Here is a 72,089-nt window from a genome sequence, read left to right on the forward strand (position 1 = left end):
TGTAATAGGCTGGAGCTCATTAAGGAGAGTTAGATCCAGGAGAACCAGTGAGGGCAGTTTTACCTTGTGAGTAATCCCTCAACCATGAATGAGGGGTAATAAATTGGCCCTGCCCACCTCATATGGAATTGTAAGACACAGATGAAATAATATATTTGAAAACATTTACTCCACTCAAACTCCACATAGATATTCAGCATTCTCCTGACAGACAGATGCATGAGTACAGTCATGCCTTAGCTTCAGGTAGCCATGCAGACATGCAGGGGATTTTCTGTGCCAGGAGCCATATCTTATCCTCTTAGGTTATCATTAACGGCACCATGCACAGAGCAGATGCATAACAAATATTTTTAAAGGAATGGAAGATAACCATTTTGTAAACAGATTAACTCTAGAAATGTCTGAAGTGAAAAACAGACTCTTCCACAACTGAAAAACAAAATGCAATTTTTAAAATCTGTCTATGTGATTTACATGTCAGGAAGGATGATATGGCATAAATGTATGGGAGAACAAGAATGAAAGCCAGGATGCCCGAGCCTCAGGCCCAAACCTGCCACATTCTAGTCCACTGCATATTACTTAGCCTTTTCCCTCTTTTGTTATACAGAGGTAATAATAGCAGAAGCCTTGGTTGCTGATGCTGGGCATAAAAGAGAAGGTCCCTGAAAAGAGTCTAACAGTACCTAGTGATGGCAGATTCTCAGCAAAAGTGATGGCCGTTGTTTCACTGGCAGTTGCTCACCTCCTCCTTCTTGCTGCTGTTATTCATCATTGCTAAAAAGTGGGCTTCACAGAGGCAGAGTATCTCAGACGATTCAGTGAAGAAGTGGGCCAGACTGGATGTGTGACATCCCTACTGACCGTCTCTGAGGCACTCAAGGGGAGAGGCTGGCTTTAACCCCCTGCTGCTCGCCTCCTGAGGACTGGCAAGTGAGCACTTGTCAAGACAGTTCTAAAATAAAATCCCTCTAAGAGTTTTTGAACCCAGCTTCACTGCAATTTAGGCATTTCCTCACACTGAAGTCTTCCCTTTGCTGGAATTTTGGTTGGACTGCCTCCTTCAACTTAAATTATTTTTCAAATTAAAAACCTTTCAATATGCTAACCTTTAAAAAGGAGGACCTGTGGGGTAATTCTGTGAAATAAATTGCATTCTTCTCATTTATATTCATAATAAGATCCCCTAACAATTGAAGAGACTGTATGGCTGGACAACAGGATGTAATTTTTGTTCACAAGAAAATCTAGCATCATTTGCTTAGCAACTTTTTGGGTCAGAGATCTTGCTAGGGTTTTTATTCACTTTGGCTAAACTATGATTGGCTTAGAGGTTTCTGGCACCCTTATTACTTATTACAACTCATCCCACATAAAGGCCACTCTCTTCCACCCTTTTTAATCATGATGATGACAGCTGAGAATTGACATCCTGCACTACTGTGTACTGTCAAATGCATAACAAATACCTTAATCAGGCTTAAACAGCTCAAGAACCACAACTGTTTATTGCAGGTCAGAGCAACTTCCTGGAGATGGCAAGAGGAGATCCAAGGACACTGGTTTCAGTATGCCCTGCTCTGAATGATATCATCTAATTTGATCAAACAGTTGCTTCATTTTTTATATGAAACCATGTCTCTTTTACAGTAGCAATAACCTACATCAAATAATCTAGGTAGAGGCACTAACTAGAATTAACAACCAGACTATACTAGCTATTTTATTGGTTTCATAAACTTAAAAAATCAGAAACTTGGCAGAAATATTAAAATAGAGCCTGTTTCCCTAATAGGCTGAGGAATCTTAAGGGAGAACAGGCTCTGTGAGGCACTGGTTTTGTGAGAAACAGACTCTGCAGTCACAGTATCCACCTTCTGGTCTCTAAGAGCAGAGAAGAAATGTTCAAAATGGAGTTTCCATTCCTTCCATAGTCACTATTTCTGGGGTTCATACAATTTATCCCTAGAAGTAATATCCTTTAAAACTAGTAAATGGTGAATTTTAGATGGGATCCCAATGGCCATTAAGGAATCTCTTTTTGTTTCCCATTAAAATAGATCTTTTTCAAATTCAGAGGCAGTGATCATAGGCAGCACATTGCTCACTGCCAGGCTGGTAGGATTAACCACATCGAACTCCATTTCAAAACTGAAAGGGTGCTTGTTGCTCCTTAACACTTTCCAGGCAAATTCTTTGTGTCTACTCTAAGTGTGCCAAGGTGGGAGGGCATTTATTTCTAGAGCAGGAGTCCTGTGGTAACACTCAATCTCTCCGACTTCACATCTGTGATGCTCAATGACCTGTGTGCAGTTAATTACTTGGCCTGAGAGATGCAGGCAAGGGAACACTCTGCTTTTCTCTGTATGGGTATTGACAGGCTGGCTTAGAGAGCAGCCTGCTTGGTGTTTCAGTCAATTAGAAAACGCCTTATCCATGAAGAGGACTGACTGTACTTTCAAAGTAAACTTGGATTGGACTAGATGCTCTTCTATTCTAATACGAATCCTTAAATCATGATCAACGAGGTCAATGTACCTGAAATTATCCATTTGCTCTATTTGGGACATGCTAAACTCTGGCTCTCTGTAAGGATTTCTAAAAATATTAGTAGACTAATCAGAATGATGAATGCCAAGAGCTTTTATGCTGATTTTATAACCACAGCAGCCATCTTGGAACATTTTATTTCTCCTTTTTCTCTCAACTCAGAATGTCTCCCAACTTTACCAAAATTACTGTGTAAAATGAAGGCCCAAAGGAACAGACCTGAGTATTTCATGCCAGGTTTGATCAAGAGTGGAGAAATGTGATAGGTTCAGGGGTAGGAATAAATGTAGTAAATGGGGCAACTTAGTAAGGCCTGATGCTTAGGATTCTTCTCAGTATCCCTTTGTCCTCAGATCAGGACGCTAGGTTCCCCCAGGTGCAGGAAGGACACCTTTCACAGGAGGGTTCATAGTCTGTTTCAGGGAAGAAGTTTGGAAGGTGTTCAGAGTGGCCTTCCAACTTCTACCATTTTTCTCAAACTTCTGTCAGCTTAAATAAATATTCAATATGCTAAGTTCCATATTTTGGATCAGCCTGTCCTAAGCCCGAATCTCCCAGTCCTCTTGCTCACACTGTTGTGAAGTGTTGTGGATTCTGCTGCACAACTCTGTCCCTTCTTGTCTGTTCCCACACTGCTCTCCTGGTTTAGGCCTCAGTGACTCTCTCCAGGACTACGTTCCACTCTTTAATCTACTTTATACGCGATGACCACATTCATCTTCCTAAAGCAGAGATTAGATCATGCCATTTCCTTGTACAAAAATCTTTAATGGCTCCATACTGCTTTAAGGGTCTGAACTACTTAGTCCAGTGTTCAGCAGCCATTCCCCATCCCATTTACCCTTCTAATCTTGTTTCCCTTGATTTATCTTCATTCGCTCACTAGTTCAGTAATGTGGAATTAGTCATTCTTCATTACTCATGGTCTCCGCATGGGATTTCCCCTTTCCAAGTGTTGGCCATGACCAGCACCCCCACACACCCCCACCCTCCCCACACACTGCATTTCCCTTTCTTTCCCCAATTTATTTTGCATGGCCAAATCCTGCCTGCTCAGCTTTCCCTAATCTCCTCCAATTGGAAATAATATCTTTCTTCTCATGCCACATAGAACTCTATTTATATGACTTATGACACGTTTACCTTGCATTATAGTTCTGTAATCTCCTATGCTTTTATGTGTGAATATATTTATAGCAGAAACCAGTTCTAACTCCTTTTTACATCCCCCTCATAGTACCTTTCACAGTGACTGGCATATTGTACTGGTTTAATAAATATTTGCTGATGTATTCCATTCACAAATGAGTGGATGAATCCTAATTTACTATCCTTAAACCATCGTAAATTAATTTTTTCAGACACCTACTTTCACCTATTCCTATCTTGAAGCATTTCAAATTCTAACAGAAGTTCACAGACAGCTGGAAGAAATTATACACAGATACCAAATCATCAGCATAGCTCTCAGGCTCACATCTTCACCTGGTTATGTGTTCCAGACAGCTGTGCCTTCTTGGAAATGCACTTGGCTTCAGGAGCAAGCTCTGTTTATAACACCTCTACAGCATTCCAGAATAAACATGACAGGCCTTGATGTAGAGAATGTGTACAAGTCCATGATCTATTTATGTTCTCTGGGGACTTAGGGTGGACTTATTGTGCATTTGTAAAAATGCTTCTTATCTAGGGCCTCACTCAATTTCAGGTCACAGTGATTTTACTTTTAGTAAAAAACAGTTCAGATATCCTGTGATGGAGAAAATATGAGTAAGGAGAATGAATAACTCAGCATATGCTGGAGGGTATAAATAAGACCAAATGATGCATATTTAGGCTCACTTTTCCTGAAATGGATGCATGTTCTGCATCCCAATGTCCGTTAACTTTGGCTATTGAGTCATTTTTTAAACTTGTCTGCTCTGAAACTGTTCCTGGTATTCTCTTGGGACTGTGGTCAGAGGTAGAACATTAGTGAAAATCCATGTTACCTAATCTCCCATGGTGTGTTTTATTCCATGCCCTTCGTTTTGTTTCTTTCCACTTGATTACTCACATGTACCCCTTTCTATACTCTCTGTTGGGTGGGGGTAGATGGAGAAAGAAAATAAATATGCCCATGTCTGTCACTAGTAGACACCAGTTTATAAATAGTACTGGTTTGACTGTGCACTGGTCAAGAAAAACATTTTCTTTTGAAATGAAAAAAGGAGGTTAAAACAAGAGTTTTAATAACAGGCTTGACACCGAGCAGTGTAATACCAGCATGAATTACACTTGATACCAGACTTTTATTGGAAGTCCTAGACTGCTTTGTTCCTGTCCCTGACATAATATTCAGAGTTGGGTTTTTATTTGTCCAGAAGGGAGCTGCTTGCTATAGTCCATGCAAATCAAACGCTTGATTTATGCACCATTCTACTAGAGGGTGTAACATTAAATTTAATTTTGTGAGGAAACCCTGAAGTGTTTCAATGCCTGGCTTGACATTGTGAACTAGGCAGAGAGGTGCACAAGAATTCATTACAGTTTCCAATATGTGAAATGCAGCATTTGAATGAAAACATTTGTCTCTTGTCAAAAAGGCGTAATATCTGTTCTTCATAAAATATTTCTACCCCACCCCTCAGAACACACCAGCACATTTTTGGTCTTCATCATAGATCTTGATAGAAGATGGGTGACTACAGGTATTTGAGGAGTTAGGGGGACATAAGAAAGCATGTATCTGTAAAATGATTTATATCAGTAATATCAACCCAGTTGTCTTAATCCTGACTACTGAATGTTGCCATGGAAAATTTGCATAACTGTGCTAATTGGCTGTGCAACAAGTCTGTGATTTTTTCATCTTTAGCTGGATGATATTTGTTGATCCTCTTGCTCATTACTGGTTGGCTTCCTTTTGTGACCCCAGGAGCAGCTGTTCAACACTTACCTACACTGTCCCCAGTATCCCAATGTCAATGCCAAACCCATGGGCTCAGCAGAAATCTTGCCATCTTCTTCCCCAGGAGACTCAGGGCCATACAGGGTCAAAGCTATTAGCATCCGTCTGTGCACCTGACACTCTTCTATTATCCTTCTTGATCCTCCATTGTTCATGGAAGAGATTCAACACCCTTTACCAGGCAGGTAAGGCCTTTGGTAACCTGCCCCGCCCCTATCTTCCAGACTCATCTCCTTCACTACCCACATACACTCTCAGCCTTCCAAGATGACCTTGGCTCACAAATTTTCCCCTCTGCTTTGAATGACATACCCCTGATTTAGTACAAGCAAAATTTGCTTCTCTGTGAAGCAGTTCTCTGTCAAGAGAGATTTACTTACTCTATTCATAGCACTAGTATGGAAATTCTTTGTATTTAGTCATATTGGCTGGTCGTGCCCACTGGTTTTAAGCGTATCCTATTTAATTTTGAATCAGCCAGAGTACGTGCACATAATCTGGTACATAGAATGTACTCCAGAATTAAATTGAATTAAGTGATCATTACTATAGCAGGAGGAAAATAAATGTGTGTAAGGCAAAGAAAATTTACATCAGCTCAATTTTTCCTACATTTTGCCAAGCTAATATAAGATGACCCAGACTTTTGCTAGGAATTCTAGATTGGGGCCCAGAAGGAATATAGATCAACTGTACTTTAGAATTTTTTCTTTACTTACTGTATATGCCTTTGTTCTAATCTATGAAACAAATACAAATGCATAAAGTATTAACATGTTTTAATTTCCAAATTTCTTAGAAGTTTACATAAAAATAGGCTTTGTTTTATGCAAGTTTCTCAAGTTACAGACATGTTTCCTAAAGCATTCTTTTTGTAAGTCAAACACTGATATTCATTTTTAATGTTTAAATATTTAATATAAATTTAAATAACATCAGGTATTTAAATATTATCAGTCCTTCATATTCAACTATGCTGGTTTATAAAAATTATTAAAAATAACTACAACCCAGTATGAGCTATATCTAAATACCATACTCACTGAAATTCTACCCAAGTATGCCTATTTATATTCTGTATTGCCTGTCATTATGAAACCTGGTAGACACACTTTAATTCTGAACTTCAAATGGGAGTGAGAACACATTTGCTTCCAATCCTTGCTTCTGTTCAGTGAAAGCAGGTGAGAGGAAGGACAAAACCCTTCTCCTTCAAAATGCCTATCAGAAGCAATAAAATCACCCTTTTAAACTGTGGGGCCACTGGCTAAAAGTGATGAAAGGGATATTGGTGTGGTGTGCAAGAATATGGACTGAAGAAACTGGTCAGAAGGGAAAAATTTATTGACATGTTATATCCTCAAATACCCATTCAAAACAAAATTACTTCTGTCATATTGAAATGTTGTCCTATCCCTTAGCTTTACTCCCCACTCTTACCGAACCAGCATGCATCCATGCCCACATGCACACCCCCTCCCCAACTTGTATCTCATTAGAACTTACTTCCAAGACTTTTTAGGGTCTCTTGTCTATTGGGAGGTAAGTGAAAAGCAGATGTCAGTTCTAGCTAAACCTGTGAAGGAAGGGAATGATCTGCATCTGCATTTTGAAACTTAATTGCAATAGATATTCAGAATATAATCACTAGATTAGAAATCAGAATTCTAGTATCAGCTCTGCCATGGAGCAAGCTAAACATGTCAACTTAGGCAAGTTATTTCACCTTCTAAGTCTCAGTTTCTACATCTCATACTGGGACAGTAAAGAGAAGGAAAGGCTCTGGAGAGAGAATGAGCAGTGAGGAGACTATTTGCATGGATAAGGAAAGGAAGTAAAGTAAGGTGGTAATGCAGCTACACATTCTGGAAGTTGTTCAAAGCTGAGCTAGAGTTAGGAAGTGAAAACAGAGGGAACTCCTTTGAAAGAGTTTCAATCGTTAACCATGCTGGCTAACTTCATTGTGGGCAGAGAGGTGTGGTAGCTTCTTGAACAGAAGTGAGAGGATGAAAATAGTTGGAATACTAAATTGTCAGGATGAATTGGTAGGCAGCATGGTCAGGAAAATCAGATATATTCCATAGTGTGGATCTGATAAGGGCTTGGGTGGTGGCAAAGAACAACTGCAAGCTGTTAAAGGGGAACAGTTTTCCCTTGACTCAAGTCATCCCTTATAATTGGGATGCTTCCAAGGATTTTTTTAGGAATTCGAGTTACTGTGCAATAAAATGTACTTATCCTGTGAATTCAGAGCCACTCCAGTCTCCTGTGTATCTCGAGTTAGAATGACAATAGATGGTATAGCCCTTTAAAAAATACTGCTAATGGGATAAATCCAGCTTTTACTTAAAACTACAATTACATCTGTCTCAGAAATAGGTTTTTATACTGTTTGCTTAAACCCGTGAAAGAACTGACTTTGTTGATCTGCACACTTCTATCATGCCCTTAATGACCATTTCACAACAGCATTTTCCATGCACCAGACATAGATTTAGGCACTGTACATGCACTATCTCATTTAATCATCACACAATCTCTATGAGGCAGGCACTATTGTTGTTCACACTTTACAAGTGAGGATACTCAGCACAGAGAGACTCAGTAAGTTGCCTACATTTATGCCAAAAATTTGCCATCATTTACCAAAAATAAGTGACACACCTGGGATTCACACTGGGATCAAACAGAGTCCTTATTTCTCACTTCTAAACACACTGTCTCCCATCTCAAAGGGATGGCCTGTAGATGCAGCATAAGTTTTCTTTCCATACCTATTGCATCCTCAGTGAAAACAGTTGCTGATGGGTCTGTTCACTTCAAGACCAAGAACATTATAAGGGATAGAGGGCGAAGACTTTTGTTATCCTTGTAGCTGAATGCCTTATTGGAGATTAATCTTATCACACCATAACTCAAATCAGTCAGTGCTTCAACTCAAGATCTGCTTCCCAGTGTCATACCCGGCGGGTTGCTACAAAAGTCTGCCCTACTCAATAATAAATACTCTTCCCAGAAGAACTTTGTGTTGCTCTATGTTTAAAACAATTGCTACATATAGGGTTGAGTTCTAATATATATGAGTTTCATATCATTACAATTGTATTTCTCATACTTTGAAAAACATTATACTCGACATGCAAGCAATTCAGGGAACTCCAATTATACAGTCAGTTCAAAATTGCATTGGCCACAATTTGTGCCTCCACTCCTGTGGCATTACATATACCTGTCTTTAAATAGTAGATTCTAATAAACAATAATAGCAAAATGGTTGTAAGAACACAGAATTAGAACATGAGTTAGTTCAATTATGTAACTCATTCTAAAACAATGGAGGAAACCATGCCAAGGTTCACTATCACTCAGCCCATTTCTGATTTTTGCAGAAGATGAGAAACTTGAGTCTTTACAAAAAAATGATAAATATTTTGCTGAAGACATTTTAGTGGGAAATTTTCAACTGTAGAGACATCTACAAGGTTCTAAAATTAATCCTGAAGGAACAAACAAAATGGACAGTATTGAAATTTATGGACTTTTTTTGTAAAATGCTATTATTTAGGGATTTCTGATAAATGTGTCCTTATGTTTAAACCTTTTCCTACTAGATGTTCATTGCTTCATATGAAAGAAATGTTTAATGTTTCAAATTAATAAAAAAGTTCTTCAATAAATTATGAGAATGATGGATTCACATATCTGACTATCCTGCCTACTAAACATGAATATGCAAAGAAGATCTATTTTGATAATATCTTTGGCAAATTTGCAGAGATTAAAGCTTGAAAACAATAGGAATGATAGTGTTATTATTCATTACTATGGCACACAAGTTTTTCTTTTTTCAGAACCATGTAATGCAATTAATCTGTAGATTTTTTTCCTCCTATTGCATTATAACATTTATTTCATTTTTAAATTTTTAAATTTTGTTTTATTACTGGCATGGTTACATACACCAAGTTCAATTTTTTAAATGTCAGCATCTACATTTATTTTCTGGGTCTTACTATTTTTTGTCTCATTTCATAATTACTAAAGATACTTTAATCCTATACAGGAGGATTATTAAAAAGTTGTTCTCTCTGGGTATCATGTATGATAGGTACTATACCACCTATGTAAGGCCTGCACGTGGGAATGAAGGTTCTTGCCAACAGACTGCCACTCTTTAGTTGGATCCTAATTTCTGTACTTCCAAGATGCTGCCTGCAAAATTTCTGGTCACCCTAATACAAGGCACACTTGGATGTTAAAATCCAGGAGCACTTGGGGCCTAGAGGGTCAGCAGACATCTAGTGAAGATGGGGCGGGGGTCTAGTTTTGATTGAGCTTATTACTGGCATTCAAGAACACATGTGTGTTGTTGCATCTGGACCTCTGGCCCTAAGGCCACAGAAGGCTTTTTCTTAACTATGTAAGGATTAAAAAGCACAGGCTTCATTTCTCCTTAGGTTTATTGTTTTTAGTGCATAAATGTACTTGGTTTATCTCCTAAAAGTTGTGGCAGTCTGATAGTTCATATCTTAATTGGAACCCAGAACCTCCTTCTATTAGGGGGCACCCCTGGGACAGGGAAGACCAGCTCTGTTCTGAGCCTTAAGAAAAAAATCCTTCCTGTTCTCTCCCTTCTGTTCCCTTTTCCAGGCACCTGTCCCTGTGGGTTGACTAGAGGATGGTGAGGGGCACATTAGAACCACTTAGGGACTTTGCCACCTGTACACATCATGTCACTGAGGGATAGACATGTGTGTGAAGTCTGAAAAGCTTCCTGGGTTGAGAACAATTGGTTTGAAGTATTGTTTTTAGAATATAAGTTGTGACCAATTAGTGTAACATGAAATTAATTTTTTAGGTGGTACAAGTATCAATAAAAAAATAGAATTGAATAGAATTTTTAAAAATCAGAGTGCCTCACTTGAAATATGAGAAATGTTATTTTGGACATTTGGGGCATTTTTTGCTTGAGGTGGTGTGCGTGTGTCTGTGTGGTGTTAGATGAAACTGTTAGATGTGTTTCTAACTTGAAAGTATGGTCAAAAATGTCTGCAAACCATGGACATGGAGGGCCAGGCCTAGCTGGTAGGCCTCAGGAATGGCAACGAAAACCGTCTTTCCTGCTTTGCGTGAGGGCCCTGAGCTTTTACCTGCTTTGGCAAAGGAGACGCTGTGGCTCCACATGGCTCCCACTGGGTTTCCAAGGTCTGTCCTTTGACCTCTTCTTCAGAAACATCAGCCAGTGGAAGGAGACTGATAGAGGAACACCCTGGTCACACCAACCACAACTGTCATTCATTCTAAAGCTATTAGTGAGGAACTGCCTGTTAAACTCTGTCCTCTTCCTTCACTGACCGTCCACCCTGAAGACTTTCTGAAAGAAAGCCCTCGTTTCCTCTATGAATGGGTAGGTGTCCTCTCTTTGACCCTGACAACTGGAAGTCTCCTCAGCTTCTGGAGGGTTTGACCCCTGTCACTGAGATGAGGTCAGTCTCATCCTTCCTTTAGCCCTGGCTTATCTGTCAGGCATTTGCATTGTGTTTACTGCATTCTAATAACACATGCCCAAATCTCTTTTGAAAAGAGGAAGGATGTGTTTGGAAAATAGAAATATTGCTCCAGTGGGCAGCAGGGTTTTGTACAGCTGAGACTCCTCTGTATGCCCCTACTGCCTGCCTAGAAGTGTTTGGTAAATAAGTCACAACTCAATTCAATATTAATGACACAAAATGCAAGCAAAAAAAGAAAGCTTAATTGTAACAGTTTTTTTCTTTGTGCGTGTCTGCTTACATCTAAATAATTCGCCTCTCTCTCCTCTCCTTTTATCTCTTCTGATTTCTATTTTTATTCACTTCTGAATCCATGCTATGTAAGTAAGTTTGTGACTACTTACTCAGTGCATACCAGATGCAAACCATAAGACCTGTTCTTGCCTGGAGAAAAGGGGTCTAGAGTTGGTAGAGGAGCACCAAGGCATCCCAGGACTGAGAAGCTGGTGCCCTGGAAAGCTGAATCCTGAACAGTGACCATGGGCCAGAGAGGGGGGTGAGTAGTACTCCGTCCTTTTCCCAGCCTTGTTTTTCTATACCCTTCTAATACAGTCTACCACTTTTACTTTATTTTTTTTATCTGTCTCTTCCCCCTAAAGCGTAAGCTCCATGGCATCAGGGTTTTTCTGCTATATCTGCAGCACCTTGCACACAGTAGGTGCTCAATTAGTTTCAGAAACCACACTTTAGCCAATAATCTACACTACTTCTTCAAACTATCAGTTGTTTATGTCACCCCATCTTCCTCTGCTCCCCCACCCACCTTTGCTAAACTTCTTATTGAGTCTGTTGGGCATGCATCCATGTATAATATATGCTTCAGGTTGAGGAGGATATGCTTCAGGCTGAAGAATCCTAAACTGAGTAGGACTTGCCTGTATCTTCTGAACTCCAGCAAGTCCTCAAACACCCACAGGGAGGCTGTGGTGCTCAGGCCTGGAGACCAGCTCTTCTGCAGTGAACTGGGTCTCCCTGCAGCCTTGTGTGCATATCAACAGCTGCAAACACAAACACAGCTGTCAAGCTTAATGCACTCCTTCCCCAGTTCTCTTCCTTTTCAGTTCACCAACAAGCAAATGTCAGAGATCAAAACTATAACATGAGTGCACCAGCACAAAAGCCACACAGTAAATTGGGATTCCAGTCTCCTTTCCTTTGTGTTTCATCAAAAAGGCCTGGGATGCAGAGATACATGTTTGGTTCTTTTTAGAAATCCTGATCACTGAGAAGACAACGAGGCAGAGGGCAAAGTCAACCAGATGTTAAGTTAGAAGCTCTAGGTTCTGGTCATACTTTGGTCACTGCTGTAACTTCGGGTAGATCAAATCCTTTCTGGGATTCAGGTTTCCAGGCTGTAAAGTGTGGATGATAACCTTAATAACCTCAGATGGGTGCTATGAAGGTAAAATGAAAGAGTATGTTATAGAAACATAGGACATTAATATAAAATAATATTAATATAAACTATTAATATAAAATATTAGTTGTAGCCCTTTGCTGAAATTAAAACATACTTATAAAGAGATAAATCAAAAAAGCACAAGGGCAGTAAAAAATGATGGATATTCAAAAGTATGTTTCCAAGATACCAAAATAATATTCTACCTTCCTGAGTTTGCCACATAAGTATTTAACAGTACTGTTAGGTATATATTTTTCTCTTATTTTAGGGATAATAAAAAATTATGTTTAGCAATAATCAATTCCTTAATTCATACAACCTACATTTGTTGAGCACCTCTAATTCGGGCACTGAAAGTTGCATTACTTTTCCAAGGCACCACTACAGCCCGGTAGCAAAATTAAGGTTCATAACTGGCCTATCTGAGTCCAAAGTCCATGTTAACAAAAATGATACAGAGTCTCTGGAAGCTCTAAGGAGCACTAGTGTTCATTCATTCCCAACCCTCTACTCCAAGCAGGACTAAATTCCATGGGAGACTCTTTACATCATTAATAACTACAATGCGAGCATCGACAGACTGACAGCATTCCCCAGACGGCACAGCCAGTATATTGGATGACAAAGCAGAACTCATTATTTCAGTTTAACAATTATTTATTGGTCACCAGGTGTGAGCCAGGTAATATGATAGATGGTTGTGGAGATACAAACACCAATAAGCATGTCCCTTCCCTAGAGAAGCTCAGAAGCTAGTAGGGGAAACAGACATGGGAAAGGACAAAGGCATGAAAGACAGCTGAAGATTGACCTTGGCAAACTTGTTACTGAGCACAGGAGAGAGCCCTTAAGAATTAACTATATGAATTCATGCTTTCAATGTGTGTAAGGAAACTGGGAGGACATGGGACTTTGAGTTAGGAAAGCAAGTAAATTTTGTGTGCCCCATAGGGACGTTATGTGTGGCTTGGGTGAAACTCAAGTTATATTTTTTTAAATAATCAATCTTTGGCTGTATATACTAACATTTGATAAACATTTTACAATTCCCCAAACACTCCCTCAGATTATCCTTTCCAAGTGAAAACATAATTTACCAAAAAGCCTTAGTAACTTTCCTTTCAGAAAATAAAGATACAGAAATTGTTATTTCTCCACTTTTCTTCATACAAAATTGCCACCATTAACCTTGTCAGTATCAAAACTTTCATGTTAAAGTTTCCATTTAAAGTGGCAAAAGTCAGGGAGAAAAATGTATGTCCTTTTAAGAAAATATATATATATCCTCAAGTGTACATAGCAGGCATCTCAGAAAAATGAGTCACATTTCCATTTGAAGACTAGGATTATCAGTAAACTTGATGGAAGCTAAATCCTCTTTCCCAGGCATAATTACCACATAGGAGCTTTTCTCTCTCCCCTGCTCTCAATTCTTCCTTATTATGAATGTAGTAGCAGTTAGCATACTGCAGAGCAGGAAGGCATAGCTAATCTCTGAAGCTTAAAATTTGTTAAACAGAACATAACTACATATTAAAAATCCTAGATTCTTCTGTCTCCTAAATGCACAGGGGAACTAGGCTTGAAACTAAAGATTAAAAAGTGCAGAAAATTGTTCTCTTTCTTTCTCTGTCATATATTCATGAGGATAGAGCTGCACAACAAATTCCATGAAATAAAATTAGATTTATTATTCTATGGGAATTCTAGAAAACCACCTCTATGTAGTATTTGCCATCAACATTTGGAAAGACTTAGTCTTAGCCCCAGAGCACAGGTTCTATAAATACTAATGAAGAGCAAGCACACCAAGGGGCAAACGGTTCTCTAATGTTATTTCTCCCTTCCTTTTTCTATTTTTCCAAAAATGGTCTTTTCAAAGCCTCCTGATAAACTCAAGCAAATGTCTCATGCTTTGTACCCTGCACATGGAATCATACTTGCTAACCTAATTTTATATAGAAGGCTTTAGAACTGAAGTTGCCTCAGGAGCTGCTGATTACTTCAGTGAGCACTTCCTTGCCTGTGCTGGAGTGACCTGATCCAAGCATAGCAAAAATAGCTGCTGAGGATTTCATCTCAAAGCAAATGTCTGTCACTGAAGGGCGTCAAGGATGGGTATATGAAGAGCGGGAGCTTGTTCAGGAAAGAGGTCTACAGTGAGGAGGAGGGAATGAGCACTCATGGAGTGCCTGCACGGGGTCTGGTGCTTTGCCGTATTACCCCACTCAATTCTTACAATTCTTTGAGGTGAACATTATTACAAATTAATCGATTGATTCAACAAATATTTTTCAAGCACTATTACATACCATGAATTGTTTACAAGTAAACCAGACTATAAGGTCCTTTCTCTAATGGAGCTTCACTGGATGATGTAATTTTGAAGGGGTCTAAATCTTTATAGCATTTATGCATAAATTAGTAATAAAAACCTTCCGAATCATCGACCAGACACTACTCATAGCCAGATACACATTCAGTATCTTTGAAGTGTTTTGTCAACTGTAAATATGAGAGCTTCTACATATAACTGTAAAACTGCAAACATATGAGCTTCACTTAGGTTATTGATAAATTAGAACACTCCCGATCTGGAAAATAGGGATAAGACAATTACTCCTAGAGTTACGTTAAAGGTTATAGTAGATAGCATATATACATTTATGGGCTCAACAAATGTTATTTGCCCATCTATTTCACTTGCTTACTCTCCAACTTACTCAAACATACTTTACCACTAAGTGAATTGCAACATAAGGAGACTATATATGGGATTTCCATGAGGGAAGAGGGATTCATTTCTAAAGTAATGAAATATAATCCCTTTCATAAGGGACCTTACCTATGACACAATTCCATTGCCAGGTATCCATAGATAGCATTAGAGAGAAGCTTTGTTGAAACTAAAAAAACATATTTTTGCATCTTACCATTCTATGGTCTGTAAAAATATACATATAAATCACAGGCCAGTTTAATTGACACATTTTATAAAACTCTTCTCCACATTCTTCTGATATGTCTAAAATGTACAGTTTTGCAAAAGACATGAGAAGGAAAACAGCAGTATTTGATAAAACACTAAAAATATTGACTGATGCTACCATGAAGGACTATTTAATAATAAACCTATGCTGATGTATGTTATGTTTTATTTCTCCTCATTCTCTCTCTTTTCTATCTTATTTCTCATTTATGCCGAATTTCTCAAAGATAGTATGGGATTTGGAACAATATGTTGTCAAAAATCTCCAATAGATGATGATAAAGGGATTACCAAATAGGATTTAGGATTCTTCCCACCAGTTAAAAAGATGTTGGAAGCGCTGTTCCTTTACCAGTTTGGCTACTTTCCCAGCAGTCTTTAGTGATGGTGAATATACTTGCCAGTACTTTTTCTTCTTCGTCCTGACCAACTCTGTTGAAGAAAATTCCAAAGAGCAGGCAATCTCAAAATAATTCTCTTAGTGGAAATCAACAAACTCACAGGATCCTATTATCTAAACAACTGTTTTTCAAATTTTCCCAAAGTCCAAAGGCATGTCTGTGGAGTTTAATTCTTCATTCTAAGAGCCAATATTGAACACTTTTTCTTCCTACAATAACTACCCATAGGAGAGACAATCTAAATAATAATTAGGTCCAAAAAAGGTCTTTAACCAGATTTCTAAAACCTTTTAAACACTTAGTTTCAAAGATGAACCATAACTAGGCATAATTATGTTTTATGACGATGTCCTCCAAGAGAGTCTAGAGGACAGCTCTGACATATCCATGTGACTTCATATAAATCTCTGCCTGTTCAAGTATGAAGTGGGAGAAATGTTAGACTAGTGGATCTCAATAGGGGGCATTCCCCACCCTCATTTGCCCTCCCTCTGGACATTTGGAAATGCCTGGGACATTTTTGGTTAACTGGGGGGTGCTGCTGACATCTAGTGGGTAGAGGCCAGGGATGCTACTAAACCCTACAAGGCACAAGAGAAGCCCACAACAAACACTTATCCAGCACAAAGTGCCAATAATGCCTAGTGAGAAACTATGTTAGAGGACCTGTGATGATGCTTTCAACTTTGAATTTTACAAAGTTCATAGGCATTATTTAAGAATTAGATAGATAGATAGATAGATAGATAGATAGATAGATAGGGATATAGTTACAGATATTAGATATAAATGTCTTGAAAATTTGTATTAAAACCAAACTTCCAGTTAAATAAATCTCAACTTTATCTTAAAGTCCTAAGCAGTGAGAAGGAAATTAAACAACTCAGCAGCTAGCCGATTAAGCAACATGTCGTAAGTGTCCACAGCAGACATATGGCTGTTGGGCAGGAAAAGATCTTCAGTTGTAGTCCAAATGAAATAAAAAGTTAGCCATTGTGGGTTCCACCTAGAATAAACTGGCTAGAGAATTGCTGAAGACCTAAAGACAGGGTCTCTCAACAACTTTTACTTTAAATCATGATGAAAGCCTGGATATTTTGTTCAGACTAAAGCAACACTGTTGTGAAGAGCTAGTCCTCCCAGCAGAGAAGTTTATAAAGATTTTCAAATAATTCATTCTTCAAAGGAATTAAGGGGGCATGGATCATTGGAGGTGCCAATGGCTGCAGCAGCCCAGGCTTAGAATATGCCCAACTCTCCTATTAAAATAGCCAGAGCAACTAGGTAGGAAAATTAAAACTTAAAAACTACACTTACAACAAAATTAAATGACCTGAATCCAAAATACAAGCAACTGGGGACAAACTATCACTAGCCACAAGATCTGCATGCCACCCATGTTAGTGCAGGAATGAGCAGAAGAAAAAAATAGAGGCTTGTGGACTGAGAAGAGGAGAAGCTCCAAGTATCTAGTGGGTATTACTGGAAAACATGGCAGGCCAATCTGAGATGGTGACTGACACCAGTATGGTTTTCTTTTATCTAGTAGTACATACAATAAAAGGGATCTTAGGAATGATCTAAAGAGTTGGAGTAGTCCAGTTACTGTGCACACATGAAACAAATGACCAGCCAGGGTTCTCTTCTAAGACAGGGTTTCATGATGAGGAGACACAGCTGAGAGTGGAATAAAAATTAAGCAGGCTGGAAACAATAGAGATGAAGAAAGAAAATGGTTCAGATAAAAGTAGGTCCAGGAAATCTCAGAAATCAAGCTACCATGTTTTGATTTTTAACTCTGTATGAAAAATGGGCAAAGATTTTTAAAAAGAAAAGGATGTTCTGTAAAGTTAAGAACATTGTCTAAACCTAGTTTCCCAATATTTTTGAAAAATTAAACACACAAGAAGAGTAGCAGGAAAGTATTAAGATCTATGTCTAAGACAGTTACTGTAAAAGAAAAGAGTAAGGAGCAGAGTAACATCTCTGTAGTCCAAGGCTGTCCAATAGAACTTTCTCCAATCATGGAATTGTTCTATATCTGTGTTGTCCAATACAGTAGCCATTAGACACATATAGCTATTGAATAGTGAGCCTGAGGAACCAAACGTTCAGTATTATTAAATTTTAATTAATTTAAATTTAAATAGCTACATAAGGCTAGTAGGTGCTATATTGAACAACACAGCTACAGACAGTAAAACCAAACCAGAAAGGCTTATTAAAAAACATACCAAAACTATAACAAAATATTTAAAAATAAGATAAAGGCATTAAGAAAATCATGCAATAGCAACATAAGTCAAATTAAAATAACAGAGTTGAGATAACATTCCAGGAATAATTATAAATTAAGAAAAATTATCTTAGACATGAAGACTAAATTAAAAGAAAACAGGAATAAATCAGCACCATAAATGATACATTACAAAAACAGAAGGTGAAAAGGAAAAAATTAAAAATTAAAAATAAAAAACAAATGAAGAAATAGATCAAAGTGATTTTGGAAAAGGGACAGATATTGAAGAGTAACTAAGAAGACCCAACATACAGATAATAGGAATACGTCTATTCCTGTTAAAAAAAATACCTATGTTAATAAGTACTAAACAAATTCTAAAGACTGTATTTCAATAAAAAATTTCTTAGACAAAAGAGACTTGAAACCACATATTGAAAATGCACACCATATACCCAAAAATATAAACCTGCAATGACCAAAACCAAAAAATACATATTGTAATATAAGAACAGGAATCTAAAGAAAAAGAGAAAACCTTTTACAATCTTGATGAAAAGTACATGATTTATGTAATAGATTGGATTGCTTTTCATCAGACTTTTCAACAATACCTTTTGCCAAAGTACACTGAAGAAATGATTTAAAATTCTCAAGGAAAAAAATTGAGAGGCAAAGATTTTATATGCAGAAAAATTGGCCTTCAAGCACCCTGATGAGAGTTTATTGAGGAACCCACAGAGAATAAGCTTCAAACAAGCAAGAAGACTAGAGATTGGTGACAAGTATTAAATGTATAGCTACTCATAGAATTAAGATTTAGTGTGGATAAAAAGGGAGAGATTGTAGTATGTAATGGCTGTATGTTCTGATAATTTCGATTCAGTACAACCATTAAAAAAAATTTGGGAATATGGGACAGCATATACAAAAATTAATTATTAGTGAGCTGATCCTGAAGGGATAAAACATGGCGGCATGAGAGGAGAGACAGAGGCTTCCTCCTAAAACTGCATACAATTAGAAAATATAGTTGGTGCAACTAATCCTGAGAGAGCAGCAGGAAAGAAGACTGTGCCAGATGGCATACACATGGAGAAAAGAGCAGACCTCATGGAACAGGGTAATGTACCAAAGCTGCGGCCTGGCAGGACCCAAGCCCTTCCCCCACCCCAGCTCACCAGCGGAAGGAAGAGAAACAGAGCAGGGAGGGAGTAGAAGGTCTGGAACTGCTGAATACCTAGCTCTTCAGATCTGCTCTGGGAGCACAAACCTACATTTCATGGTGCTTTCATGATACTTACGGGACTATGGGGTTGGAAAGCTAATACAGGCAGAATTCCTGGAGAGACTGAGATTCCAGCCGCTCATGGAAAGCAGGGGTCCATATCCGGCTGCTCTGGGACAAAAGCTTATACCTGTGTGCTTGGCCCACTGGTTCAGGCAGTGGAGACAGTCATAGCAGCCAGGAAGCAGGAAACAGCTCTTTCCTCCCGCCAGGCACCAATACCGCTCCCCCTGCAAACCCCGACATTGCTGCAGGGGCTAAGCAGTTCCAGAGAGTAGAGATTCTGGACACTAGAGGGTGCCATATACAAATATGAAACACCAAAGGAACCTGGTCCAGAGTAAAATTAATATAACTCCAGAGAAAGATTTAAATGACATGGATCTTATGACTCTTGCTGAAAGGGAGTTCAGAATAAAAATCATCAACATGCTAATAGATGTACAGAAAGATATCCAAGAACTCAGGAATGAATTCCAGTCGGAGATCCAATCGTTGAAGAGCACAATGGAGGGTATTAAAAGCAGGTTGGATATGGTGGAGGAGACGATAAATGAAATAGAAACTAGAGAAGAGGAATACAAAGAGGCTGAGGCACAGAGAGAAAAAAGGATCTCTAAGATTGAAAGAATATTGAGAGTGCTGTGTGACCAATCCAAACAGAACAATATTCGCCTTACAGGGATACAAGAAGAAGAAGAAGAGAGAAAGGGATAGAAAGTGTCCTTGAGGAGTTAATTGCTGAAAACTTCCCCAATCTGGGGAAGGAGATAGTCTCTCAGGCCATGGAGACCCACAGACCTTCCAACACAAGGGACCCAAGGAAGACAACACCAAGACATATAGTAATAAAATTGGCAAAGATCAAGGATAAAGACAGACTATTAAAAGCAGCCAGAGAGAGAAGTAAGATCACATACAAAGGAAAGCCCATCAGGCTAACATCAGACTTCTCAGCAGAAACCTTACAGGCCAGAAGGGAGTGGCATGATGTATTTAATGCAATGAAGCAGAAGGGCCTGGAACCAAGATTACTTTATCTAACAAGAATATCATTTAAGTCTGAAGGAGGGATTAAACAATTTCTAGATAAGCAAAAGCTGAGAGAATTTACCTCCCACAAACCATCTCTACAGTTTATTTTGTAGGGACTGCTATAGATCAGAGTGTTCCTAAGGTTTAATAGCTGTCAACAGAGGTAATAAAACCACAGTAAAGAAAGCAGAGCAGGTAATCACTAAGCAAATGCAAGATTAAATGAACTATTCCCAAAGTCAATTAAGGGATAGACAAAGAATACATAATATGATACTTAATATATAAAGAATGGAGGAGGAAGAAAAATGAGGAGAAAATGAAAAGGACCCTTAGATTGTGCTTGTAACAGCATATTAAGTGAGATGTTAGACTCTTAGAAAGTAAGGAAATTAACCTTGAACCTTTGGTAACCATGAATCTAAAGCCTGTGATGGCAATAAGGCTGTACCTATCGATAATCACACTAAATGTAAATGGACTGAATGCACCAATCAAAAGACATAGAGTCACTGCATGGATAAAAAAGTAAGACCCATCTATATGCTGCCTACAAGAGACTCACTTTAAACCCAAAGACATACACAGACTAAAGGTGAAGGGATGGAAAAAGATATTTCATGCAACTTACAGATAGAAAATAGCAGGAGTTGCAGTACTTGTATCAAACAAAATAGACTTCAAAACAAAGAAAGTCACAAGAGATAAAGAAGGACTTTACATAATGATAAAGGGGTCAATCCAACAAGAAGATATAGCCATTATGAATATATGAATATCTATGCTCCCAATACAGGAGCACCCACTATATATGAAACAAATAGTAACATAATTAAAAGGGGAAATAGAATGCAATGCATTCATTCTAGGAGATTTCAACACTCCACTCACTCTGAAGGACAGATCAACAGACAGAAGATAAGTAAGGAGACAGAGGCACTGAACAACACAGTAGAACAGATGGACCTAACAGACATCTACAGAACTCTACACCCAAAAGCAACAGAATACACATTCTCCTCAAGTGCACATGGAACATTTTCAAGAAGAGATCATACACTAGGCCACAAAAAGAGCCTCAGTAATTACAAAAAGATTGAAATTGTACCAACCAGTTTCTCAGACCACAAACGTATGAAACTAGAAATAAATTACGCAAAGAAAATGAAAAATCCCACAAACACGTGGAGACTTCACAACATGCTCCTAAATAACCAATGGATCAATGAACAAATAAAAAGAGACATCAAGAAATATATGGAGACAAATGACAACAATAATTCAACACTGCAAAACCTGTAGGATGCAGCCAAGGCTGGGCTAAGAAGAAAGTATATTGCTATACACACCTACCTCAGGAAAGAAGAACAATCCCAAATGAGCAGTGTAAACTCACAATTAACAAAAGTACAAAAAGAAGAACAAAGGAGGCCCAAAGTCAGTAGAAGGAGGGACATAATAAAGAATTAGAGCAGAAATAAATTTGAGAAGAATAAAACAACAGAAAAAATCAATGAAAGCAAGAGCTGGTTCTTTGAGAAAATAAACAAAATAGATAAACCTCTAGCCAGGCTTATCAAGTAAAAAAGAGACTCTACGCACATTAACAGAATAAGAAATGAGAAAGGAAAAAATCACTATGGACACCACAGAAATACAAAGAATCATTAGAGAATACTATGAAAAATTAAATGCTAACAAACTGGATAACCTAGAAGAAATGGACAACTTTTTCCAAGGCTGACCCAGGAAGAAACAGAAAATCTGAACACACCAATTACCAACAACGAAATGGAACTGGTAATCAAAAACCTACCTAAGAACAAAACTCCTAGACCAGATGGCTTCAACGCTGAATTTCATCAAGCATTTAGTGAAGACCTAACACCCATTCTCCTTAAACTTTTCCAAAAAACAGAAGAGGAGGGACTACTTCCAAACTCATTCTATGAGGCCAGCATCACTCTAATACCAAAACCAGGCAAAGATACCACAAAAAAAGAAAACTACAGACCAATATTCCTGATGAACATAGATGCAAAAATACTCAAAAAAATATTAGCAAACCAAATTCAAAAATACGTCAAAAGGATCATACATCATGACCAAGTGGGATTCATCCCAGGGATGCAAGGATGGTACAACATTTGAAAATCCATTAACATCATCCACTATCAACAAAAAGAAGGACAAAAATGACATAATTATCTCTATAGATGCTGAAAAAGCATTTGACAAAATTTCAACATCCATTCATGATAAAAACTCTCAACAAAATGGGTATAGAGGGCAAGTACCTCAATATAATAAAGGCCATATATGACAAACCCACAGTCAACATCATACTTAACAGTGAGAAGCTGAAAGCCTTTCCTTTAATATCGGGAACAAGACAAAGATGTCCACTCTCCCCACTTCTATTCAACATAGTACTGGAGGTCCTAGACACGGCAATCAGACAACACAAAGAAATAAAAGGCATCCAGACTGGCAAGGAAGAAGTTAAACTGTCCCTGTTTGCAGATGACATGATATTGTACATAAAAAACCCTAAAGAATCCACTACAAAACTACTAAATGTAATATGTGAATTCAGAAAAGTTGCAGGATACAAAATTAATACACAGAAATCTGTGGCTTTCCTATAAACTAACAATGAACTAGCAGAAAGCGAAATCAGGAAAACAATCCCATTCACAATTGCATCAAAAAGAATAAAATACTTAGGAATAAACCTAACCAAGGAAGTGAAAGACCTATACTCTGAAAACTACAAAACACTCATGAGAGAAATTAAAGAAGATACCAATAAATGGAAGCACATCCCGTGCTCATGCATAGAAAGAATTAGTATTGTCAAAATGGCCATCCTGCCTAAAGCAATCTATAGATTCAATGCAATTCCTATCAAAATACCAACAGCATTCTTCATCGAACTAGAGAAAATCGTCCTAAAATTCATATGGAACCACAAAAGACCTCGAATAGCCAAAGCAATCCTGGGAAGGAAGAATAATGCATGGGGAATTACACTCCCCAACTTCAAGCTCTACTACAAAGCCACAGTAATCAAGACCATTTGGTACTGGCATAAGAACAGACCCAAAGACCAATGGAACAGACTAGAGAGCCTTGATATAAACCCAAGCATATAGGGTCAATTAATATATGATAAAGGAGCCGTGGACATACAATGGAGAAATGAGAATCTCTTCAACAGCTGGTGTTAGCAAAACTGGACAGCTACATGCAAGAGAATGAAACTGGATTATTGTATAACCCCATACACAAAAGTAAACTTGAAATGGATTAAAGACTTGAATATAAGTCATGAAACCATAAAACTCTTAGAAGACAACATAAGCAAACATCTCCTGAATATAAGCATGAGCAACTTCTTCCTGAACCCATCTCCTTGAGAAAGGGAAACAAAAGCAAAAATCAACTCATGGAACTACATCAAACTAAAAAGTTTTTGTATGGCAAAGGACATCACCCACAAAACAAAAAGGCATCTTACAGTATAGGAGAACATATTTGTAAATGACATATCTGACAAGGGGTTAACATCCAAAATATATAAAGGATTTACACACCTCAACACCCAAAAAGCAAATAACCCAATTAACAAATGGGCAGAGGATATGAAGAGACAGTTCTCCAAAGAAGAAATTCAGATGGCCAACACACACATGAAAAGATGCTCCACATCACTAATCATCAGGGAAATGCAAATTAAAACCACAATGAGATATCACCTCACACCAGTAAGGATGGCCAGCATCGAAAACACTAACAACAACAAATGCTGGCGAGGATGCACAGAAAGGGGAACCCTCCTACACTGCCAGTGAGAATGTAAGCTAGTTCAACCATTGTAGAAAGCAATATGGAGGTTCCTCAAAATACTAAAAATAGAAATACCATTTGACCCTGGAATCCTACTCCTTGGAATTTACCCAAAGAATACAACTTCTCAGACTCAAAAAGATATATGCACCCCTATGTTTATCACAGCACTTTTCACAATAGCCAAGATATGGAAGCAACCTAAGTGTCCATCAGTAGATGAATGGATAAAGAATATGTGGTACATATTATATACAATGGAATACTATTCAGCCTTAAGAAAGAAACAAATCCTACCGTTCACAACGACAAGGATGGAGTTGGAGGACTGGAGTTGGCTCAGTGAAATAAGCCAGGCAGAGAAAGACAAATGCCAAATGATTTCCCTCATTTGTGGAGTATAACAATGAAGCAAAACTGAAGGAACAAAATGGCAGCAGACTCAGAGACTCCGAGAGTGAACTAGTGGTTACCAAAGGGAAGGGGTGTGGGAGACCGGGTGGGGAGAGAGGGAGAAGGGGACTGAGGGGTATTATGTTTAGTACACATGGTGTGGGGGATCACGGGGAGAACCGTGTTATCACAGAATAGGCACATAGTGGATCTGTGGCATCTTGCTGCACTGGTGGACAGTGACTGCATTGGGGTATGGGTGGGGACTTGATAATATGGGTAAATGTATTAACCACATTGTTCTTTCATGTGAAACCTTCATGAGAGTGTATATCAATCATACCTTAATAAAAAAATTAAAAAATAATTATTAGTATGTTTAATTAACTATCACTAATAATAATTCTTTTTAGTTTTTTATAATTGGCAGTGTAGTTTTAGTTATTCTGACACTACTGTACAAGTACAAAGGAATAATAAACAATTATGGAGATTTTTAAATTCTGTTAACTCCTGTGTCCTTAAGAACTAAGATTCTTGGTGTGGAATTTAGCAGATAGAAATATTATAAACGCAGTTAACAAAGACCACTTTAATTCCAAACATAAATATAGATATTGGTATGAATTTATAAGTATTTTTATATACTAAAATATTTATTCCAGTATTATTTTGTATTTTATGTAATAAAATACACAGTACATATTATATATTAATAATATAAGTCATTTGCACAATGCATTATATAAATATATATGCATACATAATATATATCATATATACATGTGTGTGTATCCTAGCTCTTACCAATGAAAAGGCCTAGAAAAATAACCACTCAAGTAGAAATAAGCATCTCTAGAAGCCAGGTTATGGTCTTGAAAAATCAAACAAGGGCTTCTCAAAGAAATGGCTGATTCAGGGCAGAATTAGGAAATTTTCAAAGTGACCCTGAAACATCTCAACATAGCAAATGGATAACAAGGAATATATCTAAGACCACCAGGATCATGCCAAAAAGACTAAGAAACAGATTCATAAGGCCCCCACTATCCAAAGATGAAACTATTTACATTGCAATAAGACTAATCATTGCAATGGATTGAAAACTATCAAATATATATAAATTATATTTGAAATCCACGAGTTCATAAGAACCAATTTATTTTGAATCCTGGGTAAATAAAAACACAGCACTATCACTAGACAACCAAATGATATATGAGGGGAATTATGTCCTCAAAAATCTTTTCAGCTGTTAAATAAACATGATAGAATTAGGTAGAATAATAGAATAACACCATTTTATAACCCCAAATGAATGTATAGATCTAAGTATTGACAGCCAGTAGCAGCTAACATCACAAAGGAACAAAAATTAGATTTGATATATCTCCTGGTGATATAACACAATGCTGAAGGGATTGAATCTGAGTTCCATCAACATTAAATGCATGGATGAGTGGATGGATATATAGAGAGGTACATATATGTAATAACAAGAGCACATAATAGGAATTCTAAAATTCATAAAGGAATTTTTAATGTATAAAGGACTTACAGCTTTTAAATTGTAAGATTCTCTTTTAACATTAATTAGCAAGGATTCTGATGAAGTGAGTATGTCCTAGGGATTTCAAATTAGTACAGAGAAAAGATTTCATAGCGTTCTTTCTTCCCCTGAGGACCTGGAATGCTTTTTCCTTATGGACCATTCAACTGATGGTGCTTTCCTCTAGGGTTTATCATTGCATGAGGACAAGTTTACTGTGTGTGTGTGTGTGTGTGTGTGTGTGTGTGTGTGTGTGTGTGTGTGTGTGTGTGTAACTTGTGCCAGTGTGGCTTCCTTCTCAGCTTGTGTGTGTGTGTGTATGAGGACAAGTTTACTCTGTGTGTGTGTGTGTGTGAGTGAGTGCGTGCGTGTGTGTGTGTGTGTGTGTGTATGAGGACAAGTTTACTCTGTGTGTGTGTGTGTGTATGAGGACAAGTTTACTCTGTGTGTGTGTGTGTATGAGGTGTGTGTGTGCGTGTGTGTGTGCGTGTGTGTGTGTGTGTGTGTGTCTGTCTGTCTGTCTGTCTGTCTGTCTGTCTGTCTAACTTGTGCCAGTGTGGCTTCCTTCTCAGTTTCATGGTCATAACAATCCACTGAGGATAAAGAACAGAAGATTAGAGAGGAGGCAAAAGGTGAAACCCAAGCCTGGACTGAATGCATAAACACAGCATTAATCTTCATACTGTGAAGAAACAAAATTTAAGAGGAAAATGCAGAAAAATGGGAGATAGGAGTTGATTTACATTTATATGTATTTCCAGTACATCCAATTTTAGCTTCTCCCCACCAACTTATCAAAATGTATTGATGCATAACTACTTTATCAAGAAAAATATTTCCAATGTTACGTAATGAACTTCATTCAAGGAACCTGTAGCTTGTGCCTATATAAGACCATTGTATTTAGAAAGAATCGTACTATTCAGACAAGAAAAACATAATGTTTTGATTTGGATAAAGACAGATTTCCTTTGGTAAGAAGTAATCCTATTCCTCTGCTACAAAGAAATTACATTTTAAAATTCTCCTTCTGCTGAGCTATAGCATATCACATGAACCTTACAATCTATATAGCATTTCAATTGTTTCCTAATTTTTCTGGCCTTTCTTGATACTTGCTTAAAAATCTCTTTGCATTGGCCTCCTGAGCCTGTTGGAGTAATATGATGAAGCGAATGACCAGAATAATGACTTTCCAAGGTCCTTGTACTTACTTATTAACATTCAGTTAGCATAAGTCCTGACTTTATTACTGACGACATTGAATACACAAGACACTGACCTCTGCCATCTGCGACTGAATCTCTTCCTGAAGATCTATCACAATGGTTTCATGTATGGAGGAAGCAAGAGAAAACAAAGCAGCAACCACTTATCTTTCCTGTCCCTAGAAATTTTAACACATTCACATCTGCGATCCAAAACAAAGGAAAGAAAGTCCCCTTTGCATTAATTACTGTAAAATCTGGGGTGAGAGTTGGAGCATAACCAAGAAGAAAAATTCAAGATGGCAATCCCATATGCATCTTCCTACACTGAGGTAATACCACTGAATGAACAGAATCAGATATATATAAAACAGAATCAGATATATCCGCCCAACACAAAGCAAAATGACCAGCATACATACCTTATTACTAAGCCTTAAAATCAACTGATAAGACCCAAGGAATGTTTTGATTGGATAATGATAACTTTATCTAGTGTGAATATGGGAAAACCTGACAATTGTTTTACTTTTAATTTATTCCCACACACAATCATGCTCACAGAAAGACTGATGGCATTTTCTAAGTATAATATGCAAATTATGTACCTGGTCTTGAAGATTTTGTTAAGTCCCAGAAATAGAGTAAAGAGACAAGTATAATATGCACTGAGCTTTGCTCTGAATACTTTTATTTTGACTCTGTCACAAACTTTGGGATGGAAAGTGACTCCAATTTTCTGAGTCTCCCTTTATTTCACAAGAGGATTGCAGAGGATCCTGTGCCAACATGAGGCATTCATGAAGAAATGATCACCATTCCCAGCTTTCCTGGCCTCTACTAAATTGGAGATGCCTTTCTGTCATTACAGAAGAGTATGGCCCCTTATATCTCTATGACCAGAGGTTAAATGATTTGGTCGCATGTCAATTTTCAGAGCCAGTAAAAAAGAAAACCGTGCCAATATAGGCTGTTTGAAAGTGGAAGTTTTCTCTTAACATATTTAATTTAGTTTTTAATGGGGAGGAAGACAAAGAAAGGCAGAGTCCATAGAAGTGACTAGAAGCCATGATGTGACCACACTGGTGTATAGTAGCCCCCCTTATCTGTGGGGATACATTTCAAGACCTCCAGTGGATGCCTGGAACTGTAGATAGTATCAAACCCTATATATACTGTATCTTTTCCTGAACATGCATAGCTATGGTAAAGTCTATTTTATACATTAGGCACAGTAAGAGATCAACACCAATAATTAATGATAAAATAGAATAATTATAACAATACACTGTAATAAAAGTTACATGTATGTGGTCTCTTCCCTCTCTCTCTCAAAATGTCTTATTGTACTGAATTCACCTTTCTCCCTCTTGTGATCATGTGAGATAATAAAATGTCTATGTGAGGCCAGGAGGTGAGGTGAACAACATAGGCACGGTGACAAACCATTGGGCTACTACTAACCTGGCAGTTATCAGAAGGAGGATTATCTTCCTCAGGACCATGGAAACTGAAGCTGAGGACAGCAGAGCCATGGATAAGGGGGGCTACCATATACTAACACCATCCGTCTGTAACTCTGGGTCTTCAGGTTAACAGGTTTCTCTGCTCCTCTGAAGCACCTCCTTCTCCCCATTCCTTTGCCAATCTGCGTGACAAGAGAAGAAATGTAACTCAGACATGTACTAGAGTACTTTCAGGTTTGTAAAGCTTTCTCAAATATATTATCTCATTTAGCCATTAACACAGCCCTTTGACTTCAATGAAATGTGTATGGATATATGCATATGTATGTATGTGTGTATGCATATTATTACCACTTAAACAGAAAACGGAAACTAAGTCTGAAGGAGGATAAAGAGTCCTAAAAAGTTTATATAACTAGGAAAAGACTGAGCTGGGATCACAACCAGGCATTCAGAATCTAAATTCCCAATGTCTTTTTACATCAAAGCAAGCCACTGATGACCCCAACCTCAGTGCAGCTCCGGGAAGGAATCTTATCTCCATCCTAGATTCATGTCAAAGAAATCCAGAACATGAGAGAAGAGGTTAATGACTTCAGAAATAAGTCTGGGGTACATAGTACCATAACAAAAGAGAATCAAGGAAACTCAAGTAAGATGCAAATTAGGAGAAAAAAATAAGAAACTTGCATTGGCTTTAACTGGCTATATGTAAGAAGGGGGCTTTAAAATGATCATAAGTCCATAAATTATGTCAATGTTCTATATAGAAGATGGTCATCAGCTGTATTCCATTTCATTGAAAATTAGGAACACCTTGTTTCTTATTGTAAAACGAATGTATGCTTACTCCTTAAAAAGTTAAAAGCACAAATAAACAAAAAGAATAAAATTACAAACTTTCTTATCTCTTCACCCAGGGATAATCACTATTATCATATTGGTATATGTCCTCTCTGGCTTTGCTTTCTATGCATAAAAATATATCCTTTCTTCTACATTGTACATATAATTTTACGAGTTTGCTTTTTTTTCAGAACAATATGAATATCTTTCTGTATTACTGAATACTCTACAACCACAGCTAGAAGGCTTCATAGCATCCCTTACATGAATATGTTAAAATGTAGTTAACTAATTCTGCAGTGTCTTCAGTATTGTATATTTATAAATAATGCTTCACAATACCCTGGTAAATATATTATGGTTTTGATAACTGGCGGGGTGCACCATGGGGGAAATTTCTAAAAATAAAAGTTGTATAGTAAATAGGTATGCAATTAGAACTTTTTTTTACATGTTACCAAATGGCCCTCCAGAAAGCTTAAACCAAGTTACTTCCACTAACATGTGAGTATACCACCCCCTCACCAGCACTGACTACTACTATTCTATCTACTAACCACATGGTGATACATATACAACGGTATTTCACTGTGGTTTCAGTTAGCATTTCTTTAACTATCAGCTAGTGTGAATTTTTTACTCATGTTCACTAGACATTTGCATGTCTTCTTTTGTAAGTTACTCATTTCTACATAAGAAAGAAATTTTGACAGTGACCTATTGCCTTAAGTCTGAATTGTAGAAATTCATCTCTCTGGAGTTCTTTATTATAATTATAATCTTCTACACTAGTTCTAGGAATACCCTTTTGAAAGCAGGAGGAATGAACTGGACGAATTCTTAAAATCTCTCTTTTAGTCCTAAGGTTCCTTCATTCATTTAGTCATCTCACCTTTTGTTGAATTCCATATTACTTCAAAGAACATTTTATAGGTTTATGTAGAGCTTTCCCATGCAGTATTTAATCTGATTCTCACAGCGACTCTGTTGAAAGGGATTACTAACCTAGGCCCACAAGTGGTTTCAAGAAACACAGGAATTCCTTTAATTGTTTATTAAATTCCATACTTCAATAAATAATGAGTGCATTTTTATACATGTACATTTGATTGTCAGAGAACATTCCGTAGTCTGAGAAGTCTTAAAGACTTGTGAAAAAGAGAGGGGAAGCTATTTCAAGCTCTATCTCACAAGTAACATAAAAGCGCCCCCAAAGTTGGTTACTTTGTTTAAGTCACAAGGGTGATAAGTGGTGGGATGAGGACTATAGCTCTGCTAATTTCAAATTCACTGCAATTTCTAGTGTACCTTAGGTGGACATAGGAGTTGTAGAAATATAGAATGTCATCCTGGCCTCAATGAGCCTACTGACGACTGGAGGAAGACTTATGCATGAGTAGTGAAGCAAGTTAAATAAAAAATACCACATTTCAATATGAGATTTCATAATACCAATTACCAGATAGTAAATGACTTCAATTTCAGAAAATTTCTAAAAAGTTCAAATTAGCTTTCATAGAGAAGCAAACTTCTCAACTGAGATTTGAAACTTAGTAATATGAATAGAGGGAAAAGGGAATTCATGGAGGGGTGAGAGAAAAAAATGTTAGTATAGGTCCAAGAGTGGGAATGTGCATATTCCAGAGACACTCAACAGACTACCATGACAATGGGAGAGAATTCATATACATACATGTTATGCTGAGCATTGGCACCGCTCAATGTAGGTTTGTATTCTAGGTCTACTACTAGTTTGCTCTTTTATGCTGAAAAGCTGTTTAACTCACCTAAGTTACAGTGAGCTCACTTGTAAAATTAGTATCACCATACTTATCTTGAAGAGCTGCTGTTAAGATTTATACCAGTCAAGTATACAACATGCAGTTCTCACATAGTGAAGTCTCCACAAAGTACCTACCCACCCCCAGAAGAAGATCTATTTGAAAAGATAGGCTGAAACAAGATTTTAGACAGCACTGAATGCAAAGCTCTGAATTTAGGAAAACTATTTAAGATTTGTGTCACTATATAGTAGTGCTATGATAAAAATGATATTTTATGAAGATAAATTTGACATTTGAGGCTGTGATCAAGTGAAGAGTAAAGAGAAGTGGAGTTGAGAATAGTCAAGGGACTACTGAAATGTTTCAGGCCTAAGAGGAGGTGGTAATGTCTAGTCTTAATTTTAGCATGAGGACTAGAAAGAAAGGTATACATAAGAGGAGATGTTTTGAAGGATTTGATTGGTTATAAAAGAACAAGAAGAGGAAGAAAAGAGATAATGGTGGGTGACAATATAGTGCGTGACAATACCTAACGATGCCAGAAATGAGAGCTCATTAGCAAAGGTGAGCATTGTTTCATTTTAAACACATTGAGTTTGAAATGACAACAGAAAGTTCTATCAGTCAGGATTCAGCCAAAAAACACTAGAGTTAATTTAAGGAGAAAAAGATTTAAAGGAAGGAATTAAATGCTTAAAAATAATTGGCAGCATTAGAGGAAATGATTCCTGGCAGAACCTCCAGAAATAACTGCCAGAGGAAGACTACTGAGCTGGTTTTCCAAGGGAGTTGTTACTTTTGCCACATCAGGATGAGGGGGCTTCAGGAGGCTGCCACAGAAATTCTTGATCCCAAGAACCCACCACTGTAACTGTGATCCAGAATTGTGAAGCTGGTGGGGTCACATCAGCTGCTCTCCATAGCCACAGAGCAAGTGACTAGACCCTGAGCCAGTGTCGCAGAAAAGCCCAACACCTCACCAGGACTCCGCTCGGCAGTAGCACAAGGCCAGTGCAGCCAGACTATGGCCTTGCTTCCTATCTGCTGTCCCAACCCCACAGGAATACATCTGGTAGGCAGAACCTATTTTGAACCCAGAAGCCTAGCTACAAAAGAGTCTGGAATATGTAGTGTTTTGTTTTGTTTTTAACTTTTTTAGTTTTCCAGACTCTTCCCTTTAAGAAGGCCCAACAGAAGGCAGTTGAAATAGAGGCAATGCCAAACCACCACAGGCACCATGGAAGTTGCTGTGTAAATGTCCAGGGGCTAATTGTATAAGCAGTGCCAATGCTCACAAGAGAGACTGGAACTGGAGACTTGGAGAAAGATGATATCTGACTTGATTACTTTTCTGTCTGGATATCTTACAGAAAGGAACAATAAAGCCAAAAAGACTTAAAGCTGAAGTTTGCAGCTGGTTCTACACAAATTACCGGTTTATGACACACGAGTACCTCTAGGTGTACATCATGGCGGGACCAAAAAGGCAAGGACTAGCAGACCCTAAGAAATGTCCACAGACAGCTGGCATACTGTGTAACTGCACAACCATGGGAGAGGTCTGGAGGGTTAACTTCCCAAGGTCCCTTCCACCCCATGTGATTAATCTAGGCCAATTAAGCGAGTTTTATTCCCCAAGTGACTGGTTTAAGAATGGACGTGAGAGCTAATTCTGGCCTGTGAGACATGAATGGTGGTTTGCTTGGCAGTGACAGGGAAAAGTTTTGTCACTCAGAAAGAGAGAAAGAAAGAAAGATAAGTTCTCTTGCTTCTTCTGGACATTGTCTTCTTTGGATGTGTCCCCTGGAACTGACGCGGTGATCTTGCCTGAGAATAAGGCCAACAAATGGCAGAGGGGGTAGCCAAGAGAATCACATAGAAGAAAATACAGCAGCATAAAGAACTACTCCACTGGGATTCTATTCTCCCCACACTCCTTTTTAAAATGAATAACAGCACCTGAGTTTTCTGTTATTGGCAGCCAAAGACATCATCACTAATTCCAGCACATTTCCCATGATGCTCTTCATTAGATTTTAAGGGGACAAACTTTCCTCTGTTCTAGCCTGAAATTTCCTCTACAAATAATAATCAATGCATTTTAATGATACAAATAATTTGTATGTATGGAGCACCATGGAATTCTGTATTTATTCTTTAAGATTATTTTATACAACTTTGTTATTCAACTCAATTGAATCAAAAGACTCACATTTATTCTTCAAGATGTAACTGGATCCCAATGTGAGCCTGAGTTGGGTTCACTGTGGGGCTCTGACATGTGTGGGAACATGGGGTGGACTGATGGTGTGGGTCCCTCAGACTTTCATTTGAGCTTATGTTTAAGCAGGAGTTGAGGAAAGAAGAGAAGAAAAGTACAAGAGGGTGGGGAGGTCATGCACGTCTCCTGACCCAGCCCCTGAATCATGGATGCCATCTACGGAAAGAGTCTGAGAAAAGATTTAGTGAAGGAGACAGTTCTGCTGCCAGCATGTGCAACAGGCCACGAGCAGCCTTGCCTGGTAACTCGGTGAGCAAGCGTGACTAACACGGACGAGAGACGCTCTCCCTCCCTCTCCATGGCTAACTTGTGGCCTTGGCACACTGAAGACTCCAGGACTGCCGTCACCTGAAATCTCTCTCTCTTGGTGCTTGGCTTCTCTGGGGATGCTGAACAACCACGGCACGTTTGGGAGAACTCTGAAGTTACAACACTGTTAATGAAGCTCATTGGCTGTAATGGCTGTAGTGCAAACTCTCAAGTCGTTTCAAGGTCAAAGTGTTGTGGAAAGAGGTTAGTGCAAGAGAGGAAGAACTCAGCAGATGTTATGTGGGCATTGCAGTCTACCAGACAGTATACGCATGTATGTGAGACTGCCCCGGTGCCTGAAGTATAAAGTGAGGACACTTTGTAAGAGACTGCCTCCAGATGAGCAGGAGGGATCAGGAACAAGTCAGCAGGGGTTGTCACTGTTAATGTGACCCCATCAGGGGAAACTCAGGCTGCATTATGTGCTCTAGGCTTTGTCTCTGTATAAAACCTATTCATCAAGAAGTTAAGACACCAGAACACGGGCACATGTCTGACACCAAACAGACTGAGATTCTCCCCTCCTGCCCTCAGCTTACGTTAGAGCATACAATAAACACCTGGATACCTGCCCTTGCTTTAGTGGTAAAGATCTTATTGAGAACAGAATTGTGTGTCTCCTGTAAGATTCATGTAAGAAATTTGCTTCAGACTTAGTAACAGGAAAAAATTTGTCTTTCTTGAAGAATGTATGTTTTCTCCTTCAAGACAATGAGGATGCTTTGTCTAACCATAGTTCTCTCCTTCCTTTTGCCCAGCCTCATGCTAACTTTTCCCTTTCTCTTATCATTTCATTTGTTCTAAGTTTTTGCTTATTCTGTCTCCTCTGCCCAGTTTTGTTTATAGGTATCCTAGTGAACAACTGTACATCCTCTCAGGACTGCAGTCCAGGGGGACGGTGGAGGGTACTGGGGCTGTGGTGTGGGGGTGGGGGGGACAGCAGAGGGTACTGGGGCTGTGGTGGGGAGATGGGGGGGCAGCGGAGGGCACCAGGGCTGTGGTATGTGTTTGTGGGGGAATACCAGGACAGCGGTGAGGGGTGGGGTTGGAGCTAATAACTAACAAAGGGCTCAAAAAAGTGAGGAAGTTTGGCTGAGAAAGAATAGGGGAAGGAAAAAGGATTGAAAAAATGAAAAGAAAGGAAGAAAGAGAAAGAGGAATAAAGGAGGGAGGAGAGGGAGAGAGAAAAACTAAGTTAAAGAGGAAGAGAGGGAAAGGGGAGAAGCAAAGGGGAAAAGCAAGAGAGCCTGACTTTGGGAAACCGCCTCTCAGTGGGCATGGCACCTGCTCGGATGCTCCTCACTTGACCCTGCCCGGTCAAAAGACATGTGGTCATCAGGGAGACAGGAATTAAGAATTTTCCAAATCAAGCAGTAGTAATAACTATTAGAGAGGACACAAAACTCCCCTCTTCTGACTTCTAATCAAGCTTTCTTCCCACTTCTACTATATAAAGTGATAAGAAAACACAAACCAGGACACTGTGTCCGGAGGGCCTCTTATATGTCCATGTCACGGGAACAGAGGAAGCCCTATGTCCTCTCCAACTAGCATGGTAGAGGAGTCGCCTACAGCAGGTTCTCAGAGCAGAGAGTTGATGGCTCAGCACTCAGAGAACCTGGCACTGTCAGGACATGACAGGAGATGGGATAAGCCAGCAGCCTGGAAAGGCTTGGAAGGAAAATCCTGAAGACCTGACAAAACTGCAGGCCAAAGAGAGCGCCCAGATTGTTTATTTCCTATCACATTACAAGTGGCCCAACTCAGCTAAAGTCAGAAGACTTCTTAGTAGCAGAGGTGAAGATTTAACTTTCAAATCAGCTAGGTCTCCTGGTGAAACAAATTAATACTAATACTAGCTTGAGGGATTAATCTTTAGCAATTTATTATACAAAGCAACATAGGTATGGAAAAGGGGACCCTTATCTTTTAGAAAATTCTACAAGATACACAGACATCATCAACCACATGGCATAGCACTTTGTTTGTTATGGTGAAACAGGAAAATCAGTCTTTGTTCTCACAGAGTATGAAATCTAGCCTATTCACGAAGGTAAACGTGGAGGATAAATGAACTCCTTTAAGTTACTCATCAAAACACTTCCCTTATTCAGGCCTCAGGGGCTATCTTTAGAAAGTCAAGGCATGTAATGGATCACTTACTAACTGGACCTCTCATCCTGCACCACAATCCCCCACTTCAAATACTACAGATGTCTTAATAAAGCCACCTTTCCCTACTCACTGTAGGGGGGAATCACGTGAAAGTATTGATCCAAATTTTATGTATTATGGCCAGTTATGAGCAAAATATGGTCTGGACAAATCATTGTACTAATTTTCAATGTAACTAGGTTCTGCATAGTTAAAATTAAATGGGGAGGAAGTTCAGAAAGATGAAACACAGCAACTTAGGTAAGGGGAATTAATTGGATAACTTTATAAAACTCACTTTACAACCTGAAAGTACAGACTAACAGACATGTCACTGGGCCCCATGGCAGGTCAGCACTTCAGCAAAAATGGAAGCAGCAGTCCATACTGCTGATTTTGCTCTTTGTTAATTGATGGTGCTCACTGCCATTAGCTACATCATTGTTATCTCACCTTAACTGAGATGGAAAACTACCACAGGGAGTTTTCAGAGGCATGAAACTGCTGGAGTAAATGTCAACAATAAAATTCTAGGTCTATCTTGTTCTGTTTCATCTTGTTTTTTTTACTTCTAACAAAGTTACATGAATAAAGTAGTCTGTGTTAATGATTATGAATAAGGAAGTAAATTTTGAACCACACTGCAACACACAAGAGAAGGAAATTAGTGGACAAGAGAAATGTTTTCAGTCTGAATGCAAATGACAGTTGCCAATAGAAGGCTAAACATCCCAGGTGATGACCAATTGACAAAATCTTTTAAAAGAATTCCAAGTGAATAGAAATCTTAAAGCTTGTTAAAAGAAAAGAGAACAGGGAAATGACTTCATTGGGTAAATCAGATAACTATGTATTTCACCCTAGAAAAGGAAATTCTGCTCTCTTAATTTTAATTTTAAATTGTGGTATATATTCACCTTGAACTTGAGAGTAAAATAAATGGTGATTCTAAAATAAATATTGTTGTCACATGTGAGTGGCCCCAGGGAGATAATGTGGATTAGGAGGAGAGATAGGAAACCCAGATATAATAATCCTCTGGGAAAACTAACGAACTAGTGATTTACTTCAGGAGACTAGAGAAACTGAAAATTCAACTCAAATTGTAGTAAAAATATATCAATGCTTTGTTCCCAAGTTTCTTCAGAAAGTAATAGTTCCTCTTGGAAGTAGTCAGTGCAAATGCTCAGTATTGTTAAGACACAACTAAACTTATGCCTATGGATTTTATATTGTCATATTTTGGCCTTTGTAATATTTTATATCCTCTTCCCAATCTGATTGTTGCTTTCCATGTCCCTTTCTTTAACTCACAAATTTATGTTGGAAGAGACAAAAAAAATTAATTAATTAAAAATCTTTTATAAATCTCCAGTAACTATTTTAGAGGGGGAGGTTGTATTTCATTGACTATAGTTTATGTAAATCAGATCAGAGGAATTAACATATTGGAAGGAGCTGGCATTTGTCCTGATATATTGAATCGTTAGCATGACAGAATCACTTAAGCTGGATTCACTAACATCAGGTTTCCTCTCATTATTGACCCCTACAGAGTAGGCTCTGACAAGTGGAACTGCTGCAAAGTTCATGAATAATGTGGAATAAATCAATTGCTCAGGAAATACTGAAAACAGATGACACTGAACTCATATATTGTGCAAGTTCAACACAAATCCATTTCCACCAAGGGCACAGAATTTCCCTATGTCCTTTTCTGACCTACCCATGGAAAATGGTCTTCAGGTCCCCTTTCCTTAAGCATCCCATGGCTGTACAGCATGTCACCCCCTGGGAACACAGTAAGCCAAGAGCCATTCACAAAAAAATACTTCAGGCCTGAAAAGAAACAACATGAGGGCTTTTACAAGACTTACAAACATGAAGTGAGTGATGGCCATGATTTAGGGCAGGTGCTTGGGCTTCATTCACATTTATGGTTAATATTTCAAATGTACTGTTTCTGTTACCCTAGATCCTAACAAGAAATCAGCTTGTGTGAGTGAAAGGGGATTGTGAGGAATAGGAAAGGGCTGAGAACATAACCTGATCCATTTTTTAAGAGGCTGGATCAGCTACTTGAAGGATGTAAACAGTCCCTTACTACAGGTACGGGACCTCATTGCTACAGGAAACATGTATCATTACCATTACCTCAACTAACACTCTTCAGACTATAACCAATTAAATAACTGTTACCTAGAAGATTTAGTTCTAAATCTAAAAATCTTTAGCTGTGTGTGCTTCTGTTATACAATATAATCAACTCGTGATAATCTGTGCTATTGAGGACAGAAATAACATGGATAAAGGAAATCCACAGAATAAAAAAATAATCTGATTTTAGACTATAGAGTCAACTTCTCACCCACCAAACCTTAAACTAAACCTCCTTGCCTTGACTGATTTTTCCCCTCTTCAGAATTGCTCAATATAGAAATACTAATGAGCTAAAGGGAAGGTGGAGAGATAAACAGTAAGAGAAGCAACAGAACAGAATAATCTACAAAGCAGGAAACTGGCCATATTCTGAGAATGAATTGCCCAGATTCTCAAACTGATAAGTTATAATGTGTGGCTCTATATGTTTCCTTTTTTTTAAATCAGGGTACATATAAAAAAAATGAGTTCCCACACTACAGACACGGTAGACAGGATTCCTTGAGAGAAAAATGAATATGATAATGTTTCCATTAAAATGTGGTTTTTGGAAGGGCGGGGAGGAGAAAGCTGTGCGTAGTGTTTATATAAAACCTAAATTGCTTTGGATATTTCTACTAGTATCGTTTTATTTTTTAAGTTATCTATAAATATTTCATGTGCCTTTGAATTACTGGAAGTGAAAGTAGTAAATATAGGCATATAGAGTTGGCTTCAAGATGGAAGAAGAGGCCATGAGCAGTGTCTAGAAGATGGAAGAGGCAAGAAACAGACTCTACCCCAGAGTCTCCAGAAGGAATCAGTCCTGCCTCCTGCCAACTCAGTGATGTTAGCCCTCTGAGGCTCACTTTGTACTTCTGACCTCCAGAACTTTCTGTCTTCTCATGACTCTGCTATTCCTTCAAAAAAGGAGGAGAAAATGACCAAGTTCCAATATATATCAGATTAAAGATGGCAGAATAAGAAGGCAAGACAGAAACCTCCTCCAAAAAAAAAAAAAAACACATAAAGAAGGAAAATACAACAAATACAATTAGACCTGAAATGACTTGAAAACAGCAGAACAGATCTCCTACACCTGAGGAAGAGGAGAAGACCACAAAGACAAGACCAGAAAGCATAGCAGAGACCATCTAATGAAAAAAGAAAGAAACACAGAATCCCTGACAAAATAAACAAGCAGAGGAATTTTATCTAATCAAAACTACAAGACAGAACTCCAGAAAAAGGGATAAATGAAACAGAGATCACCAATCCTATTGATAAGATTTCAAAATAAAAGTCATAAACATGCTTATGGATTTACAGAAAAGCATTCAAGATCTCAGGGAGGACTTCAACAAAGAGAGAGAAAACCTGAAAAAGAGCCACTTGAAGCTGAAGAATACAGTATCTGAAGTGAAACAAGCAATGGAAGAATTTAAAAGTAGATTAGAACATGTACAGGATATGGTAAATAAAATGGAAATTAGAGAATAGTTAAAGAAGCTGAGGAACAGAGAGAAAAAAATGATCTCTAGGAATGAAAGAATGATGAGAGCTATGTGACCAATCCAAAGGAAACAGTATTTGCATAATAGGTATACCAGAAGGAGAAGAGAAAGATGGATAGAAAATATCTTTAAGGAAATAATTGTTGAAAACTTCCCCAATCTAGGGAAGGAAACAGACACTCAGGTAATGGAAGCACAGAGATCCCCTAAAAAAAGAACCCAGGAAGACAAACCATGATGTATAATTAAAATGGCAAAGATCAAGAATACGGAGAAAATGTTGAAGGCAGCCAGAGAGGGAAAAAAGATTATTTATAAAGGAAATCCCATCAGGCTATCAGCAGACTTCTCAACAGAAACTCTTCAGGCCAGAAGGAAGAGGCATGATATATTTAAAGTACTGAAACAGAAGGACCTCCAAACAAGAATCCTCTACTCATCAAGGTTATCATTTAAATTTGAAGCAAGGATTAAGCAATTTCCAGATAAGCAAAAGTTGCAGGAATTCACCACTGCTAAGCCAGTCTTAAATTATATGTTAAAGAATTTTCTGTAGATGGAAATGACCCTAAGGCTAAATAGCTTTCACCAGTGAAAATAAATCCACTGTAAAGGTAGTAGACCAACTAATTACCAAAGAAGTATGAAATTAAAACAAAAAAAGAAGCAAAATCAACTATAGACAAAACCAGTCAAGAGATATAAAAAAGTGCAGATTATGACATTTAATACAAAAAATGTAGAAGTAGAAGAAAAAATGAAAAAAAAAGTACCTTTAGATTGTGTTTGAAATAGAGTAATCAGTGATTTAAGATAGACAATTATATAGTCAAGAAGGTATCCTTGAACCTTTGGTAGTCACAAAACTAAAGATTACAATCAATACACAAAAAACAAAAATAAATTTAAAAAGAAAGAGAAATCCAATTACAACTCTAAAAGAAAACATCAATAACAAGAGAAGAATATAAGAGAGGAAGAAAGGAACAGAGAGGAGACACACACACAAAAAAGAAAATTAATAAAATGGCAATAATTATATATCTATCAATAATCACCCTAAATGTAAATGGACTGAATGCACCAATCAAAAGACGTAGAGTGGCGGAATGGATAAGGAAACAAGACCTAACTATATGCTGCCTACAAGAAACCCATTTCAGACCCAAAGACATACACAAACTAAAAGTGAAGGGATGGAAAAAGATATTACATGCAAATAACAGGGATAAAAAAAAACAGGAGTAGCAGTACTTATATCAGAGAAAACTGATTTCAAAGCAAGGAAAGTAACAAGAGACAAAAAAGGATATTACATAATGATAAAGACATCAGTTTAATAAGAGTATATAACCATTATAAATATCTATGCACCCAACATGGGAACACCTAAATATATAAAAGAAATACTAACAGAATTAAAGGAGGAAATAGATTGCAACACATTCAATTTAAGAAACTTTAAAACATCACTCACATCAATAAGCAGATCAACCAGATAGAAAAAAAATAACGAAACAGGCACTGAACATTAGATCAAATGGACTTACCAGATATCTACAGAAATCTCCATCCAAAAGCAGCAGGATACACATTTTTCTCAAGTGCACATGGGAAATTCTCCAGACTAGATCACATACTAGGCTACAGGAAGAGCCCCAATAAATTCAAAGAGATTGAAATTGTATCGAGCATCTTCTCAGACCACAATGGTATGAAACTAGAAATAAATTACACAAAGAAAACAAAAATACCTACAAACACATGGAGGCTAAACAACATGCTTTTAAATAGTCAATGGATCAGTGAAAAAATTAAAACAGGAATCAAACAATACATGGAGACAAATAAAAACAAAACACAACAGCCCAAAATCTGTGTGATGCAGCAAAGGCAGTTCCAAAAGGGAAGTACATAGCAATACAGGCTTACCTCAAGAAACAGGAACAATCCCAAACAATCAGTCTAAAATCATAATTAAAGAAGCCAGAAAAAGAATAACAAATGAGGCTCGATGTCAGCAGAAGGAGGGACATAATAAAGATCAGAGCAGAAATAAATAAAATAAAGAATAAAACAATAGAAGTAAGTCGATGAAAGCAGGAGCTGGTTCTCTGAGAAAATAAAACAAAATAGATAAATGCACAGCCAGACTTATCAAGAATAAAATACAGTGTACACACATAAACAGAGTCAGAAATGAAGAAGGAATAATCACAACAGATAATGCAGAAATACAAAGAATTATTATAGAATACTATGACAAAATATAGGCCAATAAATTGGACAACCTAGAACAAATTGACTTTCTAGAAAAATACAAACTTCCAAGACTGACCTGGGAAGAAATAGAAAATCTGAACAAACCAACAACCAGCAATGAAATTGAAGTGTTAATCAAAAAATTCTCCAGACACAAACCTCCAGGTACAGATGGCTTCACAGCCAAATTCTACCATACATTTAAAGAAGAGCTAGTACCCATTCTTCTTAAAGTTTTCCAAAAAGTAGAAGAGGGAATACTTCCAAACTTATTCTATGAGGCCAGTGTCACTCTAATAGTAAAACCAAAGACAGCACAAAAAAAATTACAGACCAATATCCCTAATGAACATAGATGCAAAAATCCTCAACAGAATATTAGAAAACAGAATCCAAAAATACATTAAAAAATCACCCATCATGACCAGGGGATTTATTCCAGGGATACAAGGATGGCATAATATTTTTAAATTCATCAATATCACACACCATATTAATGAAAAGAAGGATAAAAAACACATGATCATCTCAATAGATGCTGAAAAAGCATTTGACAAAATTCAACATCCATTCATGATAAAACCTTTCAACAAAATGTGTATAGAGGGTACATACCACAACATAATAAAGGCCATATACGAAAAACCCACAGCCAACATCATAACAGTGAAAAGCTAAAAGCTTTTCCTTTAAGATTGGGAACAAGACAAGGATGCCCACTCTCACCACTTTTATTCAACATAGTACTGGAGGTCCTAGCCACACCAATCAGACAACACAAACAGCTAAAAGGCATCCACACTGGTAAGGATGAAGTGAGACTCACTATTTGCAGATGACATGATATAATACATAGAAAACCCTAAAGAATCCACCCCAAAACTACTAGATCTAATAACTGAATTCAGCAAAGTTGCAGGATACAATGTTAATACACAGAAATCTGTGGCATTCTTGTATACTAATATTGAACTAGCAGAAAGAGAAGTCAGGAAAACAATTCCATTCACAATTGCATCAAAAAGAATAAAATACCTAGGAATAAACCTAACCAAGGAGGTGAAAGACCTATACCCTGAAAACTACAAGACACTCATGAAAGAAATTAAAGAAGACACTCCAAAATGGAAATACATCCCATGCTTTCCACAGGAAGAATTAATATTGTCAAAATGGCCATCCTGACCAAAGCAATTTACAGACTCAACGCAATTCCTATCAAAATACCAACAGTATTCTTCAATGAACTAGAAAAAATAGTTCTAAAACTCCTAAGGACCACAAAAGACCCTGAATACCCAAAGCAGTCCTGAGAAGGGAGAATGAAGCTGGGGGTATTATGCTTCCTGACTTCAAGCTCTACTACAAAGCTATGGTAAACAAAACAATTTGGCACTGGCACAAGAACAGAATAGATCAATGGAACAGAATAGAGAGCCAAGATATAAACCCATGCATCAGTGGTCAATTAATATATGATAAAGGAGCCATGAATATGCAATGGAGAAAAGACAGGCTCTTCGACAACAAAACTGGACAGCTACATGTAAGAGAATGAAACTGGATTATTGTCTAACTCCATACACAAAAGTAAACACCAAATGGATCAAAGACCTGAATGTAAGTCGTGAAACCATAAAACTCTTTGACAAAAACATAGGCAGCAATCTCTTGAATATAAACATGAACAACTTTTCTTTTAACACATCTCCTCAATCAAGGGAAACAAAATAAAAAATAAACAAGTGGGACTACACCAAACTCAGAAGCTTCTGTACAGCAAATGACACCATTTGCAGAACAAAAAGGCATCCTACGGTATAAGAGAATATATTTGCAAATGACATATTCGATAAGGGGTTAACATCCAAAATATATAAAGAACTCACATGCCTCAACACCCAAAAAGGAAATAACCCGATTAAAAAATGGTCACAGGATATGAACACACACTTCTCCAAGAAGAAATTCAGATGGCCAACAGGCACATGAAAAGATGCTCCACATCGCTAATTATCAGGAAATGCAAATTAAAATCACAATGAGATATCACTTCACACCAGTTAGAATGGCCACTATCCAAAAGACAAGAAATAATACATGCTGGCGAGGATGCGGAGAAATGGGAACCACCTACACTGTTGGTGGGACTGAATATTGGTGCAACCACTGTGGAAAGCAGTATCGAGGTTCCTCAAAAAACTGAAAATAGAAATACCATTTGACCCAGTAATTCCACTTCTTTGAATTTACCCAAAGGAAACAAAATCGCTGATTCAAAAATATATATGCACCCCTATGTTTATTGCTTCACTGTTTACAATAGCCAAGATATGGAAGCAACCTAAGGGTCCATCAATAGATGAATGGAAAAAGAAGAGGTGGTATATATACACAATGGAATATTAGTCAGCCATAAAAAGAAAAAATCTGCCATTTGCCACAACATAGATGGATCCAGAGGGATCCATATGCTCAGTAAAATAAGCCAGGTGGATAAATACAAATACAATATGATTTCACTTATCTGTGGAATATAAAAACAAAGCAAAGCAGAAGGAACAAAACAGTATTAGACTCACAGACACTGAGAAGTGACTTGTGGTTACCAATGGGGAGGAGAGTTGGCAGCAGAGGAGAGGAGAGGGAGGGGGACAGTTGAACCACTGTGATGTATATTTGATAAAATAAAAAATTCAGAAAATTAAAAAAATAAGTATAGGCATAAATAGATTAATACATATATATATATAAACATTCAAATGTATGCACATACATTCATATGTATATACATACATTCAAGAGAGGACCCTTGCAAAGACCAATAATGATACTGAGGAGTGTGATCAATTCAATCCTCTGTATCTCAACTCAAAAAAATTAATGCGCTTATTTAGTTTTATTTTTGTCTTATGTTCACAGACTGAAACCATAATTCTACCCAGCATATTCTTTGATACAATGTGAATGTCCATCAAAAAACAGGCAAAATAATTTAAATTCCATGTCCTGATGATGGGTCAAGATATCATGCATACTAATTGAAGCAGCTTGTTTGTCAGGAAAAAGCAGTCCCCACACGGTAATTCACCATTTCTTTTAGTAGTCTACAGATCTCTGAATTTCCATCAGATTTTATTTTAACAGATACCTATGCTGTGTTAAATGTACATCAGAGACTTCTCCAAGTATGTTATGAATGTTAATTCACTTAATCCCCATAACACCCCAATGAGGTAGATACTATTGCTACCCACATTTTATAGAAGGGAAAGCTGAAGTAAGAAAAGGCTATTTAACTCAACCAAGTACCATAGCTAGTTATGTGGCTGAACCAGAATTTGACCCCAGAAGGTCTTAGCCCAGAGTCTTTGTGTTAAGTGTGGCTCTATGTAAAGCTACCTCTTAGATGAGGCAAAATATACAGATGCAAAAATGTCTATTCTAATACAGATCCTGAGTCAGTACCTTCCTGTGGTTAATTAACAGTGGTAATATGGGAAAACCACTGAACATGGCAAGACACTATGCTAGATATTATACATACTACACTGTTATCCAATTTAGTGCTCAACCTAACAGCAGAGGAAAGAACCTCAACTCCAAAAGCTTAATTAACCTGGTTCATGTCACACAGCTAGTAAGTCGCAGAGCAAGGATTTGAATCCATGCAGGACCATCAGTGAGTATGACTCCTTTAAGGGCCCCACATAGTGTAGTCTAAGTGCAGGGCATCCCTGATGCTTGCTGGCCACAAATCGAGGTTCATTCGACTCCAGGTCCAGTACTCTTTCCACTGCAACACCTTAGAATCCAGTAAAGCCTTAGAGCATAATCAAACACAGTGACAAATGATCCTGCAAGGCTTTGCCATAGATTGGCATTTCAATTCTCTTAAGATCTTGAATGCTTAATGCTTAGACTGCTGTCTTAATTCAGGAATATGATTCCTGCTCCCCTTTGTTCCGTATCTGTGGTCTTTAAATTACAAATTCCACAGGTCACCACAATATTATAAAATTCATTAAGTATTTAGAGAAACAACTCTGACAGATATTCCACAGTACTGAAAAATCTCTTCATTTTTAGAATAATCAAAGCATAGCTTTTAAAGTGTTTGCTCTGACAGACAGCATGCAATCAATGTTACAAGCATTTTCATAAAATTTTCATTTTCATCCATTCATTTAAGAGTTATACAGTTTTCACTCTATGCCAGATATTCCTTGAATAAACTCTACCTTTATTTAACTAATTTTAAATTTGTCCAGAAAATTCTATAATTATGCAACCACAGTGTATTTGAGCTGATGTCTACCATCTCATTATATTATTTTCAGTGGTTCATCTTTGTTTACCTATTGATTACTTTTGTTAGCATCTTTCTAAGCAATTGCTAATACCTGTTGGAGACAGTAAACACTACAATCTGAAGATCAGCTACTTCTCTGCATAATCAAATAGCAGATGGTACAAGAAGATGCAGTGGGAGCTGTCACGCGATGTGCCCTTGCCATGAGCGAGGGTGTGTGTGCCAGTTTGCAGGAAGAGGCGTACCAGGACTTGCTTTCCTAGCACACTACAACATAGGACCACGTAAAACCCCCACCACTTAAATACCACTTCGAAGTTTTTCTCAGGAAATCTTGGCCCAGCCACAATCCTACCATGCTTCTCAAGGGAAATAAATAAGTAAATTATGGCCTCTGCTTAGTGAAAAAGAAGACTATATATATATTAAGTAAATGCTTTTGAACCTCTAGAAACTAAGAATAGGTGTCTTCAATTTTTTGAATAAACATGATATAAATAGTATAACAATAATGTATACTTAACAGTGTACTAGACACTGTTCAAACTGATGTCCATATATTTAATTTCATTAAATCTTCACAACAACCCAACCAAAGTGGGTTAATTTTTATCTCCTCTTTATAAGTGAGAAAGAGAAAAAGTCTGGGAGAAAAACCTAAATCCTCAAAAATAAGTAACAATTAATGAGCACTTACTATGTGCTAGGCCCTACCCTTAGAGATATGAATGCTTTCAGTTTTCACACTGTCATCCCCATTTTACAAAAGAGAAAACTGAGGCACAATTACTAAAGAGTGGAGCTGAGGTTCAAACCCAAGCAATCTAGGTCCAGGGCCTGCACTCAAGTGTGGCCCTGTCCTGCCAGGTACGAACTACAGGCTAGCGAGGAAGCATGCTGGGTTATCATTTCACAATTCAAATGACAAATTAACATTATACCTATCAAAGGTCAACACCTTAATTGAATATCACATGGCAGCAAACCTTAGTAATCCTGGCCAGAGGTAGCTAGATGCAACTACAAAATAGTGGCAGATCACAATAACAGTTCATTCATCTGTTCTTCCAAGAAGCCCTTTCTTACCTGGCTCTGCCACCAACTCCCTACCCCACATAGGAAATCACTCCCTCCTCTGCACCTCATAACTCTTCTATTGTTACATTGCTATTGCTACATTCTGGGACTATAATTTTTCTATTGCATATTTGTCTCCCCCACTAGAGTCTGGCTTCTCTAGGTCAGAGACTTTATCTTAGTCAGTTCTCTATTCCTAATATCATGCACAATGTCTAGCACAGAGTTAGTCTTGAACTACTTAAAATGAATGAATGAATGATCCACCTCCTGTGGAAATAATAGTCACTGAGATGGTAGTCCTAATCTGTCATTCACATGTTTTGCAAAAGAACTATGAACATGGTGAGAACACAAAACCAGTGCAGTCAGGAGGATCTGGCACTGAGGTAGACGGAGTCCTAACAGACCACAGGTACATGAATGAGTCTAGTTGAGACCAGCTGAATCCAGCTGAAATCAATAGAACCACACGCTGACTCATGAGCAATAACAAGTGGTTGTTGCTTCTAGCATTGACTATCGGGGTGTTTTGTGGTACAGCAATAGCTGTCTCACACAGGAAACTTTGAAAAAGATTGTTTTGTTGGATTTGTTGATATATTGAAAAAGATTAAAAAATGAACGGTTCTAACCCAAAAGGTAGCGTAAAATAACAGCATCCTCTCAGAACAACAGACAAAATATCTAAAAGAGATGATATACTCAGAGGCTTTCCTGTGTTCAAAAGCCAGCTCAAACCTTCATAATCTCTGAAAATACTTGTGCATCTATTCATTCACTTATTCATTCATTCAACAAACATTCTCATGTCTATTACCCATCCAACACTGTCTAATACTCTAGAAATGCAGGCAATAATAAGATATTCCTTTTCCTAGAGGTGTTTTACACTAGTGCCTTATACTACTAAAGGACAGACCTATCAGGAAAGAGGTGTGCCCAAGTGTTACATGAGCCAATATAAACCCACAGCAGAAGCCCAAAGAAAGGAGAAGTCAGTTCTGCACATTTGTGTCAGGAGGCAAGAAGGGGGTAGAAGTTATAAGAATAGGTTAAATAGATTAATCTTACATGATTACTCACTTTCCATGATTAATCCACCTCGAACAGTGCCACAGCGACAAAGTTCTTCAGTAGCTTCCCTTTGCAAACTGGGTAAAATCCTTACTACCAAGGCCTTGCCAGGCTCACCTGCTCTTTCTGTTCTTTTCTAAGCACTCGTATTACTCATGGCCTCCTTCATGCTTCTGTGTAACCTTTGCATGTAATTCCCCCTGCTACCTTCTTTGTCTGCCTAATCCAGAGATCTCAGCCTGGTGGCACAGGAGCTTGTTGCAGTTTGTGATCATGTTTTGTTTGATCCATAGAGGGATTCATATTTCAATTTAAAACTTTGGATACTTAATAGGAGAGAGAAAAGTTTGATTTCTGGCTCCTTAAGGGGGAAGAAGAGAGGATTAGCAAGGTATCATTTCTGAAAATGACAATTGGTTAGTCTCCATCAGTTCCTATTCTTTCTTGAACACTGAGGCTGAGTATTGTACAACTGCTTTTTTTTAATATAAAAACAAGAGGTGTGGTATATGCTGGGGGCACAGACCCAGCCAGATTGCCTAGGTTTGTGTCCTGACGATGCTACTTCAGGTGACATGACCTTAGACTAGTTGCTCAATTTCTTTACGGGTTGGTCTCCTCAACAGTAAAATAGAGATGATAATAAGAGTAAGGAGAAAAAGAATAGTGAAAATTTTAATGAGTTAATAGAAGTAAAGTGCCAAGAGCAGTAAGTGTGTTGTACTGAATGGCATTTTCTTTTGTTTTTTAAAGAAAGTTTCTTTCCTTTACATCATGCCCCTCACTGCTCTAGGAGTTTGAGTTTGCTGTCCCTGGCCTAACCAGGTCCTACTGCCCCTCTGACAACAACTCGGAGACCATTTTTTTTGTGCACTGTAGAAGTGCTGCTGAGTATGCCCTGTGTTTATTTGGTTATGTGCCTGCCTCTCTCAACAGTCGGGGAGCTTCATGAGAGCATGGACTATGTAGTATTCATTATTTTTAATCTCCTGCTCCAAGCACACTGCCAGATGCATAAAAACTGCTCAATAAATGTCACTGAATCAATGCTAATCTGTCGGAGTCTAAATACCTTCAAGCACTTATGTACAGTTTGATTTGTATTAGGTAACTTGCCCTTATTTGTTTGGTGCTCTGTTAAGTTCTTCCATCATCTTCTGTGTGTGTGAGCCTTGGTCCCCAGCTGCTTTGTGACTGGACAGCAGGGCCATAACGGTCCTTTCTTTTAAATTAAGACCCTACACATGACACAGTTGCATATGTTTTTTAAATGGAAGTCAGCATGGGATTCTAGGAATCAGTCATCTCTTATATAATGTCATATAAATTATGGCATCCAAAATTAGCTAGAGGAAAGGAATGAATGGGGTTCATTAGTTGTTGCCCTCCCTTCCTCCCTTCCTTCCTCCCTTCTCTTTCTCTTTCTTTCTTTCTTTCTCTCTCTCTTTTTCTTTTTCTTTCTTTCTTTCTTTCTTCCTTCCTTCCTTCCTTCCTTTCTTTTTTCTTTCTTTCTTTCTCTCTCTCTCTCTTTTCCTTCCTTCCTTCCTTCCTTCCTTCCTTCCTTCCTTCCTTCCTTTTTTCTTTCTTTCTTCCTTCCTTCCTTTCTTTCTTTTTTCTTTCTTTCTCTCTCTCTCTCTTTTTCTTTCTTTCTTTCTTCCTTCCTTCTTTCAATTTCTTTCTTTCTTTCTCTCTCTCTCTCTCTCTCTCTCTCTCTCCCTCTCCTCTCCTCTCCTTTCCTCTCCTCCCGTCCCCTCCCGTCCCCTCCCCTCCCCTCCCCTCCTCTTCTCTCTCTCTCTCTCTCTCTCTCTCTCTCTCTCTCTCTCTCTCTTTCTTTCTTTCTTTTTATTATATCTAAGTCATCTACCAGGGATGGCAAGAAGGATTCTCTGGGATTATCGAGGCTCTACAAGTACAGTCAGAGACCAGGAGAATGATGTTTAAGTGTAAGAAAGAGAGGTTGGAAATTAACAGTTATTAGGCAACAATTATTTCTATATTAAATTATATATATATGTATGATATCTAATTTCCTAAAACAATTTAGTGAAATATAGAAAGCACCTCCACTTTTCCTTACGTATTGGAAACTGATGCTTCAAAGAGTTAAGCTATTTGCTGAAAATCACACAGCCTGAAAAGTTAGAACTAGACATTGGACCCAGGTTTGTGTCTCCAACATCTATGCTACTGCACACCACACCAGGACAGCAGATTGAGAAAGGACATGCTAACCATCTAAACAGGATATGGGGGGGTGATCAACTATCCAACAGAGGAGACATGAATACAAATTGTCACAGAGAACAGAAGCTAAGCATGAAGAATCATTTGTGACACTATTATAAAAACTATGCAAAGCATACTGGAGAGCTCCAAAAAAGATCCCCATGTACAACAGTCATTGACCCTATTTTTTCCATTTTATTCAGCATGAACACACAATCTCTCCTAACTGAATAACAAGAAAGAATTTGAGTTTGGAGTACTGATCACAGACAAAACATGAATAAAACATGGGAACAAGGTATATAGTAAACAGTCAAGTGGGCATTTCCTTCCTTTGCAATAATACTGGAGGAAGAGGCAAAATCTTATCCTTGGGTGACACACGTATCATTTCCCAAATGCTAACTCAGTATGTTATACCATTCATGATTTTGAATTACTTGTTTCTAGTATTTCTGCTTTTTTTCTTAGATGAGGAAATATCTAGTTAGGAATAACTAATCCCATTCCTCCAGTGTCACAGACAGCTATTGAACAGCTGTTTCGCTTTCAGAGTTAAATCAAATACATGTCCCCTGCAAGATCAGAGATATTCTGCCTGAAGATCTGGCACCCATTGATCTGTTTTAAGAAAGTTCTTCAACTCTACTAACTTTTGCTACTAGTAATAGCCAACTTTTATTGAATCCCACTGTGCACCCAGTATTGTGCTAAGTGTATCACACAGGTTATCTCACTGAATCCCCACAGCAGTCCTGAAGATGAGAACTATTATTATCCTTTATATTGCCAGTGAGGAAAACTTGAGGCAAAGAGATATGCAAAAAACTTGCTGAAAGTCACAGAGTTAAGAAGCAAAATGATGACGCCAGGATTGTTGTTATCTTCTGGACATGACAGTTGAGATCCATTTCAAATGTTAACTGCAATCATAGCTGCAAGAGCCAGCCTTTCCTATATCCAAATGACTGTGGAGTTCCTTAATAGGGAATGGCTATCTTTTAACATGGGTAGCTAGCTACTTTTAATAGCTATGCCCCTCATAGATCTAGAAGGGAGAAGTCAGTTAGGAAGATTAGGCAATTGGATCTTTACTTTGAATGGCTCATCCTGATTCATTCCAGATTAGAATTAGTTATTATAAAATTAGACCTCCCTCCCACTCAGGGTCAGTGAAGTCCACATTTTTGCTGTTAGGGATATAGAATTATGTGATTCTTAATTTCAACTATTACTGACTTTCTGGATTTGATCCAGCACCACAATCTATTTTCTTTAAACAGAATGCATGTGTTTCCAAGCCCATTCTGCTTAAGGATTGGAGAGATTCAATAAGAAGGCAACCAAAGTCATGGAAGTAGCTGGCAGTGTAGGGGAAAAGTCTGTGGGTGTAAATATCAACTGGGAAGAAAACCTGGCAGAAAATTACTGCAGAAAACATGACCAATCAGTGATATCAGATGACAGGATGATCAGAATCTATAGGTGGGGCAGGATTCCAAATCAGGTTTGAGATCAGGAGAAAGTGGAGCAAAGGGAATACCTGAACAGGAACTCTTGAGTGACAACATAATCAACTATAGTTTTCTCTGGTTTTTGTTTTTTGATGTCTGAAGATCACCAAGATAGCCGAGTCTTCATTCTTGAACACATGCTCAATATGGTTCAAGAGATTCTTCAAGACAAATTCCATGTTTACAAGAAATTTCTGAAAAGGCTACAACTTCAGATGATGAAGCAGGGCTGTCATTTTTGTGAGAATTGAATGGATGGATTCAGGAACTCAAGGGAAACTTTTCTAAAGGTATCTCTTTATGGTTGGTATTTGATTCTTAGATAATGGGTCTCTTTGTGAATACTTAAAATACACAAAATCTTACCAACAACCTGAATTGAAAATGTAACATGAAAGTAGTACATATTTTCTGAAATGAAAATAAGCAACAAAAGATTGAGAAATTACAGTTCGGTAAGTGGCTGGACAGAGAACAAAGTAAAGCTTACCATGTAGGACAGGAACTAGAACTAGGTCTTGCCTACTGGTTGGCTGTCTGCTTGGAGCCCTGTGCGGAAATGATTTCTGAGTAACATTATGTTTACTACACTCCCCCCATCACCAATTTACCAAAGGGTAAGGGACTAGGAAGGCTGGTTGGGAAAGGAAGGAGAAGAGTATACAGGGGGCATTACGATTAGCTCACATAATGTGTGGGGACGTCCATGGGGAAGTCAGTATAGTACAGAGTACAAGTAGTGATTCTATAGCATCTTGCTATGCTGATGGACAGTGACTGTAATGCAGTATGTGGGGCAGACTTGATCTGGGGCGTGTAGTAACCATAATGTAGCTCATATAATTGTAGATAGGTTATTGTGAATAGTGCAGTGATAAACATAGGGGTGCACATATTTTTTAAAGTGGGCTGCTGCTTTCTTTCTTTCTCTCTTTCTCTCTCTTCTCTCTTTCTTTCTTTCTTTCTTTCTTTCTTTCTTTCTTTCTTTCTTTCTTTCTTTCTTTCTCTCTCTCTCTGTCTCTCTCTCTCTCTCTTTCTTTCTTTCTTTCTTTCTTTCTTTCTTTCTTTCTTTCTTTCTTTCTTTCTTTCTTTCTTTCTTTCTTTCTTCTGTATTTATTTATTCATGCATTCACTCATTCGTTTATCTATCTATCTATCTATCTATCTGTCTATCTATCATTCTGTCATTAATATACAATTACATGAGTAACATTATGTTTACTAGACTCCCTCATCACGAAGATGCCCCCAGATACCCCATTGCATTCACTGTCCATGAGCATAGTAAGACACTGTAGAATAACTACTTGTCTTCTCTGTGTTGTACAGCCCTCCCAAATTATACATGCTAATCATAATGTACGCTTTCTTTCCCTCTCCCCTTACCCTCCATTCCCAACTATCCATCCCAGTACCTTTCCCTTTGGAAACTGTTAGTCTATTCTTGGATTCTGTGAACCTGGGGCTGTTTTGTTCATTTAGGTTATCTTGGTTCTCCTCCAGAGGTTGGTGAAAACATTTGATACTTGTCTTTCTCTGCATCTTACTCATCTAATTGTATATTAATGACAGAAAGATAGATAGACAGATAGATAGGTAGATGATAGGTAGGTAGATAGATAGACAGATAGATAGATAGATAGATAGATAGATATAGGTAACAAATGAATGAATGAATAAATACATATATTCACACATACATACATAAAGAAAGAAAGAATGCAGCAGCCCAGTTTAAAAAAGACATGTGCACCCCTACGTTCACAAAAGCCAAGGTAAGTGTCCATCAGAAGATGTACAGTGGAATATTATTCAGCCATATGAAGAAAACAAATGCTACCACTTACAACAACATGGATGCAGCTAGAGGGTATTATGGTCAGTGAAATAAGCCACATAGAGAAAGAAAAGTGTCAAATGATTTCACTCACCTGTGAAGTATCAGAAAAAAGAAAAAGAGTGTAGGAACAAGACAGTACTAGCCTCACCAAACCCAAGAATAGACTCACAGTTACAAAAGGGAATGTGTCTGAGGAGGATGGGTTGGAAGGGAGGGAAGAGAGGGATAATGGGGCATTACGAGTAGCACACATAATGTGGGCAGGCGGCAGGCATGGGCAAGGCAGTATAAAACAGTGAAGATCAGTAGCGCTTCTACAGCATATTCCTGGGCCGATGGACATTGACTCTTACGGGCTATGTGGTCGGGACTTGGTAATGGGGGTAGTCTAAAAACCATAATGTTGCTCATGGAACTGTTTAGTACTGACACCAAAATAAAAAGAAGCACACAGTACCTTGGGTCTGGATTCCATTTTACCTGATGCTGTCAAGTTCAGTGTCCACCTCACCAGAATCACAGCTGTTCCTCTCAGCATACACATTCTGTCTCTAGGAAAAAGGCACCACTGTGACATCATGGAATCTCCAGGCAACAGTCCTGCTCTTGCAAACTCCACCCCCAGATGGAGGGCACTGCCCAGCCGTGGGGAGCTGCATCTACTTAGCAAACATTAGAGGTTCTTGCCTACATATATATGTATATATAATGATTTCACTCATCATTGGAGTATAAGAACAAAGAAAAAACTGAAGGAGAAAACAGCAGCAGTCTCACAAAACCCAAGAATGGACTAAAAGTTACCAAAGGGAAAGAGACTCGGGTGGATGGGTGGGAATGGAAGGATCAGGGAGGAGGGAACAAAGGGCACATTAGATTTTGCATATATAATGTGGGAAGGGGGGCACAGGGAGGGCTGTACAAAGAGAGAAGACAAGTAGTGATTCTACAGTATCTTACTACGCTGATGGACTGTGACGACAATGGGGTATCTGGGGGGACCTTGGTGATGGGGTACTCAAGTAAACATAATGTTACTCATTTAATTGTAGATTAATTAAAAATAAATAGATAGATAGATGATAGATAGATAGATATAGGTGATAAATAGACAGATGATTAGGTAGATAAAAAGATAGATGATAGAGAGATAGATACATACATACATATATACATACATACATACATAGATAAGAAAGAATGCAGTGGCACAGTTTAGAAAAGACATGTGCACCCCTATGTTTATCACAGCGCTATTCACAACAGCCAAGCAAAGTGTCCATCAATAGATGCATTAATAAAGAAGATGTGGTACATATACACAATGGAATATTATTCAGCCATACGAAGAAAACAAATCCTACCATTTGCAAACAACATGGATGGAGCTAGATGGTATTATGGTCAGTGAAATAAGCCGGGCAGAGAAAGACAGGTGCCAAACAGTTTCACTCATATGTGGAGTATAAGAACAAAGAAAAACTGAGTAAACAAAGCAGCAGCATAATCACAGAAACCAAGAGTGGACTAACAGTTACCAAAGGGCAAAGGACTGCGGAGGATGGGCGGGAACGGATGGATAAGGAAGGGGAAAAAGAAAAGGGGCATTACAATGATTAGCATGTATAATGTGTGGGCGGGGGGCACGGGAAGGGATGTGCAACACAGAGAAGACAAGTAGTGATTCTACTGCATCTTACTATGCTTATGGACAGTGACTGTCATGGGGTTTGTGTGGGGGACTTTGTGAAGGGGGAAGCCTACTAAACATAATGTTCTCCATATCACTGTAGATTAATGATACCAAAATAAAACTAAATAAATAACAGTAAAATAAAATAAAATAAAATAAAATAAAATAAAGAATGCAGCATCCAAGTTTAAAAAAGAGACATGCACCACTATGTTTATCACAGCACTATTCACAGGAGCCAAGCTAAGTGTCCATCAGTAGGTGAATGAGTAAAGAAGATGTGGTACGTATACACAATGGAATATTATTCAGCCATAAGATGAAAACAAATCCTACCATTTGCAACAACATGTATAGTGCTGGAGGTTATTATGCTCACTGAAATAAGCTAGGTGCAGAAAGACAAGTGCCAAATGATTTCCCTCATTTCTGGAGTATAACCACAAAGCAAAACTGAAGGAACAAAATAGCAGCAGAATCAGAGACTCCGAGAAGATAGTAGTAGTTACCAGAGGAGAGGGGTGTGGGTGAGCTGGTGGCGAGTGAGGGAGGGAGAAGGGGATCGTGGGGTGTTATGCTTAGTATACATGTGGTGGGGGACCATGGGGAAAACACTGTAGCACAGAGAAGGTGAATAGTGATCAGTGACACCTTGCTGCACTGATGGACAGTGACTGCATTGGGGTATGGACAGTGACTGCATTGGGGTATGGACAGTGACTGCATTGGGGTATGGGTGGAGACTTGATTATATGGGTAACTGTAGTAACCACATTGTTTTTTCATGTGAAACCTTCACAAGAGTGTATATCAATAGAACCTTAATAAAAAATTTTGAAAACCATAAAAAAAACACCACATGATCATGTCAAGAGATACAGAAAAAGCATTTGAGAAATCCTTCAGCATGTATTCATGACAAAAACTCTCAACAAAGTACGTATGGAGGGAATATACCTCAACATAATTGAAGTCGTATGTGGTAAGACAACAGCTAACATCATCCACAATGTGAAAAACTGAAAGCTTTTCCTCTAAGATCAGCAACAAGAAAAGGGTGGCCTCCTGCATTTTTATTCAACAAAGTAGTGGAAGTCCTACCCAGAGCAATTAGGCAAGAAAAAGAAACAAAAAGCAACCAAATCAGAACAAAAAAGCAAAACCATCATTATATGTATATCACATGCACATAAAACACTAAAGACTCAAAAAGCTGTTACAACTAACTGAATGCAGTCAATAATATTGAGAATGTAAAATCAATATACAAAACTCAGCTGTGTTTCTACACACTAATAGTGAACTATCAGAAAGAGATATTAAGAAACAACTCCCATTTATAACTGCATTGAAAATAATAAAATACCCACAAATAAATCTAACCAATGAGGTGAAAAAATCTGTATGCTGACAACTGTAAGACACTGATGAAAGAAGCTGAAGAATAGGTAAAGAAATGGAAAGAGTCTGTGCTCCTAGACTGAAATGATTATCATTACATACTACACAAAGCAATCCTCAGATTCAATGTAACCCCTTACCAAAACCCCCATGGCATTTTTCATGGAACTAGCACAAACCTAAAATGCGTGTGGAACCACGAAAGTCTGAAAAGACAAAGCATCTTGAGAAAGAACAACAAAGCTGGAGGCATCAAGCTCCCTGATTTCAAACTCTATCAATAAAGCTATAATAATTAAAGCAGTACAGTACAGACACCGAGATCCACGGAACAGAATAGACAGCTCAGAGATAAACCCAGTCATACAGGGTTAATTAACTTACAACAAAGGAGCCAGGAATATACAGAGGGAAAGGACAGTCTTTTGAACAAATGGTTGGGAAAACTGCACAGCAAAATAACAAAACTGGATGATTATCTTACACCATACACAAAAAGAAACTCAAAATGGATCAAAGACTGAAACATTAAGGCCTTAAGTCATGAACTTCCTCAAAGAAAACATAAGAGGGTAAGCTCACTGACACTGGACTTGTTGATGGTTTTTTGAACTTGACACCAAGAGTGAAAGAAGGCAACAAAAGTAAAAACAAAAAGTAGGGTTCTATCACACTTAAAGGGTTCTGTACAGCAAAGGAAGCAATCAACAAAATAAAGAAGACAATCTATAGACTGAGAGAAAATATTTTCAAACCACATATCTGATAAGGGATTAATATCTAAAATATAGGAAGAATTAATGGGATTCAGTAGGGGAGAAAACCCACCAAACAACCCAATTACCAATTGGGCAGGGATGTAAATGGATATTTTTCCAAAGGACACATACAAATTGCCAAGGGGCACATGAAAAGGTGCTACATATCACTAATCATCAAGGAAATGCAAATCAAAACCAAAATGAGATATCACCTCATACCTGTTAGAATGTCTATTATCAGAAAGGCAAGTAATACCAAGTGTTGGCGAGGATGTAGAGAGAAGGGTTGCCTTTCAGTGCATTGTTAGAAGGTAAATTAGTCCTGCTGCTATCTAAAAACAGCATGGAGCCTCAGTAAAAAATAAAAAGTGTAACTACCACATGATCCAGCAATTCCACTTCTGAGTATTTCAAAGGAGGTGAAATCACAATCTTAAAATATCTGCTCTGCTCACTGCAGCATTGCTTCCAATAGCCAGGACATGGAAACAATCTATGTGTCCACTGATGGATGAATGGACAAAGAAAATGTTGTACATATATATGCACAATGTGATATTATTCAGTTATCAATAAATGGAAATTCTGCCATTAGTAACAACATGGATGCACCCTAAGTGAACTAAGTCAAATACTGTATGATGTCACTTACATTTGGAATCTAAAACAAAACAGAACAAAAAATGGAGAATTCATACATATACAGAACACATTGGTGAATACCAGACAAGGCGGGCATGAGGAGGGGTTAGGGGATAGGCACAATGGGTGAAGGTCCAAAGTTACAAACTTCCAGGTACCAGATGCACAAGTCCTGGGATGTAATATACAGCATGGTGAATATAGTTAACAATGTTGCATTTGTATATTTAAATGTTGAGAGAGTAGATATTAAAAGTTCTCATCCCAAGAAGGAAAGAATCCTAGCGTTATATAGTGATGGATGTTAACTAAACTTACTGCTGTAATCATTTCACCATGTATAACACATATATCAAATCATTATGTAGTACACCTAAAACTAACACAGTGCAATATATCAGTATATCTCAATTATAAAACTATGAATGTTACAATCTTCTAGCAGCACTTAAAAACTTACAAATGCAGGCGCGCCCCTCAGGCGGTAGGTGCGGGCTGGGTCGAGGGCGCCCTGGGGCGGAGACAGGTAGCCGCGAGGGGCAGGCGGGCCAGGCGAGGAGAGGTGTGAGCGGCCGCTCTCGCAGCGCCTCCACGTTGGTTGTACCCTTCTGACGGGCGAAGGCCTTCAGGGAACTTCGACGGTGGAAGCGGCGGCTGGTGGGGAGTGGAGGCGGTTCGCCGCTTCCCGGGGAGGGAGGAGCGTTCGTCTGGGCGAGGCCGGGCAAGAGGCCTACCCTCGAGGGCCTCCTGAGCCCGCGCATGCCTCGCTCCTCCTGGCAGCCAGCCCCAGCCGCCCGGACCCGCTGGTCCCCAGCCCGGAGGTCCCCCGAGGTTGCCCAGGAGGCATGCCCTGAGGGCGGCGGCTCGGCAGCCAAGCGGCCTCAGGGTACGATGGCGGAAGGGACTGAGCGTGAGCGCCAGCGCCAGCGCAGAGGGTGGTCAGGGCCGGCGTGCAGGCGCCCTGGGAAAATAACCCCGGGGTCACCGCGCCGCGCTGCCTAATGGGGGAGGCCTTGGAAGCCCTGCGGAGCGATCAGGAGATCGTGGCAGCTTGCAGGGACTGGGAGGACGCTGGCTGGGAGCTTACGCTGCAGCAACACTCCCCTCTCCGACCTTTTTTTTTTTCCTGGGTCTCATAGTTATCTAGTCTGGTATACGCGGGTATTTTTTTTTTTCAGGATCATTAGTCAACAATTATATGAGGAACATGACGGTTACTAGACTCCCCAGATCATCAAGCCCTCCCCTCACATACCCCACTAGTTACTGTCCGTCAGCATAGTAAGATGCTATAGAATCACTACTTGACTTCTCTGTACTATACTGACCTCCCCATGGGACCTCCCACCCACATTACGAGAGCTAATTGTAATGCCTCCTTTCCACCCTTCTCCCTACCTTCCCAACCAGCCTTCATAGTCCCTTAACCTTTGATAAATTGCTGATAGGAAGAGTCTAGTAAACATAATATTACCCATGTAATTGTAGATTAATGATAAATAAATAAATAAATAGGTAGATAGATAAATTAATGATAGAATGCAGCAGCCCAGTTGAAAAAAGACATGTACACCCCCTATGTTTATCACAGCACTATTCACAATAGCCAAGCTAAGTGTCCATCACATGAACAGTGCAGTATTATTCAGCCATACGTAAAAAACAAATCCTACCATTTACAACAACATGGATGGAGCTAGAGGGGTATTATGCTCAGTGAAGTAAGCCAGGGAGAGAAAGACAAGTATCAAATGATTTCACTTACCTCTAGAGAAGGAGGACCAAAAGAAACTGAATGAGCAAAACAGCACCAGATTCACAGAACCCAAGAATGGACTAACAGTTACCAAAGGGAAAGGAACCGGGGTGGATAGTTGGGAATGGAGGGATAAGGGGAGAGGGAAAGGAAGCGCGCATTATGATTAGCATGTATAATGTGGGAGCCGGGTCACAGGGAGGGCTGTACAACACAGAGAAGACAAGTAGTGATTCTGCAGTGTCTTACTCTGCTCATGGACCGTGACTTATTATTTTCCTGTTCCACTGAATGTATGACCATGACCTTTGAGAGTTAATGAGTTCTTAGCTCATCTTTTGTGAAACAGAGATGCTAATATTCATATGCCACAAATCTTGTAGGAATTCATTAGATTAAGTGAAAGAATGTTAGGAAGAGAAAAGTTAATTAGGAAATAATTTAGTTGTAGCCTAATTCATAATTACTTGCTGGTGACATTCATTCTCTATTGACCATAAAATCTCAGAACTCCTTTCTCAGCTTTTAATCCACATCTTGACTGTCCCAGTTCTCTAATGTGTAGAAATTAATTTGAGTCAAAGTTAAATGATTGGAAAAGAGAAAACAGGTCCCTAGAACTAATATTCATTGGCAATAATTTGGGTTTAGTTTGAATTTAGAAGACATTGTTGCAGATGTTGAATTGGATGATAATGAATGTATGAAATGAATGAGTAAAAGGAGTTTCTTAGATGTTCTTCTAGTTGCTAACTGAGGCCTCCTGTAAATCTGAGAATCAAAGAATCAGAAGTCTGAGTTTCTCTGCTTTTTAAAAATTAAATGAATGCAAAATACAAAAATCAAGAGATTAAAGAAAGTAAAAAACATGTGATTTCCTTATCTTAAACATAGGGGCAAATATTTCCCCCTTGCACCTGACAGAACTCCAGGAAGGAAAAGTAGATTCTATGCAGGGAAAATTGGCCTCACTTTTCTCTGCCAATGCACACTGATTCCACGGAGAGGAACTCTGAGTTTTCCAGTGGTGTACGTTTGCACAGTTGGACTCACATTTTGCTGTCAAGCTCAATGTTCTCATACCAATGCTAGTAATATAAAGCAGGAACTGACATGCCACTCCATGGAACCTCATTCCTACGTTATTAGCAGTTACCTCAGGGGCCCTCAACCTGTTACCAGAGAGACCGGGAGAATTCTGGGTCCACAGCTTAAAAAAGATAGTTGCATCTTAAGATATGGCTCTTGAATTTGTTTCCTGTCTTAAGAGATTTGTAAAGCAAAGTTCTCTTACTGTAATTGGATAAGCACAGAATAGAAAATGATTATCACCTTCTTTGTCTAGTCACTGTATTTTTGTTAACATAACCATCAGCTTTAATGAAAGCCACTTTCATTCTGCTTATTTCACACTTGAAACTTAAATTTGGCCTTCTTATTCCCCTGCTGAAATCTCTTCTGTGTCTGTCCATTGTGCTTAGGAAAAAATACAAAATTCATAATGCAGTCTCCAGGGAAAGAGTTTGGGATAATGGGAAAGATGGTCCATTTTTGTTGTTGTTGTTGACCATCCTCTTTATTCTTCCAGCCTGTGTGCTGGCCCCCTTTAGTACTCTTCCTAGAATCCTTCACATGAAGAGGTTGAAAATGTACATTTTGAATCACAATAAAAATACACCTAACAAAGCACTTTTAGAGTCTAATCTTTCCCATTAGGGGGCATTCCACATCTGTAACTTAATTCTGTGTCTTGAAACTTTTATATCTGGGAAAAAATTGGATATTTTAACTGAATACATTATAGTCTGCTTCCCCTCCCCTCCTCCTCTTCATAGTAGCAGGACCCATTAATGTCTCGTGGGACATCCATTTGATGGTCCTGATAAAGGATTCTGCAACCTCCCAGTGGAAGCCGTATCATTCTAAAATTTTGAATTCAAGTACTCATTTGTTTTTAGTCTGTTCCAAAGACCTCTCCTAGATTTAGTGGTGAGATGGAGTTTCCAAAACTATTTTTGCTCCCATGTAACAAAGTACCCAGTTACACAACAACAGTGACATCACAGGTGTGAATATAGTTTAACAAGTACATTGATGTGCCTTTACCTTCTAACCCTTTCAGTAATTATTTTGAGGCTTTTAGGAATCAGCATTCCCATTTTAAAAATGATGGCTCTATGTCTTAGAGAATTAAGTGGTTTGCTCCAGGACAGTGGAAGAAATAAATGGTCATTTATTTCTTCTGACCAGCTCTTTTGACTCCTAGTCCATTGTGATGTGTGGCAGTGGTATTTAATGCTTTGTTTCTATTGATTATAAAACTAACATGTTCATGGTAGCAAATAAAGAAAAAAGAGGAAAGAATAGAGTTGAAAATGAGAAATGTTTTCATTCCCACTGTGAAGAAGTTGGGGTTCCTATGGGGAGGATCCTCACTGAACTTAAACCACCTAGTGATGTACCTGGCCTGTTGCTAAGGTTTCACTTTAACACCTTTAGGCAATAAGCTATTATTGCACTATATAGAGAGCTCGGCCCAGTGCTCTCGGTGGAGGCAGAGATGCTAATGCCCAACCTACTGCCAGGAGATCAAGCCATGTAATAAATAAACCCTTTCACCCCAAAGAATGTTTTGCTGTCAATTTCTTTGGTCACATTGAATCCATAGCGAACTTGCCCAGGGCTGAAACCCATTGGCAAGACACTCACCATCCAGTGAACCACTGTTAACATTTTAGTGTATTTCCTTCCAGGTTCTTGTGTGCATATGTGTGTGTACGGTTATGTGTATGTGAATTCTCACAAAATTGGCATCATATTGCATTGTAACTGAATCAGAACAGGTGTGCAGCAATGATGATGGAGTTGTCTCAGTGGGTACATAATGTAACGTGTGTCTCATTCCCTCTTCCTCCTATCTGTTAACAATGAAGGAAACAAATAGGGCCAGAGGAAAGGTCTGCTCCAGTTCAACCCCTTTGTATTCTCTTCCAATTTCTGAAACCTATTCCTGGGAACGTGATACCAGATGGAGAGAAAATGTGATCCATTAGGAATGAAACAAAAATCAGACAGGTAGACCTGAATTAGGACTATGAGATGTCACAGCGGGCAATTGCACACAGCCTTCCAGACGACACCTAGGGTCTCTTGGCTGGCTGAAGGGTAGACCCGCAGCATGGCACTGAGCAAGGGCAGGGAGAGGCATGTTTTGTAGACTTAACCTGGGGGCTGTGGAGACAGACAGAAAAGGGTCTGAAGTTTTGCTCCGCAGCCTAGCTAGCTATATGACATCAGGGGAGACTCTGATCCCTAGTTATCTCCTTTGTTAAATGGAGATAAATATATAATTTATGTAAAGCCTTTTAATACTACCTAACATATAGGAAGCATTAAATGAATGGAAACGGGGTCATCACACTGCTTGCTTGCTGGTGTGACATGGTCAGGCTTTCTCTGCAGTTTGTGGGAGTCCTTCATTCCATTCATTTGTTAGTGAAATGCCTGGATTCTGGCAGTGCCTGTTCTTATTCAGGCTCTGCTCCCTTGGAGACACCCTACCCCCATGCATCTCACATCTACCTGGCCAGATCTGCTAATTCAACTCAGAGCACCTCCATGCAGTGCCTATGGTATGTTACTTGCTGTGGTAGGCACTCAGGGTTTAAAAGGATAAATAAGAATATGATCCCTTTCTCTAGGAGTGCAGGCAGAAAAGTAAACAAAAAGGGATGTGGTATATACCCAAACAGAAAATATGAAGTGTGATGCACCTGCCTGGTATAGGCTCACAGACTGTGTGAGGACTCAGCCCTCACACGAAAGGGAGCAGAGAATCCCTCTGTGGCCTTTCAGAAATATTCAGAAAGGGGGGAACCAGGCCAGCCACACATCAGAAGCTGATAAAAAGCCTGAGCATGTCATTTTTTTTTCCTCTGGGTGACTTGGGGACTTGGATGCCGTTGCCTCCTGTCGGGAGGTGGGGGTAGTGGGGTCATTTGGGGACTGGCGCCTATTCTGTAGGAGGGAAGACAAGCATGGCTGCCCCCTCCACCCTCCCTGCCTGTCTGCCCTCCTTGCTCCATTCTTTCCTTCCTCCCGTCCTAGAACTCCCACGTAGACCAGGTTCTGGCTACCACAGTGAGGATAGAACAGATTCTGCCCTCAAGGAGCCTCCAGTCTACCACTAAAAACAGAAATAGGTACAAAATAACCATCTTGCCTTGATAAGAGTAAGTACAGAATCCCATCAGAGAACACAGAAGGGCCACCGCCCTCCAGCTTCATGAGTGAGGGTTTCCCAGAGGACAGGACATCTAAGCAGTGAATAGAGCCTAACTACCATGGGGTCAGAAGGGCGCTCTTCCATTTTGGGGAACAGTACGTGCACAGGCTTAGAGCTGAGGGAGAAAGACGAGTCATCAGTATGGTTAGGCAGCAGGGTCCTTCAAGCATGGCAGGCTCTGAGTGCCCATTTGTGCACAGAGCACACCAACGTGTCGGTGCTGAGATCTGGGTGAGCTGAATATTCTGCTCTAGCTGTGCCTCGCTCCAAGAAGGTGCCCAAGTCCTCTTTAGGAGTGTGCCTTCATTTTACAGCAGAAAACCTGTTATTGTGTCATCACCAAGGACTTCATTCTTAAGTTAATGCAGGAACTTCCCTTTTTCTGAAGCTACTCAAAACAACAATAAAAGCTAGGGCATATCATTCTTTCTCTGTGACAGTCCAGAGGGGATTGATGTCTGCCCTTGAATGGGATTATCCAGGTTCCAGTGGCAAATCAGCCAGAGAATTATGTCTGGGAGAATAGTTAGTATAGTTAGGCAGCAAGTTATCCAGCTTGTGATAAAGTGGACTATGATGTAGGAGTTCCTGGGAGCGAATCCAAGATTCACCATTATCTAGTACTGTGGCTTCAGGCAAGTTTTGAACCTTCCAAACTGTCCTGTAAATCATGAATAAATCATTCCTTACAGTGCAGGTCTGTTGTGAGGTTTAAGAAAATGATGTACCTGGGTGCCTAGAACACTGCCTGGTATGTAGGACTCCCCACATGAGAGGTGTTTTTTTGGGGGTGGTTGTTCCACTCCATTGGTTGAAAATACGTCTCTTGGGGGAGAAGTTAATGGGCACTAGATTTCAGATCTTTTGTGGTGGGGTGTATGGGTGTCTCAGCTCTCCGAGTAGCATGCACTGGTCCCTTCTTTATGACCTCAAAATGAAATGGGCTTCATTGATCACAGAGTGTATATCTTGGTCTTGAAAATCTCTGTCAAAATCCCCACCTCTCCAGGGGCCCTCTCTATTCCTAAGGGCAGCATTTTGCTAGCAAGATCTGCATCACTGTGATGCCCAACAGTTCTCAAAGTGCGGTTTGGAATAGCACCAAATGTTGTTTTTCTTTTTCGCCATGTTGCTCTCTGACTGATGTTGGAAAAGGAGTGGTGGGAAAATGCTATGGTCCGGAAGCCCACAATTCAAGGCAGTGGCACCAAACCATGTTCGTCACTGGAATATACTTGCAATGTGTTCTTTAAAAAGCCAGTTTCACTTAGGAAAGGCTTTCATGAAGCAATAAAATTTATTATTAAATATAGACCTTTGAGTACACACCTTTTGATATATCATGTGATGGAATGGGAAATATATGTAAAGAAAGCACTATGATGGTTGTCTCAGGAAAAATCACTTTGACTGTTTAAACTACATTCCAGACAAGCAGGTTTTTCATGATACTCCATATAAGTGAAAAGAAAAGACAAACCATGGTTATACAAACTAGGGTATTTGGTGAATATTTTCTCAAAAATGAACAACATGAGCTTATTGCTTCAAGGAAAATGATTTGATAGTATTTGTTGCCAATGATAAAATCTTGAACTTGAAGCATTGTTTATGTATTCATGTATTTTTTTTATCATTGAGGTTTTGTGACTCATTATCCCCTTCACCTATTCCACCACCCACTACAGCCCCTCACCCATGGTGACTACCAGTCTCTTCTCAGTGTCCGTGAGTCTATTTCTATTTTGTTCATTTGTTTTGTTTGTTTAGAGACCACTTATAAGTGAAATCACATGGTATTTGTCTATCTCTGCCTGGCTTATTTCACTTAGCATAATACCCTTTAGGTCCATCCATGCTGTTGCAAATGGAAGAATTCTTTCTTTTTTATGGCTGAATAATATTCCCTTGTGTATATGCAGCACATCTTTATCCATTCATCTACTGAAGCAATATTTATATTAGAGAAGTCACATCTGCTACCGCAGTAAGCTTAACAGGTCCCTGCAGTTCAGATTATTCTTGATTCAAACGCCCTCTGTCTTGACTCTTCTTGCCTTTCCTTCCTGTATCCAGTCAATCATCAAGTTCTTTCAGCATAAAGTTCAAAATATACCCAAGAAATGTTCACATCCCTTCTGTGTGGCTATTCTCTGGCTCAGACCTCTATAATCTTCCATAAGGAATATGGCAATAATCTCCTAACCCACTTGGCCTCTCTCATTGAAACCCCCACCATGTCCCAGTCTATTTTCTGTTCAACAGAGCATTCTTTTGAAACATAAACCTCATCCTGTCATCCCATACTTGAAATTCCAATGACTTTTTAATGAATTTGGACTAAAACTCAAATTCTGTACCGTCTCTTTCCATACCCTACGTATGACTGACCTCTTCCCTCCTGTAGACCCCACCTCATGATAGAACACATACCCCCTCATTTACCGGTTTCTAGCCTTACTGCCTTCCTTCTGTTCTTAGCAAATGGCCAAGTTTAATCCTGCCTTGGGGCCTTTGCACTTGCTTCCCCCTCTGTCTGAAATGCTCTTGTTACAATCATTTCCAAGGATGGATCTTAATCAATGAAGTTACATCTTGAATGTCATTCTTCAGAGGTCTTTTCTCGCCTCACAATCAAGGGTGACCCTTTAACCTCTGATAGTCATTTTCTGGGCTCTTAGCCCACTATACTTCTCTCCTGGTACAGTAGACAATCACTTCTTTCTTTGTGTGCTGCACTGCAGGAAGTTGGTAAAGCTCTGTTTGACTCACACTTGTGGGCCCCTCTTTCGTTCCTACCCTGTGTGGACCTGCTGGTGGTTCTCCTCTACTTCGTCATTCTTTTCCCAGAACATCCTACCTCTGGATCAATGCTTCCATCGACATATCTTGGTGCATACCCTAGAGGATAAGTTTTGATGTATAAAAGTCGCACAGTTGTAGATACTGGCACTCTGGTTGCTTCAACTCCTCATGTACTTTTGCTCTTTTTCCTACAGTTTTATGGAGTTGTTCTTTATTTAAGAAATCTTCACTAGATTAAATTACTAAAAAGGAATCTCCTTTCTAAGTTATTTATTAAGTCCTCACTATCCAGTGGGCACTTTACATGTGTTACCTGACATTAAAAAATTTTTATTAAGGTATTATTGATATACACTCTTATGAAGGTTTCACATGAAAAAGCAATGTGGCTACTACAGTTACCCATATTATTAAGTCCCAAACCATAACCCGAAGCGTCACTGTCCATTAGTGTAGTAAGATGCCACAGATCCACTGTTTGCCTTCTCTGTGCTACACTGTTTTCCCGGTGATCCCTCACACCATGTGTACTAAACATAATACCCCTCAATTCCTATCTCCCTCCCTCCCCACCTGCCCTCCCACACCCTCCCCTTTGGTAACTACTAGTCCCTTCTTGGAGTCTGTGAGTGTGCTGCTATTTTGTTCCTTCAGTTTTGCTTCGTTATACTCCGCAAATGAGGGGAAATCATTTGGCACTTGACTTTCTCCACCTGGCATGCGTCACTGAGCATAATACCCTCTAGCTCCATTTGTGTTGTTGCAATGGTAGGATTTGTTTTTTTTCTTATGGCTGAATAGTATTCCACTGTGTATATGTACCATATCTTCTTTATCCATTCATCTACTGATGCTTCCGTATCTTGGCTATTGTAAATAGTGCTGCAATACATATAGGGGTACATAGGTCTTTTTGAGTCTGAGAAGTTGTATGCTTTGGGTAAATTCCAAGGAGTGGGATTCCCAGAGATCAAATGGTATTTCCATTTTTAGTTTTTTGAGGAACCTCCATATTGCTATCCACAATGGTTGAACTAGCTTACATTCCCACCAGCAGTGTAGGAGGGTTTCCCTTTCTCTGCATCCTCACCAGCATGTGATGTTCTTCATCTTTTCGATACTGGCCATCCTTACTGGTCTGAGGTGATATCTCAGTGTGCTTTTAATTTGCATTTCCCTGATGATTAGTCATGTGGAACATCTTTTCATGTGTATATTGGCCAATTGAATTTCTTCTTTGGAGAATTGTCTATTCATATCCTCTGCCCATTTTTTAATTGGGTTATTTGCTTTTTGGGTGTTGAGGTGTGTGAGTTCTTTATATATTTTGGATATTAACCCCTTGTCAGACATGTTATTTACAAATATATTCTCCCATACTCTTGGATGCCATTTTGTTCTGTTGATGGTGTCCTTTTCTGTACAGAAACTTTCTAGTTTGATGTAGCCCCAACTCCTCCTTGCTTGAAGAGATGTGTTCAGGAATAAGGTGCTCATGCTTATATTCAGGATATGTTTGCTTACATTGTTTCTAAGAGTTTTATGCTTTCATGACTTACAGTCAAGTCTTTAATCCATTTCGAGTTTACTTTTCTGTATGGGGTTAAACAATAATCCAGTTTCATTCTCTTGCATGTAGCTGTCCAGTTTTGCCAACACCATCTGTGGAAGAGGCTGTCATTTCCCCATTGTTTGTCCATGGATCCTTTATCATATATTAATTGATCGTATGTGGTAGGGTTTATATCAGGGTTCTCTAGTCTGTTCCATTGTTCTATGGTTCTGTTCTTGTGCCAGTACCAAATTGTCTTGAGTACTGTGGCTTTGTAGTAGAGCTTGAAGTTGGGGAGCGTAATCCCTTCAGCTTTATTCTTCCTTCTCAGGATTGCTTTGGCTATTCGGGGTCTTTTGTGGTTTCATATGAATTTTAGAACAATTTGCTCTAGTTCATTGAAGAATGCTGTTGGTATTTTGATAGGGATTGCACTGAATCTGTAGATTGCTTTAGGCAGGATAGCCATTTTGACAATATTAATTCTTCCTATACAGGAGCACGGGATGTGTTTCCATTCATTAGTCTCTTCTTTAATTTCTCTCATGAGTGTCTTGTAGTTTTCAGTGTATAGGTCTTTCACTTCCTTGGTTAGATTTATTTCTAGGTATTTTATTCTTTTTGATGCAATTGTGAATGGAATTGTTTTCCTGATTTCTCTTTTGGCTAGTTCATCATTGATGTATAGGAATGCAAGATATTTCTTTGTATTAATTTTGTACCCCACAACTTTGATGAATTCAGGCATTAGATCTAGTAGTTTTGGAGTGGATTCTTTATGGTTTTTTTATGTACAATATCATGTCATCTGCAAACAGGGACAGTTTAAATTCTTCCTTGCCAATCGGGATGCCTTTTATTTCTTTATGTAATCTGATTTCTGTGGCTAGGACCTCCAGTACTGCGTTGAATAACAGTGGGGAGAGCATGCTTCCTTGTCTTGTTCCCAAACTTAAAGGAAAAGCTTTCAGCTTCTCGCTGATAAGTGTGATGTTGGCTGTGGGTTTGTCATATATGGCCTTTATTATGTTGAGGTACTTGTGCTCTCTACCCATTTTGTTGAGAGTTTTTATCATGAATGGACGTTGAATTTTGTCAAATGCTTTTTCATCATCTATAGAGATGATCATGTGGTTTTTGTCCTCCTTTTTTTGGATGTGGTGAATGATGTTGATAGATTTTCGAATGATGTACCATCTTTGCATGCGTAGAATAAATCTTACTTGATCATGATGGATGATCTTTTTGATGTATTTTTGAATTCGGTTTGCTAATATTTTATTGAGTATTTTTCATCTATGTTCATCAGGGATATTGGTCTGTGATTATCTTTTTTTGTGCTGTCTGACTGGCTTTGGTATTAGAGTGATGCTGGCCTCATAGAATGAGTTTGGGAGTATTTCCTCTTCTTCTACTCTTTGGAAAACTTTAATGAAGATGGGTATTAGGTCTTCACTAAATGTTTGATAAAATTCATCAGTGAGGCCATCTGGAACAGGATTTTTTTCTTAGGTAGTTTCTTGATTCCCAGTTCAATTTCATTGCTGGTAATTGGTCTGTTCAGATTTTCTGTTTCTTTCTGGGTCAGCCTTGGAAGGTTGTATTTTTCTAGAAAGTTGACCATTTCTTCTAGCTTATCCAGTTTGTTGGCATATAATTTTTCATAGTATTCTCTAATAATTCTTTGTATTTCTTTGGTGTCCATATTGATTTTTCCTTTCTCATTTCTGATTCTGTTTAGGTGTGTAGACTCTCTGTTTGTCTGGATAAGTCTGGATAGTGGTTTATGTATTTCATTTATTTTCTCAAAGAACCAGCTCTTGCTTTCATTTATTTTTTCTATTGTTTTATTCATCTTGATTTTTTTTATATCTGCTCTAATCTTTATTATGCCCCTCCTTCTGCTGACTTGGTCCTCATTTGTTGTTCTTTTTCTAGTTTCATTAATTGTGAGTTTAGACTGTTCATATGGGATTGTTATTCTTTTCTGATGTAGGCCTATATTGCAATATACTTTCCTCTTAGCATGGCCTTTGATGTGTCCCACAGATTTTGCAGTGCTGAATTATTGTTGTCATTTGTTTCCATATATTGCTTGATCTCTGTTTTTATTTGGTCATTCATCCATTGGTTATATAGGAGCATGTTTTGAAGCCTCCATGTTTTTGTGGGATTTTTTATGTTCTTTGCATAATTTATTTCTAGTTTCATACCTTTGTGGTCTGAGAAACTGGTTGGTACAATTTCAATCATTTTGAATTTACCGAAGCACGTTTTGTGGCCTAGTATATGATCTATTCTTAAAAGTGTTCCACATGCCCTTGAGAAGTATGTGTATTCTGCTGCTTTTGGGTGTGGAGTCTGTAGATGTCTGTTAGGTCCATCTGTTCTAATGTGTTTTTCAGTGCTTTTGTCTCCTTACTTATTTTCTGTCTGATTGATCTGTCCTTCAGAGTGAGTGGAATGTTGAAGTCTCCTAGAATGAATGCATTGCATTCTATTTCCCCTTTAATTCTGTTAGTATTTGTTTCAGATATGTAGGTGCTCCTGTGTTGGGCACACAGATAATTATAATAGTTATATCTTCTTATTGGTTTGACCCCTTGATCATCATGTAATGTCGTTCTTTGTCTCTTGTGACTTTCTTTGTTTTGAAGTTTATTTTGTCTCATTCAAGTACTGCAACTCCTGCTTTTTTCTCCCTATCAGTTGCATAAAATAACTTTTTCCATCCCTTCACTTTTAGTCTTTGTTATGTCTTCGGGTTTAAAGTGACTATCTTTTAGGCAGCATATATAGAGGGTCTTGTTTTTTTATCCATTCAGTGACTCTATGTCTTTTGATTGGGGAATTCAGTCCATTTACATTTAGGGAGATTATCAATAGATATGTACTTATTGCCACTGCAGGCTTTAGATTCATGGTTACCAAAGGTTCAAGGGTAACTTCCTTACTCTAAGAGTCTAACTCAACTCACTTAATATGCTA

General features: G+C 38.6%; 1 long non-coding RNA gene across 3 annotated transcripts; it reads right to left on the reverse strand.

Annotated features, from left to right (window-relative positions):
* Positions 1-6,322: 6,322 nt before the first annotated feature.
* Positions 6,323-59,386, reverse strand: LOC140844348 (uncharacterized). Of its 3 annotated transcripts, XR_012122497.1 has the most exons (5): positions 59,164-59,386; positions 54,664-54,757; positions 37,972-38,084; positions 28,870-29,053; positions 6,323-12,446 (listed from the first exon to the last, which is right to left on the reverse strand). It is a non-coding gene; the product is annotated as an uncharacterized lncRNA (long non-coding RNA). The 3 variants fall into 3 exon arrangements; XR_012122511.1 differs by lacking the exon at positions 37,972-38,084 and having other exon boundaries at positions 54,687-54,757; positions 59,164-59,374; XR_012122489.1 differs by lacking the exon at positions 37,972-38,084 and having other exon boundaries at positions 59,164-59,372.
* Positions 59,387-72,089: the final 12,703 nt, after the last annotated feature.

Source organism: Manis javanica, chromosome 1 (assembly GCF_040802235.1).
Source record: "Manis javanica isolate MJ-LG chromosome 1, MJ_LKY, whole genome shotgun sequence".
NCBI classification, from domain to species: Eukaryota; Metazoa; Chordata; class Mammalia; order Pholidota; family Manidae; genus Manis; species Manis javanica.